Source organism: Neoarius graeffei, chromosome 13, assembly GCF_027579695.1.
Source record: "Neoarius graeffei isolate fNeoGra1 chromosome 13, fNeoGra1.pri, whole genome shotgun sequence".
Lineage (NCBI taxonomy): Eukaryota > Metazoa > Chordata > Actinopteri > Siluriformes > Ariidae > Neoarius > Neoarius graeffei.
Window position 1 is genome coordinate 23,754,179 of NC_083581.1, and position 72,089 is coordinate 23,826,267.

Here is a 72,089-nt window from a genome sequence, read left to right on the forward strand (position 1 = left end):
AAACTTTTGGTCTAATACATATTAAAAAAAATCTGACTATTACTGTAAAGGAATGGCAACAAGGAATATCTGCCAACCACAATCTCCCCACCTGGGTCCAGCAGTTAAACCTACTTGAATGAATTGAGTATTTTCTCTGATCCTAAGCCAGAGGTGGGCCTAAACAATTCAGAGATAAATATCACAACAAATCACAGACTATTAGAAAATAAATAGTTAAAATATCACATCACCAATACTCTCAGTGTAATATGAAGCACAGAAGCTCTGGATAAAATGGTGTGATCTTTATAGATATATGGTAATACATAGGGTTGGAGTTACATCAGCACTGAGGAACAAGTTCTTTGTGCTAAAATACAACCAGGTGCCTAAGCATGTTGTTCTGCTTTCAGAGGGTACTGCATGCCATTTTCATGTCTATGCTTTTGTGGGGTGTATGATGATGATATGGAGGCATGCTTCTAAACTCCGATACTTGGTGAAGCCAACAAGCAACAGGTCAGCTGGATTGTAATCACTCCATATCCCAAAGGAGCCAAAGCCCAAAGCTGCAACTTCAAGGCATGCCAACTTCAATTAGCCAGTGGCCAAGAGACAGGTCTCAGATCTGCAAACACACACACACACACACACACACACACACACACACACACACACACACACACACACACACACACAAGTCCTTGAGAAAACTAATATACACAAGCGAAGAGTTAAATAATTACTTATAATCACTATATAATAATATACACTACATGGCCAAAAGTGTGTGGACACCCAACCATCACACTCGTATATGGGTCTTTCCCAAACTTTATATACAGTAGTAGCAGTTTATATTATATATATAGTTTATGCACTGATCAGCCATAACATTATGATCACTGACAGGTGAAGAGAATAACACTGATGCTCTCATTACAGTGGCACCTGTCAAGGGGTGGGATATATTAAGCAGCAAGACAACAGTCAGTTTTTGAAGTTGATGTGTTGGAAACAGAAAAATTGGGCATGCGTAAGGATCTGGGCGACTTTGACAAGGGCCAAATTGTGATGGCTGGATGACTGGGTCTGAGCATCTCCAAAACGACACATCTTGTGGGGTGTTCCCGGTATGCAGTGGTTAGTACCTACTAAAAGTGGTCCAAGGAAGAACAACCGGTGAACCAACGACAGGGTCATGGATGTTGAAGGCTCATTGATTTGCATGGGGCATGAATGCTAGCCCATATAGTCCAATCCCACAGAAGAGCTACTGGTACAAACTGCTGAAAAAGTTAATGCTGGCTAAAACAGAAAGGTGTCAGCATTAACTTTTTTTTTTAAACCATCAATATAATTCAAGTTACCTGTCAGTGGTTGTAATGTTATGGCTGATTGATGTACACTTAATACTGTTTGACTGTATAAAATACAATTACAGAAGGATAATGATTTATAATCATACTATCCTGCATCACCAAGAAGAGGAAGGGTCTCGGGGAGTTTTTTAGTTTATTTATTTATTTTTTTATATTTTTACTGCCACTGTTGCTTGTGGCGTGCTTAGAAGGAATCTACTGTATATCTACACCTGGATTTCTATCCTTTGTGACAATGACTTTTAATAAAAAGTGCTATACAAATAGAACAGAACCTTGAACCTTAATTTTTGGAACTTCATAGTAATTGAATCAAAATGTGTTATAAATTTACTAGTATTCACCTTTTTGAAAATAAATTGTACTGACTTCTAATTTCAGTTCAAATAAAAAGTTATTAATAGACACAGTATGTGCCATCCAGTGTTCCCAGGATTATATTATAAAAAGTCAAAAGGGACCTTGTTTTAAAAATCTTGTGCAGATGAAAAGCCCTTGGAAACTAGTTTATTATTTTATGACATCATTGTACATGACATGATATAATTAATGGTATAATTAATACCCCCCCACCACCACCACAATATACCATCCTAACAGGAATTAAGGCTCTGCTCGGGTGATTGGAAGGGTGTCAGTTCAAATCCCAGTACCGCTAAAGAAAAACTGTTCGACCTCTGTGAGACTCGATTAAATCTAGACGCTATAAAAGCAGCTACCAAATGGAAAAGGATCACGTAAATCTATTTGCTTTACCTATTAAAGTCCACTCATAATGCTGCCATGGCCGGTCACATGACACAGCAGACACCGGACTGAAATTTCTCCCCAATGTGATTGGTGCCCGTCTTTCCAAACCTGTACAGATAGGAGGAGACAATTCCTTAACAACTGAGCAATGTGCAATTTCTGCTTCATGTTTAATAGCCATGAGACAATGCTATACTGTATATTGTGAGTCTACTGGTTTATAATACATTTCTGGGACAGCCTTTATCTCAGGAGTCCACAAAGCTGCATAAAAATGGCATATTCCTCAGCAGACCACCCAAATAAAGCAGAGGAGTAGTGATCACACAAGAACACCACTAGATACCATTGTATAAAGAACAATGGTTCTTATTGGCTCATGGCTATTTTTTTTCCATCAGACCAAACTGATAAAGCTCAGTACCCATTTAGGTTTCCTGGTTCGGAGTGGTACACGTGCTTGGTCTTCTCACCGACCGTGACCATAACACTATGGTTGACCTTTGGCAGTAGGTACCGATTGTTTGTTTCCATGGAAACAGATTGTAATGTCATATCACTGCTAGGCAGGTTGCCATTGGGTTCTAGATTGTCATGGACTGGATTGTTGTTCATTGCTTCAGGGTAAGATGTTGAAATGACTTTAATATCAGGCAGCTGAGTATGTGTCTGGCTCTGTTTGACCGAGGCCTCGCCATGAGCAAGCTGTAGCCTCTTCATGTGGTTGATGGCCACTGTAGCATTGAAAGCTTGCTGGAATACACAAAAAGATAACTTGTCACATAATCGTCCTCATCTACAACTAAGGAAAAGAAAAAACAGGTCCAGACTGGAAATAAATCACACAGAGAGCACATTTATGAGTGTTTGAGCAGATGAAATGACCATTGCTGAAGCTGTGTTGTGTAATCAGGCCAGAGAACAAATGAAAATAGAGCAGAAAAAGCAAACTTTAAATAGTCTTAAGAGACTGGGTGCCTTTACCTTCCATTTAGACTTGGCAAAGTTCTTCTGGATCTGCTCACTGACGGAATTGTAGATATCATGGCTTTGGGCGGTCTGTCCAATGATCCTGAAGACAAATCCAGAAACAAATCTCTCTCCAAATCTCTTGATCTATCACAGGCAGTGGCCACAATAGTAAACAAAGCCTTTTATATCTGGCAAACATGAACGAGTAAAAGACAGACATACAACTTGTATGGTATGACCATTCTGTAACACTGATATATTATCTTAATGCTGTCAAAGAAAACAAATATGCAAAGAAACAATTATTATAACCCTAATCCATGTGGACAAATTTGGCGCCTTAATTAGCATGCCCTGATGATCGGTGATCTTTTAACATGCAGATATGAAGAAACACTGATGAAATCTCATCTCATTATCTCTAGCCACTTTCGACATAAAGCTGTCATATCCTGCACAATACATCACCTTATAGTTATTAATTAAAGATACGGACAGAACACGTGACTGCCAGACCAAAGGCACGAGCCAGACTGGAAAATTTTTATACATGATGTGACGAGAGAACGCCTCAGCTCATAGCCAAAGCATTCACCAGTGAGTACTTGTAGTACTTGAGTCCAGGACTCGGACTTGAGCCCGACTTGTACTCTAATTTTAAGGACTCGTGACTCGACTCAGATTTGAGCATTAACTGCATTAGGACTTGGAAAATGGAGACGAAGACTGATTTTTTCTTTATTTTTTTGGTAACATGCCATAATAATTTGGCATAAGATATTTATATCTACATTAATTTTGTACTAATTTCGTGTAAGAATGTCACACCTGCGTGCCTTGGCGTGTGCACCAGATAGACTCTCGGGCGCTCTGGACAGTACGCACACCAAGCGGACTCTCATGTGCACGCCGTAAATGACTCGCACCTGCCCAGAATTGCCCAGGCGCAATCAGCGTGCCTATATAAAAACTGTGAAAACACACTTACTTTGCGAAGTATTGAGTTGCGCTGCTGACACATTACCGAGCCTTATTTCCTTGTTTGGTTTCCTGATCCCTGATTTCCTGTTTCTTGTCTTTGATTCTGTTGAGTCTATGATAGCCTGTTTGTGCCTCACTTGACCTATTGCCTGTTTCACTGTTTTATGATTTTTGCCTGCCATTTTGGATTGCTTACCTGCCTTCACTTGTATTAATAAACACACCATCTGCACTTACATCTGTCTCCCAACCATCTCTGACAGAATATTTCGCACTCCCTGACAAAGAGAAGCACATTCACCTGTTCATACATCATGTTCAGGAACAAACTCATGTTAATGGAGCTAAAACAGCCACCGTCACATGGTATGGCTGGAGTGTTGGACTTGACTCGGATCAATAGTGGACTTGACTCGGACTTGACTTGAAATTTTTTTTAATGACTTGGACTTGAACACTGGGGACTCGAGACCGGACTCAGACTCGAGGTTTAGTGACTCGACTACAATACTGCCAGTAACTTGCTGACTTTTTGTTGAAGACACAAACATGATGTCAGAGGAGGATAACGACTATGGATAGACACACATTCCTACCCTAAAAATGTATATACTCATTTGTTTCCCTCAGTCTGTATTATTTAACTTTAACTAGCTAACTATCTCGTGATACAAAATCACATGATGCTATCGCACCATTTTTTTTTGAACATTACTCATTTAAAGAAAAAATTCAAAGGCCAAAACATAGAAAATTATCAGGTATTAATGCTACCTTTTACTGTATCAAATGTTCTCATGCTGATATTCAGTACAAAAGCACGATTGCAAGTGTAATATTGCTTTTATACAAGCTCTATAAGCAAGAAATTAATATGGCATAAGAGACAGTTCAGAATGACTGATAGCCCATAGTGCAGTAAGTGTAGCCATGGTTTCAGGGTCATGAACTATTTCTAAAATTGGAATTTATGGAGCAATCACAGAGAAATGGAACAAGTGCTGTTATACTAAATATCAGCTCTATTTTCCAGTCAAATGACAGGACTGGAGCTCATTGTTGTGTAATTTTCTATTAAATGCATATTCATATCATATCTTACCAGGGATGTCGAAGAGCTTGCTCTGTTGTGTAGCGCAAATTCGGATTCTTTTGCATCATATTGCGGATGAAGTCCTTTGCTGAAAATACAGTAAACACACAATGTTAAATAAATAAATACACACACACATATACACTATATACATACAGTCATGTGAAAAAGAAAGTACACCCTCTTGCAAGTCTAGGTTTTAGGACATAATTAAAAAAAAAAATCATCTGGTCCTTACCAGATCTTAAAATTAGGCAAATACAACCTCAGATGACATTCACCCTGTCATTATTTATTTAACACAAAGTAAGCTAAAAATGCAGTAGCAGTGTGTGAAAAATTAAGTACACCCTTACTGCTTCCATAGAAATTATGAAGGCAATTAGCAGCCAGGTGTTGCTGATCAAATTAATTTGATTAATTGATCATCAGCAAGTGTGGCCACCTCTTAAAAAGCAGAAGTTTTGGCAGTTTGCTGGTCTGGAGCACTCAACAATGATCTTAGAGAAGCACTTGTTGCTGCACATCAGTCTGGGAAGGGTTATAAGGCCATTTCCAAATAATTTGAAATCCATCATTCTACTGTGAGAAAGATTATTCAGAAGTGGAAAACATTCAAGACCATTGCCAATCTTCCCAGGAGTGGACGTCCCAGCAAATTTACTCCAAGGTCAGACCATGCAATGCTCAGAGAAATTGCAAAAAAAAAAAGAATTACATCTAGGATTCTACAGGCCACAGTTAGCATGTTAAAGTTCATGAAAGTACTATTAGAAAAAGACTGTGCAAGTATGGCTTGTTTGGAAGGGTTGCCAGAAGAAAGCCTCTTCTATCTAAAAAGAACATGGCAGCATGGCTTAGGTTTGCAAAGATGCATCTGAACAAGCCACAAGCCTTCTGGAACAATGTCCTTTGGACAGATGAGACCAAAGTGGAAATGTTTAGCCATAATGCACAGCACCATGTTTGGCAAAAACCAAAGACAGCATATCAGCACAAACACCTCATCAAGCACAGTGGTGGAGGGGTGAAGATTTGGGCTTGTTTTGCAGCCACAGGGTCTAGGCACCTTGCAGTCATTGAGTCAACCATGAACTCCTCTGTATACCAAAGTATTCTAGAGGCAAATGTGAGGCCATCTGTCCAACAGCTAAAGCTTGGCCGCAATTGGGTCATGCAACAGGACAATGATCCCAAGCACACCAGCAAATCTACAGCAGAATGGCTGAAAAAGAAAAGAATCAAGGTGTTGGAATGGCCAAGTCAAAGTCCAGCCCTCAACCCAATTGAAATGCTGTGGCAGGACCTTAAGAGAGCTGTGCATAAACAAATGCCCTCAAATGCCCTCCACTGAAGCAATGTTGTAAAGAAGAGTGGGCCAAAATTCCTCCACAACAATGTGAGAGACTGACAAAATCATACAGAAAACGATTGCTTCAAGTTACTGCTGCAAAAGGTGGTTCTACAAGCTATTGAATCATGGGGTGTACTTACTTTTTCACACATGGATTCTGCATTTTCACTTAATTTTTGTTCAGTAAATAATGATACGGTGGAATGTGTTATGTGTTGCTTTACACCTGAGGTTAGATTTGCATCATTTTAGGACCTGGTAAGGATCAGATGATTTTTTTATGTCATGTCTTGATAGGGGGCAGTACGGTGGTGTAGTGGTTAGCACTGTCGCCTCACAGCAAGAAGGTCCGGGTTCGAGCCCCGTAGCCGGCGAGGGCCTTTCTGTGCAGAGTTTGCATGTTCTCCCCGTGTCCGCGTGGGTTTCCTCCGGGTGCTCCGGTTTCCCCCACAGTCCAAAGACATGCAGGTTAGGTTAACTGGTGACTCTAAATTGACTGTAGGTGTGAATGTGAGTGTGAATGGTTGTCTGTGTCTATGTGTCAGCTCTGTGATGACCTGGCGACTTGTCCAGGGTGTACCCCGCCTTTCGCCCGTAGTCAGCTGGGATAGGCTCCAGCTTGCCTGCGACCCTGTAGAACAGGATAAAACAGCTAGAGATAATGAGATGAGATGAGATGTCTTGATTGGTAAAACCATGTAACTGGAAGAGGGTGTACTTTCTTTTTCGCATGACTGTATATACAGCACCCTCCACGATCATTGGCACCCCTTGTAAAGATCGATACAAAAAATCCACCTTCATCTCACACTGAAAAAAATGAGAAATGTCCAACCTTTAATTACAATAAATTTATTCAGAGACAAACGAATCCCTCATCAAGAAATAATTATTTCCAACAAAAACACATTCCACTATTATTGGCACCTCAGCATTTAATACTTCGTACAACCTCCCTTTGCCACTAAAACAGCATTGAGTCTTCTCAAACATTTTATAAGGTTGGAGATACAGAGCAGAGCCCCTGAGACCATTCCTCTTTACGCAATCTCTCCAGATCATCCAGGGTCCTCGGCCCTCTCTTGTGCTCTTTCCTCTTCAGCTCAGCCCACAGTGAAAACCACTGGGGTTCAGGTCCGGGGACTGAGATGGCCAGGGCAGAAGTTTGATTCTGTGCTCAGTGAACCATTTTTGTGTTGATTTGGACATATGCTTCAGATCATTGTCCTGCTGGAAGATCTAATGATGACCCAGTTTCAGTTTCCTGGCAGAAACAGCCAGATTTTGATTTAAAATGTCATGGTATTTCATGGAGTCCATGATGCCATGTACCATAACAAGGTTTCCTGGGCCTTTGTAGGAAAAGCAACCTCAAAACATCACAAAACGTCCACCATATTTTACAGTTGGGATTGGGTTCTTTTCATTATAGCCAGCCTTCTTTTTACACCAAACCCACTTTGAGTGTTTATTGCCAAAAAGCTTCATTTTTGTTCCATCAGACCAGAGAACACAGTTCCAATCAAAGTTGTTCTAGCATTTCACAAACTTCAGGTGCTTACGTTTGTGGTTAAGTGACAGAAAAGGCTTTTTTCTGGAACTTTCTAAATAATCTGTTGGCATGGAGGTGGAGTCTGATGGTGGTTTTGGAGACTTGGAAACCCCAAGATTTTACTTTTTCGTGCAATTCACTAACAGTGATCCTTGGTGATTTTTTTTTTTTTTGGCCTCTCTTACCCTCCTCCTCACTGGACGTGAGGGTAAAATAAACTTGGGTCATCTTTCTCGGCAAGTTTACAACAGTTCCAGTTGGTGTCCACTTCTTTATTATTGCTCTAACAGTAGATATGGACATTTTCAGGCGAATAGATTTTTTTTTAGAATCATTCCCTGACTAATGAATGTCACCTCATATTTGTCCCCCCAGTTAATCAGGAATTCTTGGATTACAGCTTGAAAATTCCTACACCCTGCAATCAATTCAGAAATGTTCAGTTTAAAAGGGAAACAGTTACATTGTGTTCACTATCATTTCCAGGGGTGCCAGTAATAGTGGCATGTGTCTTTTTGTTTAAAATAATTATTTCTTGATGAGGAATTTGTTTTTCTCATCTCATTATCTCTAGCCGCTTTATCCTGTTCTACAGGGTCGCAGGCAAGCTGGAGCCTATCCCAGCTGACTACGGGCGAAAGGCGGGGTACACCCTGGACAAGTCGCCAGGTCATCACAGGGCTGACACATAGACACAGACAGCCATTCACACTCACATTCACACCTACGGTCAATTTAGAGTCACCAGTTAACCTAACCTGCATGTCTTTGGACTGTGGGGGAAACCGGAGCACCCGGAGGAAACCCACGCAGACACGGGGAGAACATGCAAACTCCACACAGAAAGGCCCTCGCCGGCCACGGGGCTCGAACCCGGACCTTCTTGCTGTGAGGCGACAGCGCTAACCACTACACCACCGTGCCGCCCCAGAATTTGTTTTTCTCTGAATAAATTTCAATTAAATGTTGAATTTTCTCTTTTTTTTCAGTGTGATATGACGTGACTTCACTAAAAGGTGGATTTTCTCTCACTCTTTTTACTAATCTTTACAAGGGGTGTCAATAATTGTGGAGGTCACTGCAAATATATGCAGTTTTGTTGAGTGTGCATGTTGAGAGAGAGAGAGAGAGAGAGAGAGAGAGAGAGAGAGAGATTCACCAGATTCTGAGATGTCGTCCCAGAAGGGAGAGTCAAACTCATACTGGGCTTTCATGATCTTCAAGAATAGACGAGTCTCTGATTCCTCGTAGAAAGGCGGATATCCACAGAGACTGCAGAGACATCATTGAACAAGATCATTATGTATTTATTATATATTAACTTTAATATGAAATTAGCTTCTTTCTGGTTATACTCATTGTATGCAAGTGTACAGTATGCGTTGAACTGTTCACAGTTCCTCCACTAGGGGGAGCTCTTCTTTCACATGCTGTTCTACTCTATATAGTAACACCCTCACTGCAGTGGGAAAGCAAAGCTTAACCTGGCTAGAGCTCCATGGCATGGTGAAAACACCTCGTTACTCACACTGTTTATCAGTCATGATCTTAATTCTTAACAACTCATGGACCTTCGTTTCTATCTGACACCATCATCATCCAATAGTAGTGTTTTCTGCTGTCATAGATCATTACGTGTGTATGTATATTACATGTGCATAATAGTAACAATAATAGCACACAAGAGACATAATAGTAAGCTAGACCTCTTACAGTATGTAGGTAATGACTCCAATAGACCAGCAGTCCACTGCTTTACTGTAGGGCTTCTGCGCCAACACTTCTGGAGCTAATCGACAAGAAAAACAATTCATATTCAGTACAATCTTCACACAATTTTCATTTTTGTCCTTTTTTTAACCGCATATGGCCTACTTACCCACATAGCCTGGTGTACCACAGGCTGTGGACATGATGCCCTTGTCCTCCATCTTTGAAAGTCCAAAATCGCTGATCATTATCTTGGATTTCTCATCTGGACTGTAGTACAACAAGTTCTCCGGCTTTGTAGGAAAAATATATATTGTGCTTTACAGTAGGGAATATAGCAGACATGATTCAAAGCAAGACAAATTTATTAGCGAAATTGTCTGAGCGACTGTATACCTTGAGATCGCGATGTACTACGCCATTCTTATGTAGGTAGTTAACCCCATCGAGTACCTGCCTAATCACTAAGCTAGCATCCTTCTCTGAGTACACTCCCCGGTCCAGGATCCGATCAAACAACTCACCACCGGAAACGCTGCCCAAATCAGAAGAAAAAAGATAAAAATAATAATCAGAAAATAGCTGCTATGAGTATAAACGCACAGCGTATAGAGATGGCAAACAGTATGAGCAGGGATGGGCAGATGGGTAGTGTGTCTCATACATGTAATTGTGTGAAATATTATTTTCTTATTTGCAGTTGGTGGTCATAGAAAAAAATATTTATTTTTTTCATTCTCTATTTTGTGTTTTAAAATCCAAAAATCCCTTGGACTCATCAGTCAGGAATTGGATAACTGACAGGGTGTTTAGCGATTGTTCATTAGTTGTTTTACTAGCTATTGAGCTGGATACTAGCGATGAAGAAAAGCTGCTATTTTGTAACCAGGGTAACCTTTGTGCTACAGAAATACATTTGAACCAAAGTGTCTTTACTGATGTGGTTTCTAAAGGATACCAAGCATTCGTGTTAGCTACATTACCCTTTTCAAGTGAGCTGTTCGAACTGATCTCATGTCAATACAAAATACAGCACTTTACTGTAATACAGTTTTCAGTTGCGATATTTTGCAGTTGATGCATTTATATTTAGTTATTAGAGTGTAGGCAAAAACATACTACTTACAGCTGCATGACAAGATAGTAATGAGTGCGACTTTCGTAGAGATCCTCCAACCCCACAACATTTTCATGTTTAATCCTAGAACAATTGGTAAAAAAAAGGGTCATTTTGTGAATTATTGATCTTTTCTTTCATATATATATATATATATATATATATATATATATATATATGTAGTGTGTGTGTGTGGTACGAGTGTTTTACTGGGAAATACGCCACTCATTTTTCATATGAAATACATCCTGGACATTGAGTAACATAAATCTCTATGTCATTCGTGAAGAAATCGATGAATTGTTTTGATAAATTTGGGTACTGTTTGTTTATGAATGTGTCTATATAATAAAAATAAAATCATGTTGGCTTGAAGATATGAAGTTTATCTTCTCATGTTGAAAAACTCGCATTTTTCAGATGAAATACATCGCGGATCTGAGTGACATATTTAAATAATATTGGCTGGCTTTTTCGTGGTATATCAGATATATTCCATTCAGCTAGCATGATACTGAACGAGTTGAAGACGAGTAGCTGAATGAAATATATCTGATATACCATGAAAAAAGCCAGCCAATATTATTGTTATTATTATACATACACACTCCTTTCGGGTGTTGAACGCATCCTTCTCTTTCAAAAGTCTCTCAAAATCCTCTGTATTTAACAAAGCAAACCAGGTGACCATGTTTGTTTACAAATTGTCACAATCGTTCATTAGCATGGAAGTTTTACATCTCTGTCTCTTTTCCAGTTTTTTGATGTCCATTGGTATGTTTTTCTCTTGCAAATATGTGTGAAGAATATCTAGTGAAGTTTTGGTAGCCTTTCGGATGTTCAACGCGTCTTTCTCTTTCCCAGTGAACAAAGAAATGGTTCTGTGCATGCGCAGCAGAAAACTCTCTCATTGGATATTTGCATCAGTGCCGACGTGTGATGTCATGTTGTCTTGACAACCATGCAATATCATAAACCATATTCAATGCTCATTCTCCACTGGGTGGAGTGACGTAATACACATAGGATAAGCGATATGCTAACAATATTGCATGCTGTCAAACCAAATGAGTGAAACTCACTAGAAGGGAATAGAATGTGTGTTTTTATTCCATGAAAAAAGTGTCCTGTATGTATAATAATTCCTATTTCATTCCGACGACATCACTCCCAGTGTTTTCCTGCTGTTGTCAAAATGGCGAACCGGTTCAAAATTAAAATTCTTTTGATTAATGTGTATTTTTTTGTATGTGGCCGTATATATACATATAATATAAAGTACATTACACGGTGGTGCAAAGATATAAAGTTTATCTTCTCGTGTTGAAAATATTGTATACATTCATCACTCGAAGATAAACTTCACATCTTCGCATACATTTCCCTGAGGGAACCCTCCCAAAGGGATCAATAAAGTTTTATCGATCTTTTATCTGAAGAAATCAATGAATTGTTTTTGATAAATTTGGGTACTGTTTGTTTATGAATGCGTCTATATAATAAAAATAAAATCACGTTGGCTTGAAGATATGAAGTTTATCTTCTCATGTTGAAAAACTCGCATTTTTCAGATGAAATACATCACGGATCTGAGTTGGATCTCACATTATCAGTGGACATGGCAAATATTACTGTTCAGAAATATAACTTTTGATTAAAATCTGAAAGCTCATCAGATGAAGATGAAAAGGAAGAAGAGACGCCAATTTTACCACCTTTAATGGGAAAGTATAACTCAATGTGAGCTAGCCAGCTAGCCAACATGCTATAAAGTGAGTGTGGCTTCTTCGGGATCTATTTCCACTCGCAGAAATAAACAGAACTTTTGGCCATATTGTGTTCAAAATGTCAATTACTCAATATAAATTTCTTGTTTATAGAACGGTTGTATGAAAGCAATGTTGTGCTGTTGTATAGCTGTTATTTTGTATAAGATAGATATTGATTGATTGATTGATTGATTGATTGATTGATTGATTGATTGATTGTACCTCCTTAACACAGCAATCTCATTCTCCAAGTTGATGTCCCGTTTGTTCTTTTTCTTCACACACTTAATGGCAAAGAGCTTTTCTGTTTTCCTCTCTTTCACCATGAACACCTCTGAGAATGCTCCCCTAGGAGACAGAGATACACACAGGAAGAGGAAGTTGGCCGTTCAGTTACTTAGATTCAACAGTTAACTACGTCTCTGGGGGCAGGAGCAGAATGATATTCTTTTTTTCCTTTTTCACAAAAAAGTAATACGTTCTTTATTTTTAATGAGTGTGCCCATATGACCTTTTAAAACCTTCTACTTTGACATTTCAATCAAGCTCTGAATACACAAATCCATTTCATAACGCAAAGCTATTTGTGCCATGGTTTGGAGAAGAATAGGTCAAAAATAATTCTCTTCAGTAACGTCCTCATAACGTCTGCTTGTTAGTAGTATCAAAAGTTGAATTTTATGAATGAATTTTTGTGCTCCATAAATCACAACCAGAACTCTGATGATGGAAGGAAATCAGAGGCCCACAATTTATTTTGTTTCATTTCAGAAACATTCTTTTGGGGTTTATAATGATATAAGAGGCCATAAGAGATAGCAATAGCTTAATGTATTGTTCTCTGTGCCTTCCATGCTGTCTAAGCTGTAACCTGGAATACATGTCCTGGCTGGGGATTAAGCCTCAAAATCCCCTACGCAATGGAAATGGTAACAGCTCAGGTATCTAGGTGTGGTTCTTCAAGCAGGTCACTGAGCTCTCCATGAAAGGATCAAACCTTTCTTGTTAGAGAAATCCACACCTGACATTCAAACAAACATGGTTGGTAGTGTACAAAGGAAAATAAAGAATGCGTAGTGTTTATGCTTATATTCAAACAGATTGGATTCCGGTCCTTCCTTCTGATTCAGCTATTCATTCATGTACAGTATATACACAGTAAATGCGCTTTAACTCTATCCTTACACTTCACTTTCATTTAATATTCTGATACAACACATTCTCAAGGGTAAAAACTACTGCATTTTACTCTGAGCTTTGTAGCCAGACGCCCACGTGCAATGCCCTGTCTCACACTATCATACACCCACCCACCCACTCCCACAAACATTCAAGAAGAACATGGAGTATCACAGAATTGCATTTAATTGCCGCCTCCGAGCTCCTCTGAGCCCAGCACACACTCTTACACTCAGTTACTGAAATTCTGCCTCTGAAGTTTTACCTCTGAATATAAAAGCTTGGAAATATTTTAGCCAGGATTCACTACAGTCAGTAATTATAGTGATATAATTATGTGTTCTTGGCATTTAGCAGCCTATATGACTGATTTAATGGCTCGCTATAGGTAACAGATTGCATCACCAAAACCGATTCACAATACATATGGCTCAGGTCTTATAAGGGAGAACCTTTGATGGAGGTACAGTACATCTCAATCAGAGCCGTTCATTTGTTGCAATTTCGTATTTCATGCACCGTGTTTTGCAATGGCGCATTCCATCTCTTGGAAGTTCTCTTAAGGTATATTGGGATTTGACTCAGATTGTTTTTCCTCACACGAAACGAGTACGTCATCTCCCCAAGGCAAAGCTCCCACTGCCTTCATTTTTATAGCTCACAGCAATGACACCAGGGATCATTACAAATGCTGCTAAGATTATCTGAAGGCCACATGCACACTGCTTGTTTAATGATCAAGAGTAGTAGTGTTACATATCCTGTTCCTAAAAAATACCAATTACAAAGTTGTCTTGCCCCCCTCCCTTTTCCTATCCCTCTTAATTAGATTGCCTGTAGATAATCACAAAACTCTCTCTATCCAGTTAACTGTTCTGGAAGTGATCCTGATTCTTGAGTGTTATTTAACACAGCTCATCACAGCCTTCCATATCTCACAGCTTGTCTCTAAGAATAGAGGGAAATGTCGAGGGTGTAAAAAAACCCAACTGCTGTTTCTTTCCGTGCCAAATATAAAGACGTATAATTATTCATTCTGACTAGATAGTGAGTGAATTATTACATTTGACAAAGAATTATAACATATAAACAGTATATATAACCAATGAGATCCATAACGCTCCATTTTGACTGCATCAGACACATGAAGTGTTCTAATTACGATTAAGTGAGCATGCTTTCATCAAACATTAGAAAAGGAGGGGTGTGTGTGGGTGTGTGTGATTTCTGTGACTTGAACCAGTACTAGATAGGGAGGTTTGAGTATTTATCTGCATCTGCATGATTTGATGCACTGTGCTGCTACCACATGATTGGCTGTTTGGATAATGACATGAACGTGCAAGTGTACAGGTGTTTCTATTAAAGTGGACAGTAAGTGGATATTTTAATATGAATTAAGGGTTGCCAAAAGTTTGCAAACCCCTGATCTAATTAACCTGAGGACACAGCTGTTTAGCCGTTATGACTTTCCCCCACTATAGGAGAAGCCATGTCCTAAAAAGGCTAGAGAAGCAGCTTTGGGACCAAAAGGTTGCTGGTTCGATTCCCTGGACCAACAGGAATGGCTGAAGTGCCCTTCAGCAAGGCACCTAACCCCCAGCTGCTCCCCGGATTGCTCCCTGCTGTGGGTATGTTGGGGGGTGTTGTATGTCGCTCTGGATAAGAGCGTCTGCTAAATGCCTGTAATGTAATGTAATGATCCAATTAGATGCTTGAAAATCAAGATACTAATTGATCATACAGTATACCATATGTACAGTATATTTAAGCTAGAAATCAAACCAATAATCTTTCACTGCATTTAAAGATCATTTTATTCGGTTCTGTTTTGCAGTTTGAGCTTTTAATTTTACTATCATAGTCATGGGCATGGTGGTGGATCTGTTATCTATGGTGCTTATCTGTCAGGGTTGTGGGGGAAGCTGGAACCAATCCCAGGTGACCAGCAAGGTGGGGTTCACCCTGGAGAGGCCACCAATCTGTCATAGAGCTGAACCACCATTCACACTAATGGGGGATTTAGAGTAGCCAGTTGACCGAATGCACATATGGAGGAAACCGGATGAAACCCACGCAGGCACAGGGAGAACATTCAAACTCCACACAGAAATACCCCAGTTGGCCACAGAGTTCGAACCCAGAACCTTCTTACCATGAGGTGACAGTGACGATCACTGCACCACTGCTCCATCCAAGATTTTCCACAAGACTTTGTCTGTAGATAGGCCAGTATCTACAGTATGGTATGTAATATATCCAAAGCTGTACAATATAATCACTAATCCACCAATATTGTCATGTATAATGATGCATACTGATGTCATATTCACTGATATTGTTTTCCAATACAGTTAAAAAAAAGTAATAGTAGCAGCTGTATTATTGTTATGGTAATTATAATTAAAAAGTATTGTACTTACGACCCGAGCACCTCTATGAAGTCAAACACTTCTTGAATGTTGTCAGTGCTCTTCTTCCAATCATAATCAGCCTCTTTACGACCCATTTCAGTCTCAGTGTCTCCAGGAATTTCTACAACACAGGAACTAGGATTCAGAGATCGATACTCACCTAGTAATCTAAAGACTAACTTCTTGAGAAGATCAACACAAAACACAGATTGAGAGCCCCAGAATTATGCATTTGTTACGAGGGAAAACAAATTCCTAACATTCCAAGAACCATGAGGCATTTTGCACAATGTAAAGTATGTTTAATTTAAATGTTCAATAACATTTTGTTCTGTAATTTCTCATGGTATATTTATACAGGAGTGAAGCAAATCCACAGTAAAAGGAAGTGATCAGCATCTGAAAGTTACTAATTTTCATCAGCTAGCCGTCATCTCTAATGCCAGGATCAGACAACATGAATTCAGCCTGATTCTGACATGATTTTGTCATGGCTGACAAATTTCCAGCATCAGGCCTGAACATGAACATCTGGAATGATGAACTGGCCTTGTAGTGTAACATTCAAAGAACGGTGATGTGGCATCTGGGACACTTCACAACACCCCGACGAAAAGTCTCGCATCGCAAATCTAGAATTTTTTACATTTTATCACCTAGTTTGGGGTGGCATGGTGGTGTAGTGGTTAGCACTGTCACCTCACAGCAAGAAGGTTCTGGGTTCGAGCCCAGTAGCTGATGAGGGCCTTTCTGTGTAGAGTTTGCATGTTCTCCCTGTGTCTGCGTGGGTTTCCTCTGGGTGCTCTGGTTTCCCCCACAGTCCAAAGGCATGCAGGTTCGGCTAACTGGTGACTCTAAATTGACCGTAGGTGTGAATGTGAGTGTGAATGGTTGTTTGTCTCCATGTGTCAGCCCTGTGATGACCTGGCAACTTGTCCAGGGTGTACCCCGCCTCTCACCCATAGTCAGCTGGGATAGGCTCCAGCTTGCCCGTGACCCTGCACAGGATAAGTGGTTATAGATGGATGGATGGATCACCTAGTTTGACGATTCCTAGATAGCAAATGATTGACAATTTCTTGACCCTCCTCCCCCATTGACATGCAAGGACATGAACGATCATGGGTTGGGGTCAAACTTTTAGTGTTTCCAGTCTCCCGACCAAGACATGGCAAGAATTTATGGCCATGATCGTCTAATCTGACGTAGTGACCATCCTGAAAGATGAAAATATCTTGTCGTCTGATCCTGGCATCAGACTTATTCATCACATAGAAATGCAGATGCACAGATTTGAGCGCACAGAATGAAGTAGGAACAAATCTGCATCTAATTTATGAAAATAATGCACAGCATCAAGACAACCAGTGATTTGAGTGCAATTATGAGTCAAAAGCCATCGCCCACTCATCTCTTATTTACGTCATATGAATATGCCACGCCCCAATTTACCTAAAAGAGTAATGTTTAAATCAGCTATATGAATGAAGCAGATTTTGCAGGAATTTTTTTTAAGCACACCGATTTATTATTATTATTTTTTTTTTTTGGCACAAGAAACGGAAGAGACTGAATGAAGTGCTATAAAAAAATAAAATCCTCAGACATGGAAATGGGTTAGCCTATCAACACTTGAAAGCACTGGAAAGGATTAGAAGTCAATCAGCAAACCTGGCCTGTCTTCAAGACTTGGCCTCTTTTCTCTTATATAACAGAGTAAAGAATCTTGATTCACTTAACCCCAAAGGAATTAATCCACGCAGTTCAAGAGGTCAAACTTACAAACAGCTACTGCACAATAACAGGATGGACAGGGATATTGATTATATTGTGTGAATATTAGGCTATAACACATCAGTTTATTATTATTATTACCTCGCCCGGGACGGAGTCCACCAGGGGACAAGGTATTGTTTTTTTAAGTCGGGTTTCTTTGTTAATGATGTTATGTGAAAACAGCTGGATCAATCTTCATGAAACTTTCAGGATAGCTGGGCATTGGTCTCAAATATAACCTCCAAAAGTTTGGGGGTCATTCAGTCAAGGTTTTTGTGGCTACTGCTTCATATAGAGGCAGTAGCCACAATGTCATCGTGCTATAAGAATGTAAGAGTGTAACAATCGAGTAGTACAGTGTGTTCTGATTGGCTGAGAGCAGCGGAGAATCAGAATCAGAACCATGTTTATTGGCCAAGTATGTTCACACATAAGGTCAAAATCAAGGTCAAGGTCACCAAAAAGTTCAAAATCGTTTTTTCATGATATCTTCCCTCATATTCATCATACGTGCTATGGGGCGAGGTTTGTTTTGCCTGGCAACACTTATTATTATTATTATTATTATTATTATTATCTCTGTGAGTAAATGAATAGACTAGAACTGTGACCAGAAAACAAAAAGAACATCCTCTTAGGCATCACTATGACCATTTCCTTTAGGACATGCTCTGGAAATTAAAATGAAATGCACATAACCTACATCTCAAATCACAAATATACCCTTTTACATCCTTTTGTTCTTAAGTGATAATATGATGCTGCAATATACGACACCCATATAGGTAAAATTGAATTCAGCTTCATATCAGTTATCTATGGATATTCTCATCCAGGAAGGCAGGATTACTGATACATCACTGTACAAGCAATCAGTTAATGCAGCCGACAAGATATAGACACTCAGTAGATCACTTGATATATTTAATAATAGTTTACACTACTTAATGACTGCATGAATAAATGACCTTCTACCTTCTCTGAAAGAATTTTGATTTTGTCGATCTTACCTTGTGGTACGTAAGAGTTCCAGGTGTTCGTGCAGTTCAGTATGGGTAAGCAGAGACAGCAGGCATAGAAGACAGCACGAGAAAACTGGCGCAACTGACGCACAAAGATGCGCAAAGGGGACACTTTTATTCTAGTTTGCAGCAGCTCGCATGAGCCCTACCGCTTTATGAATGAAGCGGAAAGCAGCTTATGTGCAGTCTTAACTTGCCTCGAGCCGAGTTGGAAATGAGATGCTCTACTCTGACTCTCCTGCCAAAAGCTTTGGACAGATTGTCTCGCTGGGAGACAAGGATAAAGACTGAGAGGAGAGGAGAGGAGAGGGGAGGGGAGGGGAGGGGAGGGGTGGGGAGAAAAAAGTGCATCACTCACTTTCTCAGGTGTATGCTTGCACCAGCATGTCAGTGTTTCAAGCTTAAGGAGTGGCATTTTGCATTACAGTTCTTCATTTCATCCATCCATCTTCAGTAACTGCATGGCAGATCCAGTATCTATCCTGGGCAGGAACACTGGGCATGAGGCAGGAATACACCCTGAATAGGACACAAGTACAGAGTACTTGTACCATATTCACCATAGTACTATATTCACAGACCTAGGAGCAATTTACACCTGCATGCATGATTTTGGGGGTTGGAAACCAAAGAACCCAGATTAAACTGACATGGACATGAGTAGAACACGTACTCAACTAAAGTTCAGTACACACTCAGAAAATAAAACTTTTAGACCACCTGTTGTTGCTTTATGCAGTTCTCTAATCAGCCAATCCATTGACAGCAGCACAATGCATAAAATCGTGCATATACAAATCAAGAGCTTCGGTTCATGTTCACTTCAAACATCAGAATGGGGAAAATTGTGATCTCAAAGTGTGACTTTCACTGTGGCATGGGTGTTGGTTTGAGCCAGATGGACTGGTTTGAGTATTTCAGAAACTGCTGATCTCCTGGGGTTTTCACACACAACAGTCTCCAGAGTTGACACAGAATGGTGTGAAAAACAAAATACATTGTGTGAGCAACAGTTCTGTGGGTGGAAACAAACACCTTGTTGATAAGAGAGGTCAGAGGAAAATGGGCAGATTGGTTCGAGCTGCCAGGAAGGATACAGTAATGCATATAATCACTCATTACAACCATGGTGAGCAGAAAGGCATCTCAGTATGCAACAGCAGAAGACCACATTGGGTTCCAGTCCTGCAGCCAAGAACAGGAATCTTAGAATCAAGAACAAGTTTGTATTAAAGTGGCCAGTGAGTGCTTGAGGTCTAATAATGAGCCGAGGTGGTACATTAGTGTAGATTATACCTTGGGGAATAGAAATGGACTCCTACTGTACCACTATTCCTGACAGTGTATAGAATCAGGGACCCTGAAGCTGTGATGCAACAGTGCTACCCAGGGCACCATCCTACTGCATCCATAATTAAATTAATTATGCAAAAAATTAATTTAAAAAAATCCCAGGTACTAATAATTTAGACCATAAGTTACTGTCATTAGGAGGTGTGTTGTCAGAGGCTCAAACAGTATGTTAACTTCTGCAGTCAATCAGGATTACCGTATCATGACATTTTACTGATATGGCAGTCAAACACTTCATAATCTTGTTTGTCTGTACAGGTATATAGTGTTTCCATACTTTCACAAACCATTGTAAATTTATTTGAACTGGTAGAGTGTTTCTTGTGATGCTCACTCTCCCTTTTAGCAGTGATCTTTGTGCTATAATACTCATTAATTAATTTTCAGTAACTGATTGATCCTGGTCAGCATCGTGGTTGATCTGGAGCCTATCCCCTGGAACACGGGACGTGAGGCGGAAATTCACCTGGCAAAGCAAAAAGCATCTCAGCAGGATCTCAGTGGGATTTCTCATGCAAAACTCCACATCCTGAACAAGCAGTCTCCAGTGAAGTTACTGTAGGAGTAAATGGAATAAACCCATGTGAACTTGTTAATTACAAATGTATATATTGGATGTTGCCAAGGAAGGGAGAATGGAAGCTAAATATGGAGTTCCCTAGATAGTTCTGTCTTAGCAAATGTGAAGAGATGGTTGTTGGTGTTCCATGTGGACTTGAAAATACACTTGACTATTTAAATTTCCATGGATGAACATGCAACTTTTTCCATTACACCCTTGGAGATTCAAGAAGAACTGGTTAAAACATGATAACTATTTTTGCCTATTGTAATAGTAAAGCATGTTGAAACAAACTGAAATAGTTCTTGTTCATCTTGAGTGACATTCCCCCCCAATTTGGTGGCATGGTGGTATAGTGGTTAGCACTGTTACCTCACAGCAAGAAGGTTCTGGGTTCGAGCCCAGTGGCCGACGGGGGCCTTTCTGTGTGGAGTTTGCATGTTCTCCCTGTATCTGTGTGGGTTTCCCCTACAGTCCAAAGACATGCAGGTTAGGCTAATTGGTGGCTCTAAATTGACCGTAGATGTGTGTGTGAATGGTTGTTTGTCTCTATGTGTCAGCCCTGTGATGACCTGGTGACTTGTCCAGGGTGTACCCTGCCTCTCATCCATAGTCAGCTGGGATAGGCTCCAGTTTGCCCGTGACCCTGCATAGGATAAGCAGTAATGGATGGATTTCCCCCTCATTTTCTTTGCCTGCCAGCCAGCTCTTCCCCATCCTACAACAGCTACTAACTGTGGCAGGTGAAGGTTAACATGTACTTCTACTCATGCTGCATCACATGGCAGTGCAACAGAGCACTGTCTGCCTCTTCTGCATAGAGCAGCTCACAGGCATCCCGGATTGGCTAGTTTTGCTGAGCTTGACAGAGGAGAAAGTATGCTTTCTGGGTGAGTTGATGGCAACACTAGTCATGAAAAGGACCCCTTTACAGACCATTCAATGGAACAAGGCTTGACTTGCATACCATGCAAGGCTTCTTGAGAGAAGACAAAGCCACTTGTCTTACCATATTTGTCTATTATTTGTAACTCCAGTCGTGAAGCTGGGCATATTGCCCTCAGTACCTATCAGCCATATTACAAAGTTGGTTTGTTTCCTCTCTACAAAGTGGAAACAAACGCCTGCCAACAAGGCTAGGGGGGTTTGAAGGGAAAAATCTACAACATTACAAGGGAGTCCGAGTGTCTAATGCTTCAACATTTTCAGGAAACCTTACCACATCATTCAGGAACTCCTCATGGGATCACATCTACACTCATGGACTGACATCAAGCACCAAGGTGCTAAAAAAAATGCAAGCAATATTGCGGACCAGCAAGTAAGTTCTGTAACACCTGCCAGATAAACATCTGTCTGAAGCACTGCATACATTTTGGACCAGTTTCAATGAGAGAGAGCATGTTGTATTTCAATTCAACAGACATCAGAGTATCAAAAAGTAGAAAGCTGGGGAAGCTGACTTTGGAGGAGTTTGCAGCTTTACTTGCTGACTTCAATTCAGTAGTGAAAAGTGCACATCATAGTGTTTGAGTTCCATTCCTGTTAACGATCACACCAGATGGTACTGGGCCTGAGTCTAATTGAACCATGCTCTGGCTCTCCTCTTTGATGTGGGCCAGGAAATTTTACGCAGTGTTCACACTAGTCATACAAACTGGACTTTGGGGGTCAAACATGCTTGGGCACGGTACGTATTGCCTGGTGTGAGTACACCTGAATTTTCATTTTGAACAAAGTATGGTATCAGTACCATTTATGAGAGCTGTCTGTAATTGTTTGGTGGGTTGCAGTACTTTGAATAAAGCCTCATGACAACTTTGATATATAGTCTCTAAATGTTCAGAGGGAAATTGTTCTGGTGCCCCAAAATGAAAAGAAGTAGAAAAGATGTTTAGTATGGTTCTATGACAAAGTGGAGGACCTCCAGGCCACCTGGTATACTCAACATGATAAGCTTGGCCAGAGAATCAGTGTGATGTAGTGGTTATGGTTACAAAGTGATTGCTTTGGTATCAGTACTTGGCAAGAAAACAAGTTTGCAAGAACACAAGAATTACAGGGGGCGGCATGGTGGTGTAGTGGTTAGCGCCGTCGCCTCACAGCAAGAAGGTCCGGGTTTGAGCCCCATGGCCGGCGAGGGCCTTTCTGTGCAGAGTTTGCATGTTCTTCCCATGTCTGCGTGGGTTTCCTCCAGGTGCTCTGGTTTCCCCCACAGTCAGTTTCCCCCACAGTTAGGTTAACTGGTGACTCTAAATTGACAGTAGGTGTGAATGTAAGTGTGAATGGTTGTCTGTGTCTATGTGTCAGCCCTGTGATGACCTGGCGACTTGTCCAGGGTGTACCCCGCCTTTCGCCAGTAGTCAGCTGGGATAGGCTCCAGCTTGCCTGCGACCCTGTAGAACAGGATAAAGCGGCTACAGATAATGAGATGAGACAAGAATTACAGGTTCTATCTATCTATCTATCTATCTATCTATCTTCATATGGGATATTAGAAGTTATGGGTCTCTTTGCTGATAATCATTCAGGGGTGTTTTTTTCCTCTGGCTAATGGTTTACAAGAACATTCATTAATTTATTCATTCGTTCTTTAATCCATTTGGTTCCTTGAACTTTGGTTACCCTACAGTCAACAACAATGCACATGAATGAAGCATATGCCACTGATCTAGAGGATTAGTCAGTCTTTGTGTTAATAATGCCTTATATAACTAACACATGTTGAGAAAGCATGAGTGGAAGAGGCAGTGCTGCATAATCCTTTGTGTTTAGTCCACCTTGAAAGAACTTCAGCTCACAGAGTTGTGGTCATTGAATTAAGTATATGATTAAATAATGTTTTAGATTCATGTTAAACTATGCATAGTTGAAGTAAACTGAACTGAATTTTTTTTACATTCACATTTACAACATTTAGCAGATGCCCTTACAGGCTTACAGAAGTGCTTTGTAGCACTTTTCCAACAAGAAAAAAAATATCCTCATGCAAACTCATGAGGTCAGGGACTAAGAACACAGTCTTAAAAGTCCTGTTGTGGAGGTTAGTGCAGTATGAAAAGAAAACACCAGATAGATTTGTTTTTAATAGACAAGCACAATAAATAGTAGATTTAAAAAAAAAAAAAAGCTTACTGAAAAGATTGGTCTTTAGTATTTGTTGAAAACAGCCAGCGACTTATTCCACCATCTGGGTGCCAGGACAAAGAATTCATGTCTTTCTTGCACCATGAGAGATGTTGAGTCCAGTCGAGTAGTGCCTGAGGCTCAGAGGAAGTATGGTGCAGAGGGTGGTGTGATAAGTGGTAGGTGGGTGTTGGGCTATTTTTGGCATAAATCTAACACATGCAAGTACAGGAAGCCAGTGGTGGGAGTGTAGCAATGTGGTGGTCTGGGAAAATTTGAGAAGCTTGAAAAACATGTTACAAAGCTGCATTCTGGATCAGTTGCAGGGGTTGGATGGCATGCAGGGGCAGACTTGCTAGGAGGTAGTGTTGTAGTACTCAAGACTGGTCTCAAGACCACTTTTTGAAGGTCTCATTCTCGTCTCGCAGTTGACCACATTTTACTCAGTTTCATCTTGGTCTCAAACAAACATAGAGGACTTTCTCTGCTTCAAATGCAACCAATAATGTGACTCATTGCAAATTTGAAGTTGTTCTTCCTGTTAATGGCCATCACCCTTCCCCAGTCCCCTTCCCACCCACTGGTCTGGTCTTGACTTGGTCTCAACCCCTCAAAGTCTTGGTCTCGATACACTTTGGTCTTGGTCATGACTTGGTCTCGGTTTAGGTAGTCTTGACTGCAACACTACCAGGAGGTAATTGCAGTAGTCTAAAGGTTTCCTCCTTATGTAATCTCAGGGAGTTTTTCCTTGCCGCCAAGTGACCTCTGTGGATAGAAAGTGCCAGATCATCCTGTTGTTTTATTGGAGAAACCTGGATGACTGAGTTTAGCAATGTGAAACGAGAAGAGTAGCTGGTTGTCCAAGGCAATAACAGACTGTGAGATCCGAGTTGTCCAGGCAGGTCACAAGATCTTGACATAGGGATGCATTTCCAGGGTTTTACAGCAGCTCAGTTTTGCTATGATTTAATCTAAGCTAATGAACTCCAAACTATGATGAGATGTCTGCCAGACATCTGAGATTCATACAGAAACAAGAATCTCTGATGGAAGAATGGAAAGTTTTGATGAGAGAGACAAGAGGAGGGTGGCCAGTCTTGTTCAAGCAGACAGTAAGGCTATGATAACTCCAATGGGCTAAGAACACCATGGAGAATACGCTTCACAACCATGGTGATCAGAAAGGCATCTCGGAAAGCATAAAACATCGGTCCTTGAAGTGGACACGTTACAACAGCAGAAGACTGTCCCCACTGGGCTGCATTCCTGTCATCCAAGAACAGGAATCTGAGGCTACAGTGGGGACAGGTTTACAGAAACTGGATATTTGAAGAATGGGGAAGACCATTGCCTGGTCTCATTAGAACATAAGTCTTATTAAAATGTAAAAGTATTAAGAAATATTAATGCATAATTATTAAGGCACAATGGTGTAGTGGTTAGCACGGTCGCCTCACAGCAAGAAGGTTCCGGGTTCAAACCCAGCGGCCGGCGAAGGCCTTTCTGTGTGGAGTTTGCATGTTCTCCCCGTGTCTGCGTGGGTTTCCTTCGGGTGCTCAAGTTTCCCCCACAATCCAAAGACATGCAGTTAGGTTGACGTGGGGCGGCCTTGGGCTGAGGTGCCCTTGAGCAAGGTACCTAACCCCTGACTTCTGTGTGTGGCTGCCCACTGCTCTGGGTATGTGTGCATGTGTTCACTGCTTCAGATGGGTTAAATGCAGAGGATGAATTTCACTGTGCTTGAAGTGTGCATGTGACAAATAAAGGTGGGTTTCTTAAAACAGCTCCATACCTCAAAGCGTACAGAGAAGGATTACATAAACATACACAAAATAACTTCAAATAGACTTTCAGTGTATGCATGAATTCAAAAATAGTGTGATCCTGTAAAAATGTAAAAGACATAGGAAATAAAGACCTGCCGAATCCTCACATCAACCTTCTTTCCAGTTTTTCCACCACATGCCAGTGTTACATTCTCTGATTACAATGCCCTCTGTCATATTAATATAGACTCATGATTTATTCTTGATTTGATGATGTATTAAAAAGCAGCGCAATCATAACTTTAATACTTTGGTGCAAAATTCATACAAATATGATCTAATACGCTGTACATACACACTCATATATAGAACAAAATTATAATGTCATATATAGACTATCGTAAGATATTTACATTGCTTACTAGCATTGAAAAAGAGCGTAATCGCATCGGGCTTGTTGTAAATGACAAGAAGACCAAGGTGATGTCTTGCAATGTTACATCTCCAGCACCAATCTCTCCACAAGCAATGGGACAGTGCTTGATGAAGTAGACGATTTCAAGTATCTAGGCTTGTGGGTTAATTCAACTGAGTAGGGTATCAAAGTCCGCAAGGCACTAGCCTGGCAGGCACCGAATGACATGAGTAAGATCTGGAAATCAAGTGTTTCTCACGAGCTGAAGTGTAGGCTCTTTGTGGCCACCATCGGGTCTGTCCTCCTATATGGATGCGAATGCTGGTCACTTACCTTAGAAAGATCTCTTGATGGCTCCTACACTCAAATGTTACGTGCGGCTCTGAACATCAGCTGGCAGAGCTATGTACCAAATGAAGATTTATATGGTACCCTCCCCACAGAATTTCTGACAAGGTGGCCTGGTGGAGACTTGGACTTGTAGGCCACTGCTTCAGGCACAAGAATCTGCCTGCTGGTGAGCTTGTGCTGTGGGAGCCTCTTCACGGTTACAGAAGTCAAGGCCGTCCCCCTGCAACCTTCATCGACACCCTGGAAAGGGATGTGGGCGCAGCCAGTACTGCTGAGCTAGCCAATTGCATGGCTGATCGACAGGATTGGGGCTCCAGGCATGCGACTTGACTGAGGCTGCCATGAGTGAGTAAGATATTTATTAAAAGAAATAATGTTATAAAATCATAAGCTAACCTAAATAAATTAGTCTTCAAAGCAGATTTAAAATGATCTAAACTAGCATCAGCTCTAAGCTGGCTGGGGAATGAATTCCATAAAACTAGCGCAGCCACAGAAAAAAAAAAAAAAAACATCTCCTGTAGTCTTCTTGGTTCTTAGTGCAGGAGGTTCAAGTAACCATTCATTGTTTAAGCGTAGTTAATATCTTGTCGCTACTTTAAGACATACAGTTAGGTCCATGTATATTTGGACACTGACACAAATTTTCTTTTTTTTTTACCTGTTTACTGAAACATATTCAAGTTATAGTTATATAATGGACATGGGCATAAAGTCCAGACTTTCAACTTTCATTTGAGGGTATCCACATTAAAATTGGATGAAGGGTTTAGGAGTTTCAGCTCCTTAACATGTGCCACCCTGTTTTTAAAGGGACCAAAAGTAATTGGACAATTGACTCAAAGGCTATTTCATGGGCAGTTGCAGGCAATTCCTTCATTATTCATTCTCAATTAAGCAGATAAAAGGCCTGGAGTTGATCTGAGGCGTGGTGCTTGCATTTGGAAGATTTTGCTGTGAAGAAAACATGCGGTCAAAGGAGCTCTCCATGCAGGTGAAACAAGCCATCCTTAAGCTGCGAAAACAGAAAAAACCCATCCGAGAAATTGCTACAATATTAGGAGTGGCAAAATCTACAGTTTGGTACATCCTGAGAAAGAAAGAAAGAAAGAAAGAAAGAAAGAAAGAAAGAGAGAGAGAGAGAGAGAGAGAGAGAGAGAGAAAGAAAGAAAGAAAGAAAGAAAGAAAGAAAGAAAGAAAGAAAGCACTGGTGAACTCATCAATGCAAAAAGACCTAGACGCCCACAGAAGACAACAGTGGTGGATGATCGCAGAATAATTTCCATGGTGAAGAGAAACCCCTTCACAACAGCCAACCAAGTGAACAACACTCTCCAGGAAGTAGGCGTATCAATACCCAAATCTACCATAAAGAGAAGACTGCATGAAAGTAAATACAGAGGGTTCACTGCATGGTGCAAGACACTCATAAGCCTCAAGAATAAAAAGGCTAGATTGGACTTTGCTAAAAAACATCTAAAAAAGCTAGCACAGTTCTGGAAGAACATTCTTTGGACAGATGAAACCAAGATCAACCTCTACCAGAATGATGGAAAGAAAAAAGTATGGCGAAGGCGTGGTACAGCTCATGATCCAAAGCATACTACATCATCTGTAAAACGGTGGAGGCAGTGTGATGGCTTGGGCATGCATGGCTGCCAGTGGCACTGGGTCACTAGTGTTTATTGATGATGTGACACAGGACAGAAGCAGCCGGATGAATTCTGAGGTATTCAGAGACATACTGTGTGCTCAAATCCAGCCAAACTGATTGGTCGGCGTTTCATAATACAGATGGACAATGACCCAAAACATAAAGCCAAAGCAACCCAGGAGTTTATTAAAGCAAAGAAGTGGAATATTCTTGAATGGCCAAGTCAGTCACCTGATCTCAACCCAATTGAGCATGCATTTCACTTGTTAAAGACTAAACTTCAGACAGAAAGGCCCACAAACAAACAGAAACTGAAAACCGGTGCAGTAAAGGCCTGGCAGAGCATTAAAAAGGAGGAAACACAGCGTCTGGTGATGTCTATGAGTTCAAGACTTCAGGCAGTCATTGCCAACAAAGGGTTTTCAACCAAGTATTAGAAATGAACATTTTATTTACAATTATCTAATTTGTCCAATTACTTTTGAGCCCCTGAAATGAAGGGATTGTGTTTTAAAAAATGCTTTAGTTCCTCACATTTTTATGCAATCATTTTGTTCAACCCACTGAATTAAAGCTGAAAGTCTGAACTTCAACTGCATCTGAATTGTTTTGTTCAAAATTCATTGTGGTAATGTACAGAACCAAAATTAGAAAAATGTTGTCTCTGTCCAAATATTTATGGACCTAACTGTAAAAGGTCAGGTGATGTACGATGTGGCACAGCCTTGTAAAGCCTTAAAAGTAATTAAAATAATTTTAAACATTATCCTATACTTTACCGGTAGCCAGTGTAACTCGTACAATACAGGTGAAATATGGCAAAAACGCGGAGTGTTGGAGATCAATCTAGCAGCTGCATTTTGTTCCCATTGTAGCTTATTTGTGTGTATAGCAGGCAATCCATAAAGTAGGCTGTTACAGTAATCTAATCTACCAATGACTAATGTATGTATTAATGCTTGTATAGGCTGGGGTGTAAGATATTTCCAAATGTGTCTAATATTATGCAAGGAGTAAAAGGCAAAATTACACAACTTAGTTATATGGCCACTGAAATTCAAATTTCCATCAAACCAAACTCCAAGATTTCTTGCCGTATTAATGGGAGTAACACTAGTGTTTCCAACAAATAATTAATTAATGCTAATTTTACTAAGTTGTTGGCAAATTCCAGTTATTAGGAATTTGGGTTTATCTTCAATTAACTTTAGTCTGTCAACAGCCATCCATGTCCATATAGCACTATGTAACAGTTTGTATGGGTGGGTGGAGCACAGAGGACGGCAGGACGGAGATCAGGTTCGGCAACTGGGGTTTTATTGCCACACTTTTCAGTGAACAACTTATAAATTCCCCTCAGAGAACTGCCACCTTATTGTGGTGGAGGGGTTTGTGTGCTTGAATGATCTTAGGAGCTATGTTGTCAGGGGCATTATGCCCCTGTCAGGGTTTCCCAAGGCAGACAGGTCCTAGGTGACAGGCCAGACCAAGAGCAGTTCACCAAAACCCTTATGGAGAAAAAATCTAGGACCGTGACATCGCCTGGTATGGCGCAGCCAGGGCCCCACCCTGGAGCCAGGCCCGGGGTTGGGGCTCATATGCGAGTGCTTGGTGGCCGGGCCTTTGCCCATGGGGCCCGGCCGGGCTCAGCCCGAAGAGGTGATGTGGGCCCGACCTCCTGTGGGTTCACCACCCACAGAGGTAGCAGTAGGGGACTGGTGCAGTGTGGATTGGATGGCAGTCGAAGGCAGGGGCCTCGACGACCTGATCCCCGGACACAGCAGCTAGCTGTTGGGACATGGAATGTCACTTCGCTGGGGGGGAAAGAGCCTGAGCTTGTGCGGGAGGTTGAGAGGTACCGGCTAGAGATAGTCGGGCTCACCTCCACGCACAGCTTGGGCTCTGGAACCCAGCTCCTCGAGAGGGGCTGGACTCTCCACTTCTCTGGAGTCGCCCGTGGTGAGCGGCGGCAGGCTGGTGTGGGCTTGCTTATAGCTCCCCAGCTCAGCCGCCATGTGTTGGAGTTTACCCCATTGAATGAGAGGGTCGCCTCTCTGCGCCTTCGGATTGGGGAGAGAGCTCTTGCTGTTGTTTGTGCCTACGGGCCAAATAGCAGTATAGAGTATCCGGCCTTCTTGGAGTCCCTGGGAGAGGTACTGAGGGGTGCTCAGACTGGGGACTCCATGCTCACGTGGGGGACGACAGTGACACCTGGAGGGGCGTGGGTTGGGAGGAACGGCCTCCCCGATCTGAACCCGAGTGGTGTTTTGTTATTGGACTTCTGTACTAGTCACGGTTTGTCCATAACAAACACCATGCTCGAGCATAGGGGTGTCCATAAGTGCATGTGGCACCAGGACACCTTAGGTCGGAGGTCAATGATAGACTTGGTTGTCGTTTCATCTGATCTCCGGCCCTATGTCTTGGACACTCGGGTGAAGAGAGGGGCTGAGCTGTCAACTGATCACCACCTGGTGGTGAGTTGGATCCGCTGGCGGAGGAGGAAGCTGGACAGACCTGGCAGGCCCAAACGTATGGTGAGGGTCTGCTGGGAACGTCTGGCCGAACATTCTGTTGGGGAGGTCTTTAACTCCCACCTCCGGGAGAGCTTTTCCCAGCTTCCGAGGGAGACGGGGGACATTGAGTCTGAGTGGACCATGTTCTCTACCTCCATTGTGGACTCAGCTGTTCGGAGCTGTGGCCGCAAGGTCTCCGGTGCCTGTTGTGGCGGCAATCCCCAAACCCGGTGGTGGACACCAGAAGTAAGGGATACCGTCAAGCTGAAGGAGTCCTATCGGGCCATGTTGACCTCTGGGACTCCTGAGGCAGCTGACGGGTATCGGCAGGCCAGGCGTGCTGCAGCTCGGGCAGTTGTGGAGGCAAAAACTTGGAATTGGGAGGAGTTCGGGGAGGCCATGGAGAAGGACTATCGGTCGGCCTCGAAGAAATTCTGGCAAACCGTCCGACGCCTCAGGAGGGGGAAGCAGTACTCTGCCAACACTGTTTACAGTATGGGTGGGGAGCTGTTGACCTCGACTGGGGACATTGTCGGGTGGTGGAAGGAATACTTTGAGGATCTCCTCAATCCCACCATCATGTCTTCCATTGAGGAGACTGAGGCTGATGACTCGGAGGTGGACTCGTCCATTACCCAAGCCGAAGTCACTGAGGTGGTTTGCAAGCTCCTCGGTGGCAAGGCACCGGGGGTGGATGAGATCCGCCCTGAGTATCTCAAGTCTCTGGATGTTGTGGGGTTGTCTTGGTTGACACGCCTCTGCAACATCGCGTGGCGGTTGGGGACAGTGCCTCTGGAGTGGCAGACTGGGGTGGTGGTCCCTCTTTTTAAGAAAGGGGACCGGAGAGTGTACTCCAATTATAGGGGAATCACACTTCTCAGCCTCCCAGGAAAGGTTTACTCCAGGGTACTGGAGAGGAGAATTCGGCCAATAGTCGAACCTCGGATCCAGGAGGAACAATGCGGTTTTCGTCCTAGTCGTGGAACACTGGACCAGCTCTATACCCTTCATAGGGTGCTCGAGGGTTCATGGGAGTTTGCCCAACCAGTCCACATGTGCTTTGCGGATCTGGAGAAGGCATTCGACCGTATCCCCCATGGTATTCTGTGGGGGGTGCTTCGGGAGTATGGGGTTCGGGGCTCTTTGCTAAGGGCTGTCCGGTCCCTGTACGAATGGAGCAGGAGTCTGGTTCGCATTGCCGGCAGTAAGTCAGACCTGTTCCCAGTGCATGTTGGACTCTGGCAGGGCTGCCCTTTGTCACCGGTTCTGTTCATAATTTTTATGGACAGAATTTCTAGGCGCAGCCAGGGGCTGGAAGGAATCCTGTTTGGGAACCACAGGATTTCATCTCTGCTTTTTGCGGATGATGTTGTCCTGTTGGCTTCTTCAAACCAGGACCTTCAGCATGCACTGGGGCGGTTTGCAGTTGAGTGTGAAGTGGCTGGGATGAGAATCAGCACCTCCAAGTCCGAGGCCATGGTTCTCGACTGGAAAAGGGTGGCTTACCCTCTCCAGGTTGGTGGAGAAGTCCTTCCTCAAGTGGAGGAGTTTAAGTATCTCGGGATCTTGTTCACGAGTGAGGGAAGGATGGAGCATGAGATCGACAGGCGGATCGGTGCAGCCTCCACAGTGATGTGGTTGCTTTACCGGTCCATCGTGGTGAAGAAGGAGCCGAGCCAAAAGGCGAAGCTCTCAATTTACCGGTTGATCTACGTTCCGACTCTCACCTATGGTCATGAGCTTTGGGTAATGACCGAAAGAACAAGATCGCGGATACAAGCGTCCGAAATGAGTTTCCTTCGCAGGGTGGCTGGGCGCTCCCTTAGAGATAGGGTGAGATGCACAGTCACTCGGGAGGAGCTCGGAGTAGAGCCGCTGCTCCTCCACATCGAGAGGAATCAGCTGAGGTGGCTCGGGCATCTTTTTCAGATGCCTCCTGGATGCCTCCCTGGGGAGGTGTTCCAGGCATGTCCCCCCGGGAGGAGGCCCCGGGGAAGACCCAGGACACGCTGGAGGGACTATGTCTCTCGGCTGGCCTGGGAACACCTCGGTATTCTTCCCGAGGAGCTGGCCGAGGTGTCTGGGGAAAGAGAAGTTTGGGCTTCCATGCTTAGACTGCTGCCTCCGTGACCCGGTCCCAGATAAAGCGGAAGAAGACGAGACGAGACGAACTTATAAATTCAAACAGACACACACACACACAACCGGCATCTGGTTCGGGGATGAGCTCCTCTGCTTTCGCTCTCCCTCCTTAAGTAGGGCGCGGTCACTGGGAAGACACACAAACACAAGTTAATTGACATCAGGCATAGTGATTCTGCCACTTACCTTCCCTGACTCCACCCTCCTGTCACAGACCGGCGCTTGACCACACCCCCGCTGCCACATACCTCCACCGCCTGACTCAGGCCGGACGGCTGTCTGGCCTGCAGCCGACTCCCCCCCCCGCCACGACCATCTGCGCCCCCGGCCTGTGGACCACCTTGAAATTAAAGGGTTGGAGCACCAGATACCAACGGGTGATCCGCGCGTTGGCATCTTTCATGCGGTGGAGCCACTGGAGGGGCAAGTGGTCCAAACAGAGGGTGAAAGGGCGTCCCAGCAGGTAGTAACAGAGGTCGAGGACCGCCCACTTGATTGCCAGGCACTCTTTTTCAATAGTGCTGTAGCGCCCCTCCCGCACCGACAGCTTTCTACTGATGTATAAGACTGGGCGGTCCTCCCCCTCCACCTCCTGGGACAAAACAGCCCCCAGCCCTCTGTCCGACGCATCCGTCTGTAACATAAAGGGGAGAGAAAAGTCAGGGGAGTGTAAAAGTGGCCCCCCACACAGTGCGGCCTTTACCTCAGAAAAAGCCCGCTGGCATTGCTCCATCCACTGGACCGGATCTGGTGCCCCCTTTTTAGTCAGATCAGTCAGCGGGCTGGTGACGTCCGAATAATTAGATATAAACCTACGATAATAGCCAGCCAGCCCCAGGAACTGTCTCACCCCCTTTTTGGTCTTGGGCCTCGGGCAGGCCGCAATTGCTGCGGTCTTGTTAATTTGGGGACGCACCTGCCCGTTGCCCAAGTGGAAGCCCAGATACCGTACTTCCACCCACCCAATCGCACACTTCTTCGGGTTGGCTGTGAGACCCGCTCGCCTCAGCGACCTAAGGATGGCCCTCAGATGTTCGAGATGCCTCAGCCAGTCATTACTATAGACAATAATGTCGTTGAGGTAGGCGGCCACATAGGTGGCGTGGGGGCGGAGGACCCTGTCCATCAGCCGCTGAAATGTAGCGGGCGCCCCAAACAGCCCAAACGGAAGTGTGACGAATTGGTGTAAACCAAACGGTGTGGAAAAGGCCGTTTTTTCTCGGGATAGTGGAGTCAAGGGGATCTGCCAATATCCCTTCGTTAAATCCAGTGTCGAATAAAAGCGAGCAGTGCCTAGTCGATCGAGCAACTCATCAATACAAGGCATTGGGTACGCGTCAAATTTAGACACCGTGTTGACTTTTCTATAGTCCACACAGAACCGGACCGACCCGTCGGCCTTGGGTACCAAGACCACTGGGCTGCTCCAGTCACTGTGGGACTCCTCGACGATGCCCATTTCGAGCATGGCCTCGAGTTCTTCTCGAACCACCTTTTTTTGTGTTTGGGTAGCCTGTAAGGGCGGCTACGCACTACCACCCCCGGGGGCATCTGAATGTGGTGCTCTATGAGGTTGGTGCGGCCGGGCAGGGGCGAAAACATGTCCGAAAACTCTGTCTGCAACTGGGCGACCTCCGCGAGTTGGTTCAGGGAGAGGTGGTCTTCACAGGGGACCAGAGAGGTATGTGATGTCAATGCGCCTTTTTGAACCTCCGGCCCCAGCTCCGCCTTCTCCAGAACCACCGACACCAATGCTACGGGGACCTCCTCATTCCAGAGTTTGAGTAGATTGAGGTGGTAAATCTGTAGCGCCCCACCCCTGTCCGTTTGCCTTACCTCATAGTTGACGTCCCTGACTCGCCGTGTGACCTCAAAGGGTCCTTTCCACTTGGCGACTAATTTAGAGCTCGATGTGGGCAACAGTACGAGTACTTTATCTCATGGTGCGAACTCTCTAAGGTGTGTACCCTTGTCGTACAGGCGGGCTTACCGTTCTTGGGCCTGCCGCAAATTCTCCTGAGTTAGGTGCATGAGGGTGTGGAGTTTTGCGCACAGGTCAATAACGTATTGAATTTCGTTTTTACTTGGTGAAGGTCCCTCCTCCCAATTTTCTTGCAGCACATCTAGAATGCTGCGCAGCTTACGCCCATATAATAATTCAAACGGGGAGAACCCCGTGGAGGCTTGGGGGACCTCTCGCACTGCAAATAACAAGGGTTCGAGCCATTTATCCCAGTTATGTGCATCCTCACTTACGAATTTTTTAATTAGGTTCTTGAGGGTGCGATTAAACCGTCCGTTTGTGGGTGATACACGCTGGTGCGGATCGGCTTAATACCTAATAATCCATAGTGTTCGTGACATAAACGAGGTGCCTTGATCAGTCAGAATCTCTTTTGGGATTCCAACTCGGGAGATGACACGGAAGAGTGCCTCCGCAATACTGCGTGCCGAGATATTGCGAAGAGGCACGGCTTCCGGGTATCGCGTTGCATAGTCCACCAGAACTAATATAAAGCGGTACCCTCGTGTTGACCGATCTAATGGCCCGAATGGAATGGCCGCAGGATTTACTAACTGGCATTCGCGGCACGCCGTACACCACCTACAGACATCGCCGCGAATACCCGGCCAATAGAATCGGGCCATTATTCGGGCTAGTGTCTTATCCTGCCCTAGGTGTCCAGCCATGGGATTAAAGTGAGCCGCCTGGAATACCAATTCCCGGCAGCTCTTCGGAATTAAAAGCTGTGTGACTCGCTCTTTAGTTTGAGTGTCCTGCGTCACTCGGTATAATCTATCCTTCATAATCGCGAAGTAGGGGAAGGATGGGGTGGCGTTCGGCTGGAGCGTTTGACCATCGATTACTCTCACTTGGTCAAATGCATGCCGCAGAGTTTCGTCTCGCAATTGCTCTAATGGGAAATCTGCGAGGGATTCCCCAACAGAGAGAGGAGGGGCCGGCAGCTCCTCACGCTGACGCAGAGATGACGTAGACGGCTCTGCGACAGCTGCTCCCGCCAAAGCGACACCAGGACCTCCCCCTATTGAATGGCAGGACCCACTCTTCACTAAGTGTGTCATTAAATCCCGGCCAATCAGTCCCCAAAATTATAGAGTGGGTAAGGTGAGGATTAACCGCCGCCTTCACTATAAATTTTTCCCCTCGGAAAAAAATGTGGACCGACACCAAAGGGTAGCTGTGAACGTCCCCGTGCACACAAAACACCTTCACCCCCTGTGCTCCCCCCAATGCCTCGTTTTGCACCAGGCGTTGGTGAATTGAGGTCTGATTACAACCAGAATCCACCAACGCCTGATATGTATCCCCTTGGATACTCACCGGTATGCGATACGCTCCGGCCTGATCAAGGGCGGCTCCTGGCGCATCGGGGATCCGAACCACCGCGCCCACCTCCATTACTGTGCACTGTTGTTGGAGGTGGCCCGGCTCCCCGCAGCGCCAGCAAACCGGCCCGGGCTTCCTCTCCGCACCGGTGTTCTGGGGCTCACTCACCTGAGGGGGGGGAGAGACAGACACAGAAGGGAGAAACAGGAGGGCACCGGGGGGGCGGCGGGCCGGCACCGGTGGCACCGACCCCCGCCTCTGCGGTGGGGGAATGGGGCGAGGGCGAGACACAGGAGGAGAGGGAGAGAGAGAAGAGGAGAGGAGAGAAGAGGCTGTCTGCTGTCCTGCCGCCGGGACAGCCACCATATGGTCCTCCGCTAGCTCGATTGCTTGATCCAGCGATGCCGGGCGGTGGCACTGGACACACTCCGCGGTTCCTGCTGGCAAGCGCGCGACGAATTGCTCCAGCACCACCTGGTCGATGATCCCCTCTGCATCGCGGTTGTCGGCCCTCAACCACCGCCAGCAGGCGGCCCGGAGTTGCTGGCCAAACACGAACGGCCGACCGACTTCCTCCAAGCGCAAAGCGCGGAAGCGCTGACACTGTTGCTCAGGGGTGCACCCCACACGCTGGAGGACGGCCCAGCGGAGGTCTGCGTAGGCCAGCCGGCGGTCGGCGGGGAGCTGTAGCGCGGCCAGCTGCGCCTCTCCCGTTAGCAGGGGGAGAAGGCGCGCCGCACGCTGCTCCATCGGCCACCCCGAGGTCTCCGCAACTTGCTCGAAGAGCGTGATGAATGCCTCGGGGTTGTCCTGCGGGCCCATCTTGGTTAGGGTGAGGGGGGACGGGCCTGCAGTAGGAGCGCTGGTGGACCCCGCCGACGCGAGGCGGTGCCGGAATGCCTGACGACCTTCTTGCTGGGCCAGCACCAGGGCCTCGAACCGCTGTTCCTGCTCCTTTCGGAGGGTGACTAGCACCTGGTGCTGGCTTTGCTGGGCCGTGGCGAGGGCGTGGACCAGTTCGGCGAACGGGGAGGACTCCATGGGGCTGTTTGGCTGCTGTGCTCCAGATCCTGGGTTTCGGCACCACTGTAACAGTTTGTATGGGTGGGTGGAGCACAGAGCACAGCAGGACAGAGATCAGGTTCAGCAACTGGGGTTTTATTGCCACACTTTTCAGTGAACAACTTATAAATTCAAAACAGACACACACACACAACCGGCATCTAGTTCGGGGATGAGCTCCTCTGCTTTCGCTCTCCCTCCTTAAGTAGGGCGTGGTCACTGGGAAGACACACAAACACAGGCTAATTGACATCAGGTGTAGTGATTCTGCCACTTAGCTTCCCTGACTCCGCCCTCCTGTCACAGACCGGCGCTTGACCATGCCCCCGCTGCCACACACTAATACACTGTTCCATTGCATTCAATGCCTCCGTTTCACTCATGGAGCCAATCCATCCATCATCTGTAGCCGCTTATCCTGTTCTACAGGGTCATGGGCAAGCTGGAGCCTATCCTAGCTGACTATGGGCGAGAGGCAGGGTACACCCTGGACAAGTCGCCAGGTTATCGCAGGGCCGACACAGAGACAAACAACCATTCACACTCACATTCACACCTACGGTCAATTTAGAGCCACCAATTAGCCTAACCTGCATGTCTTTGGACTGTGGGGGAAACCAGAGCACCCAGAGGAAACCCACGCAGACATGGGGAGAACATGCAAACTCCATACAGAAAGGCCCACGCCGGCCACTGGGCTCGAACCCAGGACCTTCTTGCTGTGAGGTGACAGTGCTAACCACTACACCACTGTACCGCTCCACTCATGGAGCCATGTGGCTTAAACGATAGGTATAGCTGAATATCATCAGCATAGACATGCACATGTGTCAAGTGAGCCTTGATAACTTTAAAGAGCTTACTGGCATAGACTGTAAAGAGCACTGACCCAAGACATGACCCTTGTGGAATGCCAAATGGAAGGGAAAAACTGTCCGACATCTCTCCTTTGGCTGAAACACACAGATTGTTCAGATAGGTACAATGCAAACCATTCAAGGGCAAACCCGGTAATGCTGAACGAGATCTCCAGGCAACGCAACAGTATGTTATGATCTACCATATCAAATGCTACACTTAAATCAAGCAGCACCAACAGCGAGACATGTTGCCTATTCATGGCGAAGAGAATATCACTGACAACTCTTAGCTGTGCTGTCTCAGTGCTGTAAAACTTTCTGTATGCAGACTGCAATATAGGGATTAAACCATTGCTAGGGTGCTTAGCTGATTAAACACTGCTCTCTCAGTCACTTTGGAAACAAACTGGAGGTTACTGACTGGATGCAAGTTCTTAAAAGCTGAGTCCTTAGCACTATATTTCAGAAGCACATAAATCAAACCTGATCTACTGTCCTAATATTTCATCATGGACACTATAACTGGGCTGCCAACTCTCACGCAATGAGCGTGAGACACGCATTTGATTGTCTTCACACGCCATACCTCCGATTTCTCATGCTAGAAAAAAAAAATCTAGTTTATCTATCTAATCTAGGCTACCCATTGCGTCGCGCCAACCACTTGTGATTGATCAATTATGCCTTACGCATGGCTAAACAGGCAGAGAGGTGTTCCCTTCTGTACACACTCCCCTATGGTAGGTGGCGCATCTAATGATGCTGCACTCCCCGGAAGCTGGATAATTGCCTCCCGTCAATTTAGAGGAAGAGGAGAGAGAAGGTGGTATCCGAGTTGAAGACAGGTGTCTCAGACAGATTTGTACATATGCACGCCAATGTGTGGTGTTACTGGCTTAATTATGAACTTATATAAAGTTTCTTAATCGTTTTAGCCTATAAGTGTTGAGAATATTTAATGCCATATCGAGAGCTGTGTACTAGGCATGCTAAATCATTATAGGCCTATCTGCCGTGCCACAGCCTCCATCTTCCCCAACAAGCAGCATGGGAGAGCACCTCCTTAGCACACGTTTATTAAGGCGCATTTTTAGTTTGTTCACTGTATGTTATCATACTTTATGACTTTATTTGAAGCCATACTGGAAATGTTGTAAAATAAAGCAAGTAAGAGATAATATTACAAATGCAAGAAGAGCCATTAGCCACCATACCTATTGTTTATTTACAGGGTATTTATTTTTAATTATTTATGATGTATGTAATTGCTCAGTTAAAGTAAATAAAGCATGGTCACCTGTAATATCAAAGAACTTGAACTTGTGAATAATTAAAAAAAAAAAAGAATGATATACTGAGGAGACAGGGTTTCAAAGAGGGCAAGACAGGTAGAGAATATTTGTCAGATAACAGGCCCTGACGAATGCTCTATTACTAATAAGAAACATAGATAAGAAATAAATTAATAAGAAATATATTAATATAGCTTATTTAAGTAAGACCAAAATTTTTAAGCCCAACTTTGTGTGCACATTCCCACCTATGGCCAAGGTTCAGCTTTTTGTGTTTCAATACTGTTCAAACTTAATCATTTTAATGTTTCTTGTAGCACATGCACATTTTGCTTACTGTTTAAGCATTTTATTTGTTCTTTTGCTGTTGATATTTTTCCCCATGCCAATCTTCTGCTGAACCCAGTGGTGGGGAAAGCCCTTAAATGCATAATGAATAGTCAGTGAGGGACAATCTTATTTTTTGCAACAGTTATTAAAAACTTAACATTTAGTTTCAATTCAGAAGGTGTTTAGGCTTAGCTGATAAAATATTTTCAAACATGAACTTGCCTTTAAATCTGAAACACGGGTCTATAGGGCTACAGGAACATTGGCAGTCATCTGTAGTTTTCTTGTGTGGGGCAGGGACGTCACTAGGTTTGAGAGACAGGGGTAGCTCAGCACCCAGAGGAGAAAAGGTATTGTGCGCGCGCAGCGCGCGCCGAACATTTTTCAGAGCACCTACTAAGGCTGTCAATCAATTCATTATTTCAAGAGCATCACACCTTGGGGACACACTTCCCACCATTTCTATTCTATTTTAAAATTGCTTTCATCATTTAATTGCTTGCTGAAGCAACTTCACCAGACTCCCTTTCTTAAAAAATCTTCGTATATCCATCTAGCCAAAGGATAGACAGACAGATAATCTTTTCCCATGCCAAAACTAATGCTAGTAGGCTACAACCCACACAGCTTAGTAAGTTTGTTCACCATGCTAACGTGCCAGATTTACAGTTGAAATAGAAAAGCTACAATATCGTCTTTCCTCACTACCCATTGCTCAATATAGCCTAGGTAAAGTTAAGCAAATGCGAACCACTGACATCAAATTACAATCTCACCGTGTGTGTCTGCAAATGAAAGCATAGAATTCTGACTCTCTGCAAACCCAACTCAATGGAAGCCCGCACCGCGCCTGCTGCAGAATGCCCGCGTAGTTTTTTAAGTCCTACTAGCCTACCACTCGACGTGACGCTTGACACAGAGCCAATGAGGAGGAATCATAACAATATTAATAATATTGCATTAAACAATAAATAAGCAAGCAGAAACTGTTGTTCGGATTAACTTGCGTTCTTGATGGCTCATGTTCAGTGCTTTACTGCCTTTGTTTTTTTTGGGGAAAAAAAATAAAAATATAAATAATTTAAAAAAGGGCAAAAAATATAGGGTGGCTTTGCCATAAGATAGGGTGGCTGGAGCTACCCTAAAATGGGTCTGGCGACGTCTATGGTGTGGGGGCTTTTAAGCCAAAACTTGGTGCTTTTGTTGGCCACAAGCTGAAGGCCTGGCAAGTCAAGGTGTATAAGAATGTAGGTATGGCACAGCAGGCCACTCCAAAAATCCACCAGAATGCAGGAACATCTACTAAATCCAAAATCCCCCCCATTGTCCATCTCCAGCTGGACGACCCACAAACAAAACACCAGAATGCAGGGGGACAAGTGAATATCAAACTGAATACAAAATTCCCCACTTACTGCATGGTGTGCGGAAAAATTTTGCCGTCGACCCCCCCCAAAATCTCACTCCAAGGAATTTCGAAAAGTTGGCAGCCCTGACTATAATAAATAATGTGCTGCACTGATAGAGGATACAGAGGGTCCTACTTTGTTTTGTTCAGTCTCAGATACAGTATGTGATTAGGGTTTCTCAGGGTTCCCCATACATGGTGAAACTATGCATATTAAAGGAAAAAAAAAAACAGAACAAAACTTGTTACAGTAATTCTGCTCAATGAAATGTACAATGTTTCATTTAATACAAATCAATGTTTACAGTAATTAATACCGTACTTTACGCACACAACTTACCTTCATTTGTTTTGTATTGCTAAGTTATGAGAACCAAAAAAAATTTTTTTTTAATGCACATGACTGAGAAGCATAAGGATTATTATTTTTATGAATATGGTCCTGATTAATCATGTTTCATCGAGTAATCAGCTAAATGTTGGGTCATTTCACTTACATTTGACTTACATAAACACCGGAAGACTGATTGCATGCAGAGATGAATCAGTTACCCAAGAACTTACATAAACAACCAACACACCAAATCTCCAACTTTCCACCTCAATGCATAATACAGAGGTGATTAGTGATGTGTAGGTCATGAATTAAATCAGTGAACATTGAAAGGAGACTTGGATATACAGTGGTGCTTGAAAGTTTGTGAACCCTTTACAATTTTCTATATTTCTGCATAAATATGACCTAAAACATCATGAGATTTTCACACAAGTCCTAAAAGTAGATAAAGAGAACCCAGTTAAACAAATGAGACAAAAATATTATACTTGGTCATTTATTTATTGAGGAAAATGATCCAATATTACATATCTGTGAGTGGCAAAAGTATGTGAACCTCTAGGATTAGCAGTTAATTTGAAGGTGAAATTAGAGTCAGGTGTTTTTAATCAATGGGATGACAGTCAGGTGTGAGTGGGCACCCTGTTTTATTTAAAGAACAGGGATCTATCAATCAAAGTCTGATCTTCACAACACGTTTGTGGAAGTGTATCATGGCACGAACAAAGGAGATTTCTGAGGACCTCAGCAAAAGCACTGTAGATGCTCATCAGGTTGGAAAAGGTTACAAAACCATCTCTAAAGAGTTTGGACTCCACCAATCCACAGTCAGACAGATTGTGTACAAATGGAGAAAATTCAACACCATCGTTCCCCTCCCCAGGAGTGGTCAACCAACAAAGATCACTCCAAGAGCAAGGCATGTAATAGTCACCGAGGTCACAAAGGACCCCAGGGTAACTTCTAAGCAACTGAAGTCCTCTCTCACACTGGCTAATGTTAATGTTCATGAGTCCACCATCAGGAGAACACTGAACAACAATGGTGTGCATGGCAGGGTTGCAAGGAGAAAGCCACTGCTCTCCAAAAAGAACATTGCTGCTCATCTGCAGTTTGCTAAAGATCACGTGGACAAGCCAGAAGGCTATTAATATTTTGTGGATGGATGAGACCAAAATAGAACTTTTTGGTTTAAATGAGAAGCGTTATGTTTGGAGAAAGGAAAAGACTGCATTCCAGCATAAGAACCTTATCCCATCTGTGAAACATGGTGGTGGTAGTATCATGGTTTGGGCCTGTTTTGCTGCATCTGAGCCAGGACGGCTTGTCATCATTGATGGAACAATGCATTCTGAATTATACCAGCAAATCCTAAAGGAAAATGTCAGGACATCTGTCCATGAACTGAATCTCAAGAGAAGGTGGGTCATGCAGCAAGACAACGACCCTAAGCACAGAAGTCGTTCTACCAAAGAATGGTTAAAGAAGAATAAAGTTAATATTTTGGAATGGCCAAGTCAAAATTTTGACCTTAATCCAATTGAAATGCTGTGGAAGGACCTGAAGCAAGCAGTTAATGTGAGGAAACCCACCAACATCCCAGAGTTGAAGCTGTTCTGTACGGAGGAATGGGCTAAAATTCCTCCAAACCGGTGTGCAGGACTGATCAACGGTTAACAGAAATGTTTAGATGCAGTTATTGCTGCACAAGGGGGTCACACTAGATACTGAAAGCAAAGGTTCACATACTTTTGCCACTCACAGATATGTAATATTGACTCATTTTACTCAATAAATAAATGACCAAGTATAATATTTTTGTCTCATTTGTTTAACTGGGTTCTCTTCATCTACTTTTAGGACTCGTGTGAAAATCTGATGTTTTAGGTCATATTTATGCAGAAATATAGACACATCTAAAGGGTTCACAAACTTTCAAGCACCACTGTATGAGCATGTTTTTCTTGCATAAGTATTTTGAACTTGTCCATTTTTTTATTGAGTTACAAACTGGAATACACAAGATTTTGTGTATATGTATAAAATGTGACACAAAGATTAATTTAATAAAAATGTGTTGGTTGCACAAGTTTTCACCCCCATGGGTCAACACTTTGTACATTTGGATCCTGATATTTTTTGAAACCATTTGTTTTTATGCCAAGTTACATTCATCCATTGCCAATGTACAAAGAGTTGCTGTTATTAATGGATGCAATTAATGGCATTATTGTTGAGCTTAGAGATTACATGCCAAGTATTGAACAGAAGAAGTGCGTTATGGGTAGAGTTTTAAAATGCATCATACTGTGGCACATTTTAAGACTTAGCAAATGCCCTGGATATGAGTTAATGTGTGACCATAAAATTGCCAATTGCTATCAACAGGTGAGATTTCTGAAGTGTGATTTCTGAAATATATACAGTGGTGTTGTTCTTCAGTCTCCATCTTCCTTGCTTTCCTTGTAACACTGATGTGGTGTGTCCTCTAGTGGTGTTGTAAAACAATGCAGATATACAGTACATCACATCACAGTCCACAGTCACAGACAGCAATGTTTTCATTTCAAACATTTTAACCATGGTTAATTAATAGCTAAAATGCATGTTGATTAAAATGCGGTGTGTGTTTACTCAAACCTTTCATTTGGGTTTAGATGGATGCATAATATATACAGTACATATCCTATACATCCATAAGTAATGATATTAAAAACACTGACCGGTGACGTGAAGAACATTATTTGGTTACAACAGCACCTATAAAAGGGGTGGGATATATTAGGCAGCAAGAGAGCAGTCAGTTCTCTAAGCTGATGTGTTGGAAACAGGAAAAACAGGCAAGCGTAAGAAGACCTGATTGACTCTGACAAAGGCCAACCTGTGATGACTAAATGAGAGTGATGGGTCAGAGCATCTCCAAAATGGAACATCTTGTTGGGTGTTCCTGATATGCAGTGGTTTGTACCTACCAAAAGTGGTCCAACGAAGGACAGCTGGTGAACCGGCGACAGGGTTATGAGCCTTGGGTACCCATTGATAAGCTTGGGGAGTGAAGGCTAGCCCATCTGGTCCGATCCCATAGAAGTGCTTTTTGTAGCACAAATTGCTGAAAGTTCATGCTAGCTCTGATGGGAGTCAGAACACTCAAAGCATCAGAGCTTACTGCATAACCACAGTCAATGGTCAGTGTGCCCATGCTGAGCCCTGTACACCACCGAAAGCACCTATACTGGGCACGTCAGCATCAGAACTGGACCGTGGAGCAATGGAAGAAGGTGGTCTGGTCTGAAGAATCATCTTTTCTTTTACATCATGTGGACAGCTGTGTGTGTGTGTGTGTGTGTGTGAGAGACTTACCTGGGGAAGAGATGGTACCAGGATGCAGTATGGGAAGAAGGCAAGTCAGTGGAGGCAGTGTGATGCGCTGGGCAATGTTGTACTTTGAAACCTTGATTCCCAGTATTCATGTGTTACTTTGACACATACCACCTACCTAAACATTACTGCAGAACAAGTTCACCCCTTCATGGCAACTGTATTCTCTAATAGCAGTGCCCTTTTTCCAGCAGGATTGTATACCCTAACACACTCTAAAAATTGCTCGGAAACATGGCAAAGAGTTAAAGGTGTTGACTCTGCCTCCAAATTCACCAGATCTCAATCCACTTGAGCATTGGTAGGATGTGCTAAACCAGAACCATGGAGACCATACCTCACAACTTACAGGACTTGAAGGATCTGCTGATAATTTCTTGGTGCCAGATACCACAGCACACCTTCAGAGGTCTTGTAGAGTCCAGGCTTAGAGCACGTTAGCGGTTTTGGTAACACAAGGGGGACCGACCCAATATTAGGAAGGTGTAATGTTATGGCTCATCAGTGCATGTCAATTAATAACTTCTCATAAAATATTATCCTATCTTTGAAAGGCCAACAATGTGAAATACAGAAGACTAAACTTTGGAAATATAATGGATATGAAATGTCACAATTGCAGTTTTTAGTTTATTTAGTTTATCTGATTCTTGGATTTGAAAACTTTACAAATTCCTTACAACTGATGCATCTTTGTTTTTGTTGTTGCTTTTAACTGTCTAATACAAGATGAATTTGTAAATGTAGAAGAAATGGGGTATGGGCCATTACTGACCCTGTTTTACAGGACATACAGTATGAGCTGCTCATGTTGGCCCAGAGCCCTGCAAATACAACATGCTCAGGTGTTCATCTGCCATCAGTGTCCCTTGTTGGTGGCCAGCTGTTTATTGACACCTGGAACCACCGAGTACTGACTGAAGAACAAATTTGACCATATGAGGCCAGTGTAGGGCATCATAGTTTACCAGGCATCATTTCAGTTAATGGGAATACAGTTCTGCTGTCTGATGTGATGCTGGTGCCAGATTTTGACACACTTCTGTTATGGCTCCTCTTCTGCCCGATTCATTGTGATGCTCTATTTCTGCTTGGAGCTTCTGCACTTGTAACTCAGGTTCTGCTGCTGTGGACCACCCAGCATGGATGCCCTAAAGATCTGCATGTGAAAAAACAAAAAAACAGATTATACCAAAGACTATGGTGGATATGCTCACCTGGATACTGCTGCTGAAATCATAAACAGTGTCCTGTGCTCATTGCAGGAATGTGATAATAGTGGGAGCCATGATAATGCCACCATCTTGTGTTACTGTACCTAAAAGAGAATGGTTCCTCTACAGGTTTCCTCCTCATATTGGCTCAGGGAGTTTTACTTGCCGCATTCAGTTCTGGATTGCTCATTAGGAAATAAAATCTACATCTATAAAGCTGTAACAATGACTGTTGCTAAAAATGCTGTATAAAAAAAAATTCTTTGAGAGCACAGTGGGCATGAAAGCAATTTTGTGATTTTAGCCAATATTTTGGATACCATAGCAAAATACATATACAGTACAAATCTGGCCTAAAGTTTGTGGACACCTGATCATCATACCCATGTCTTTTTGTACATCCCATTCCACATTTATTCCATCTTCATGTCAAGGCTTTTTTATTGTCATTTCAACCAACAGTCATTTATACAGTTGGTACAGTATACAGTTAAAACGATGTTTCTCCATGACCATAGTGCTACATTAAACATCACAGGACTACAAGCTACAATACAACAAAGTGCAAGAGTGCAGCGAGTGCAAACATTGCAGACAAACTACACACAAAGTGCAAACATCGACAAGTGCAAACAACAAGGACAGTGCAAAAATGACTAATACAAACAGAGACCGTACATTGCCAACCAGTACCAATGTGCAGAAAGTTGAGTGTGCATTTTGAGGTAGTATTATGTCAAAAGAAAAATAGATGTAAACATTGTCTGTGCTAGAAGCATTATAAACATTGTAAAAAAAAAAAAAAAGTGATCATGCATTATTGTTTACTGTGTGAAGACTGCAGTGGGAGTGGTGTGATCAACAGTCCATGAGCATCAGTCCAGTCCCTCAGAGTTGAGAAGTCTGATGACATATGGTGTAAAATACCCTTGATGGAGGGAAGGAGAGACTCCAATGATCTTCTCAGCTATCCTCACATATAGGGCCTTATGATCCGAGATGGTGCAATTCCCAAACCAGACCATGATGCAGCTGCTTAGAATGCTCTCAATAGTCCCACTGTAGAATATTGTGAGGATGGATGATGAGTTTTCCTCAGCCTTCATAGGAAGTAGAGGTGCTGCTGGGCTTTCTTGGCTATGGAGCTGGTGTTGAGGAACCAGGTGAGGTTCTCTGCCAGATGAACATGAAGGAATTTGGTGCGCTTTACATTCTCCATGAGTGAGCTGTCGATATACAGTAGACAGTGGTCATGCTGCGTTTTTCTGAAGTCAACAATCATCTCTTTTGTTTTGTCCACGTTCAGAGACAGGTTGTTGACACTGCACCAATCCAATAGCCATTTCACCTCCTCCTTGTATGCTGACTCGTCATTCTTACTGATGAGATGCACCACAGTCATGTCATCAGCAAACTTGACAATGTGATTTGAACTGCGAGTTGCTGCACAGTTGAGAGTCAGCACAGTGAACAGCAGTAGACTGAGCCTGAGCACAAAGCCCTGGAGGGCCCCGGTGCTCAGTATGGTGGTGTTGGAAGTTCTGCTCCCAAGCCGGACTGACTGAGGTCTCTCAGTCAAGAAGTCCAGGATCCAGTTGCAGAGGGAGATGTTCAGGCCCAGCAGGCTCAGCTTTCCAATTAGTTGCTGAGGAATGATTGTGTTGAATGCTCAACTGAAGTCTATGAACAGCATTCAAACGCATGTGTCCTTTTTGTCCAGGTGGCTAAGGGCCAGATGAAGGGTGGTGGTTATGGCATCATCTGTTGACCAGTTACAGTGATATGCAAATTGCAGGGGGTCCAGGGAAGGAGGGAGCAGAGTCTTGATGTACCTCATGACGAGCCTCTTGAAGCACTTCATAATGATGGGTATGAGTGCAACAGGATGATACCCATTGAGGCAGGCCACTGAAGACTTCTTCGGCATGGGGACGATGATAGTGGTCCTGAAGCACTTTGGAACGATAGCGTTGCTCAGGGAGATGTTGAAGATGCTAGTGAGAACATCTGCCAGCTGGTCCGCTCATCCTCTAAGCACTTTACTGGGGATGTTGTCTGGTCCAGAAGCCTTCCGTTGGTTGACTCTGTGTAGAGTTTTCCTCACATCAGCTGTGGTCAGACACAGCACCTGGTCGTTGGGAGGAGGGATAGTTTTCCTCGTTGCCATGCCGTTCTGTGCCTCAAACTGTGCATAGAAGCTGTTCAGTGTATCTGGAAGGAAGGCATCAGTGTCACACGCAGGTGGTGTTGTCCCGTAGTTCGTGATTGCCTGGATGCCCTGCCACATGTGCAGTGTGTCACCACTGTCATGAAAGTAGCTGGATTCTCTGGGCATGTGCATGCTTTGCTACTCTGATGGCTCGAGACAGTTTGGCCCTCACTGCTCTTAGGGCCGCTCTGTCATTTGCTCTGAAGGCAGCATCTTGGGTCCTCAGTAGTGCATGCACCTCTGCAATAACCAACAGTTTCCAGTTGGGGTGAGTGGTGATGATCTTAGAGACAGTAACATCATCAATGCACTTGATGTAGCTGGTCACTGATGCTCTGTACTCCAAGTTAGTGCAATCGCCATTGGTTGCAGCCTCCCTAAACATGTCCCAGTCAGTTCTCTCAAAACAGTCCTGGAGAGCAGAGATGGCTCCTTCTGGCCAGCTTTTTACCTACCTTAGAACCAATCTGGAGAGTCTGATGAGCAGTCTGTATGCTGGAATTAGCATAATAGAGGTGTGGTCCGAGTAGCTGAGGTTGGGGTGGGGCTCTGCCTGGTATGCAATGTTTGTGTGAACAAGATCCAGCGCATTCGCCCCTCTCATTGCAAAGCCCACATACTGATGGAATTTAGGGAGCAGTGACTTGAGATTTGCATGGTTGAAATCTCCGGCAACAATAAACAGTCCATCTGGGTGTGCATTCTGCAGTTCACTGATAGGTATGGTGTTTTCTTTCTCTTTTTTTTTTTAAAAAGCTAAACAGACTGCACTCAATCACACAGATTATATAATCAATGCAGCAGGAGGATATTGGAGATAGAAAAATAAATCAGAATCATCTGTTCTCGAACCCAGAGCTGAAAATGACCATTCTGAGCATTGTAAAGAAAGACAGATGTGGACAAATTTGTTGGTATACTTGCATGCCTTTTGCAAAAAAAAGTGTGAAGAGAGATAAATTATTGTTTATTGTACAAAGATGTTGTAAACTGCTCTAAAAAAAAGGAGTTTAAAATTCAGGGCTGTGAAATAGAAATGACAAAATCTGAGGAAACAATTTTAGCAGGGGGTCTGGGAGGAGCACCCCCCAGGAGCCGGGGGCCTGGGGCCCGCAGGGCCCCAGAAGCTGAACAGATTTTGTGTATATTGATAGATTTGAAGCATCTCCTGAAAGCAAATATTTTCTCAACCATGCCATTTAATTTGAACTGTTTATTATTATAAATTGAATATATAAATGTGAACAAGATGGTCTACCTGGTAATCTATAGCTCGACAGCTTCAATTTCACGAATTCCGCATGCTTTTTTCCTTTGACATGGTCAACCAAATGCGTTCTTCCACCAGAACCGTACTTCACATCCTGATGGCACAAGATGCAGTAAGCTTTCCCCGGTTCTTTTATCTTCCGTATGTGCTCATTCACTACCAACTTTAAACTCCAGCCATCGCCAATTCCATGGATTTTTGATGCCGTTTTCCTTGTCAAATGTTTTTGACATCGTCGGTCTCACCGTCCTCCCTCTGAACGATGTCCCTCCGTGACACGGACATACCGCGAAATTCTCCTTTTCAAAACCGTTGATATCGAAAGCGTGTTTAAAGAGCACAAGATTCACGCCGTGGTTTGTAAGCATGGTGCAAATGCCGTAAACCGGTCTGTCATTGTCGCAAAATAAACCTACCCCCCCCATTTTTATTGCAAAATTAGATGATTTACTAAAATGATATTTTGGCAGCCAAATTCGCGGAATTCTGCGGATCCGTGGATTTTTCACAGCCCTGAAAATTCCATGGGACTAGAGCCAACCTTCCTGGATGTGTCATGCTCCACCCCGGACATCCACTCCGGAGATTACGGATCTCCCACGCCAGTGCCGATCCAGATCCGGGAATTCCATCTCTCCTAAACTCACTTCCTAGTTTTTACTGCTGCTTATTTAAAGTCCGTTCTCAGACTTTGGTGTTGCCAGAACGTCTCGTTTGTTTACCCTAGCCGTTTCTGTGCCTTTAATGCTTTTCATGTTTTTTTTTTCTCTAGCATTTTGTTTCTTGTTCATGGTTTTTGCACTAGCTTTTTTCTCATTCTTGGTTTTTTGCACTAGCGTTTTTCTTGTCCTTGCCTGCCTCGTTTTTGTCTCCTTTTGTACCTGGACTATTTTTGCTATTTGTTTTTTCATCCTGTTTGTTTACCTTTTTGCCACGCCCTTTCCTTGGATTAAACTCACCTTATTTATTGGATTACTGTCGGTGTCGAGTTCTGCTTCTGGATCCTAATTTCACCACATCTCCAGCTCCCATAACAGTACGTTCTGGCCAGCATGGATTCAGTGGAACTCGCCCATCTGAGAATGGCTGTACAGCAGCAAGGAGCTCTCCTCAGGACCCACCAACAGGAGCTCCAATAGGTTACCCAGGACCTTGCCACCTTGTCCAATTCACTCAACCGCCTAGCCACACAACTCCAGCACTCTCAAGCCGTGCCTATCCCTGCCCAGCTGCCTCCTTCTTCAGCTCCCGCCACCGCTGCTTTCCATGAACCGAGACTCCCTTCACCTCAGCCCTACAGTGGAGAACCAGGTACCTGCAGATCTTTTTGTCTCTATGTTCACTGGTCTTGGAGCTACAACCACTGGCCTTCCCCACAGAACGCTCCGGGTAGCTTATGCCATCACGATCCTTACCAGCGAGGCCAGGGAATGGGGAACAGCGGTCTGGGATGCCAATCCATCCTTTTGCTCCAACTTCAAGGAAATGAGGTGAATGTTCGACTGCTCTCTGTCTGGCTGGGAGGCGGCTAGGGAGCTCATGGAGTTGTGGCAGGGGTCCCGATCTACCTCGGACTATGCCATCGAGTTCCGGACATTGGCAGTGTCATGCGGTTGGAACGAGAGTGCCCAGGTCAACGCGTTCCTACATGGCTTGTCCGACGCCATCAAGGACGAAATGGTATCACAGGAACTGCCGTTGGACCTCACCACTCTCATGGACCTCAGCAATCGTATCGACGCTCGGATCCAACAATGGGGGAGAGAAAGGAGCCGCCCCAGCCTCACCTCCTCTCCACCTCCCGCCTCGTCCATCGAACCCATGCAGGTAGATCGGGTACGGGTGTCAGCGGAGGAACGACTGTGCCAGTGAAGCGCGGGGGCCTGTTTCTACTGCGGTCAGCAAGGACACATCTGCCGAGCCTGCCCGCTAAAAAGGACGAGCCCACCAGTGAATTGAGGGACTCTGGTGGGCAATGCACGGAACCAGTCCCCTGCTGACCAACCTTTGCTCCCTGGTATCATCACTCACAACAACCGGCATCACCATCTTCAGGCACTCATCGACTCGGGACAGACAGGAACCTGATCTGCTCCGCAACTGCCAAGCATCTTGGAATCCCGTTACTCGCCCTCGAGGTCCATCTCACCGTCCTGACACTCAATGGCACCGGTTTGACCACCATCACTCACCTTACCACCCTGCTCACCTTAAGGATTTCAGGTAATCACTCTGAAACTATTCAACTTCACGTCATGAACAACCCACACATTCCTGTAATTCTTGGACTACCCTGGTTGATGCAGCACAACCCCCACTTAAACTGGACTGATCACACCATCTTAGGCTGGAGTCCTTCCTGCCTGGCCTCCTGCCTGAACTCCACTCTGCATCCCACCAAATCCCCTTCAGTCCTCAACCCCCCCAGGAGCGAAAAGATCCTGTGGCCACGTCTCTCCTAAAGAAAAAACTCAAGAAAGATATCAAAACTAAGCTGAAAAAGGACAAGCACAAGGACAAGAAGAAAGATAAAGAGAAGATCAAGAAGCTTAAATCTCTGGTCTCCAGTACCTGGTGGACTGCGAGGGTTATGGTCCCACGGAGAGAAGTTGGATCCCCACCAGGTTCATACTGGACCCAACACTCATTGCAGATTTCCACCAGCAACACCCCGACGCTCTTCCTAAAGCACCTGGAGATGCTTGTTGAAGGGGGAGGGGTACTGTCATGCTCCACCCCGGACATCCACTCTGGAGATTACGGATCTCCCACGCCAGTGCCGATCCAGATCCAGGAATTCCATCTCTCCTAAACTCACTTCCTGGTTTTTACTGCTGCTTATTTAAAGGCCGTTCTCAGACTTTGGTGTTGCCAGAACGTCTCATTTGTTTACCCTAGCCGTTTCTGTGCCTTTAATGCTTTTCATGTTTTTTTCTCTCTAGCGTTTTGTTTCTTGTTCATGGTTTTTGCACTAGCTTTTTTCTTGTTCTTTTGCACTAGTGTTTTCTTGTCCTTGCCTGTCTCGTTTGTGTCATGTTTTTGTCTTCTTTTGTACCTGGACTATTTTTGCCATTTGTTTTTTCATCCTGTTTGTTTACCTTTTTGCCATGCCCTTTCCTTGGATTAAACCCACCTTATTTATTGGATTACTGTCTGTGTTGAGTTCTGCGTCAAGTTCTGCTTCTGGATCCTAATTTCACCACATCTCCAGCTCCCATAACAGGATGTGACTTAAGAGGAAAATCAACCACAGACTGAACAGAAGGATCGTGCCAATGGTAGACAAAGAGCCAAGGACAACTTCCAAAAGAGATAAAAGTTGAACTGCAAGGTCAAGGTTCATCAATGTCTGTCTGTACCATCTGTCACTTTTTGAGTGACAGTGGGCTCAGTGGAAGAAGACTTAGGAGGACTCCATTGTTGAAAGAAAAAAAGCCAGATTGGAATTTACTAAAATGCATATTGACAAGCTACAATGCTTCTGGGAGCATGTCCTTTGGACAGATCAGACAAAACTCAAGCTTATTGGCAAGTCACATCAGCTCCAAGTCCACAGAAGAAAAAATGAAGCTTTCAAAAAAAAAAAAAAAAAAAACACCACCATACCTACTGTGAAATATGGAGGAGGCTTGGTTATGATTTGGAGCAGCTTTGCTGCGTCTGGCACAGGGTGCCTTGAATCTGTGCAGGGCTCAATGAAATCTCAAGACTATCAAGGCATTCTGGAGTGAAACATACTACCCAGTGTCAGAAAGTTCCATCTCAGTCGCAGATCATGAGTCCTCCAACAGGACAAAAGATCCAAAATTACACAGCTAAGAGCACCCAAGAACGGCAAAGAACAAAAGACTGGACTATTCTGAAGTGGCCTTCTATGAGCCCTGATCTGAATCCTGGAAATAGCTGAAACATGCAGTGTGGAGAAGGCACTCTTCAAAAACCTGAAACAGCTAGAGCAATTTGCTCAGGAAAAGTGGGCCAAACTACCTGTTTGCAGATGCAGAAGTCTCACTGAGACCTACAGAGATGACTTGTTAGCAGTGATTGCCTCTACAGATTGTGCAACAAAATATTAGATTAAGGGTCCCATCATTTTTGCCCATGCCATTTTCATTTTTTATTATTTAAAATACAACCCTAATTCCAAAAGAGTTGGGACGCTGTGTAAAATGTAAATAAAAACAGAAATGCAATGATTTGCAAATCTCATAAACCCATATATTTTTTATAATAGAACATAGACAACATATCACATGTTTAAACTGAGAAAATGTACCATTTTAAGAAAGAAATAAGGTCATTTTAAATTTCATGGCAGCAACACGTCTCAAAAAAGTTGGGACAGGGGCATGTTTACCACTGTGTAGGATCTCTTCTTTTAACAATAGTCCATAAACATCTGGGAACTGAGGAGACCAATTGCTGTAGTTTTGAAAGAGAAATGTTGTCCCATTCTTACCTGATATACAATTTCAGTTGCTCAACTGATTGGGGTCTCCTTTGTCAAATTTTCACTTCATAATGCACCAAATGTTTTAAATGGGAGACAGGTCTGAACTGCAGGCAGGCCAGTTTAGCACCTAGACTCTTTTACTATGGAGCCATAAGGTTTTAATATGTGCAGCAAGCAGTTTGGCATTGTCTTGCTGAAAGAAGGAAGACCTTTCCTAAAAAAAGATTTTGTCTGGATGGCAGCATGTTGCTCTGAAACGTGTATCTATCATTCAGCAATAATGATGCCTTCCCAAATGTACAAGCTACTCATGTCATATGCACTAATGCACCCTCATACCATCACAGATGCTGGCTTTTGAACTGTGCACTGATAACAAGCTGGATGGTCTCCTCTCCTCTTTAGGCCAGTGGAAGTGGCGTCCATGGTTTCCAAAACGAATTTCAAATTTTGATTTGTCTGACCACAGAACAGTTTTCCACTTTGCCCCAGTCCATTTTAAATGAGTTTTGGCCCAGAGAAGACTGCGGTGTTTCTGGATCATGTTCACATAGCTTCTTTGCATACTAGTGCTAGAACCTGCATTTGTGGATGGCACGGTGAACTGTGTTCACAGACATTTATTTCCGGAAATGTTCTTGAGCCCATTCAGTGATTTCCATTACAGAATCATGGTCTCCTCAGGCAGCACTCTTAATGCAGTGCTGCCTGAGAGCCCAAAGATCACGGGCATCCAGTATTGATTTTAGGCCTTGTCCCTTGCGCACAGAGATTGTCAGATTCTCAGAATCTTTTGATTATATTATATACTGTAGATAATGAGATATTGAAAGTCTTCACAATTTTACATTGAACATTATTCTGAAATTGTTCCACAATTTGTAGACACAGTCTTTCAGACTGGTGAACTTCTGCCCATCTTTACTTCTGAGAGACTCAGCCTCTCTAAGATGCTCTTTTTATACCTAGTCATGTTACTGACCTGTTGTCAGTTAACCTAATTAGTTGCAAAACGTTCCTCCAGCTGGTTCTTTTTAGTACCGCTTACTTTTCCAGCTTTTTGTTGCCCCCTGTCCCAACTTTGAGACGTGTTGCTGCCATCAAATTCAAAATGAGCATATATTTTTCATGAAATAGTAAAATGTCTCAGTTTAAACATTTCATATGTTGTCTATGTTCTATTGTGAAAAAAATATGGATTTATGAGATTTGCAAATCATTGCATTCTGTTTTTTATTTACATTTTACACAGTGTCCCAACTTTTTTGGAATTGGGGTTGTATTCTGTTGAATCAAAAATCAAATAGCAAAGTCAGTTTTTATTAAATATGAAACAAACAATGATGGATGCCAATTAATTTTGTCAGTTATAAGTTATTTTAGAGAAAATTGTGTATTTTTTTTTTCGTGGAAGTGTACAAGCAAATTTGTCCACGTCTGTCATTGATGGAAAAAGTACATTCAAAGTATTTTGTAAATATTTTTATTTGCGTCTCATGTGATGTGTGAAATCAGCGCAACTGAATATTTCTACCACTTTAACCAAATTATGGAATTTCACTCTGCTTTCTGCTGTGGATACAAAACAGCAAAAGCAAAATGGTGCACTATATAGTGAACAGGGTGGAGTTTAAGATACAACACGGCCCATTAAAAACAAAACAAAACCCCTTTGAAAAAAATCATAAAGGTCACTGCCTGCTTCATAACATTTGCTTTCTGCAACCTTTATTTTTAGTAAGTTGGTCTGAACGAACAGCAGCCTCCTTTCCTTTCTCAATTCAACCAAAACCACCTCAGTATTTTGTAGTACTAGTGCAGGTCACATCAGCACACAATATACACCACAATATGAAGGAGAGATGCTGTGATTTATATACTGTATTTATTGTGTGAATTCCATCATGGTTGAAAAAAAAAATGATAAAGAAAACCAAAAATAAAGCAAGTCTAACAGTTCCACATCGGACCATTGTACAACTGGATCAACTAGGAGTCGTACATTACTGACTGCAACGCACAGAAGCAACACAACTACCATTCCATTCAGATGAAAATACGGTACAGCTGTTAGTTCATGGCACTCAGAGCAGAAACCCTGAGTTTCAACAGCAACTCATTTACAACGTGTTTCCATGGAAGAAGAAATAATAATAATAAAGAAAAGAGAGGATTGAAAAGGACATGATTATGAAAAATGAGAATATGGAAAAGGAAGCTGAAAAAAGAAGAAAGCATAGAAAATAGAATGTAAATATGTACTGAACGTGTCAAATGTATCAAATACATTCAGAAATAATATTTGGATTTTGAATAATTTTTTTTTTTTAAATACAGCTTTTGCATTGACATTTCAGATTATGGCATGTCATCAATAAGCAGCAGCAAAAGGACTGAAATACCATTTCTAAAAATGACACATTATAAATTAGTTTTATAATGACACTATGAACATTTAGCTTTCAGAATAAGCTATGTGCTAAGTGCTGGACAGCTGGATAAATATGAGAGAATAGATTTATACACATTCTAACCATTTGTGATAATTACAACATCATGATGCAATCGTCCAGTTTCACTGTCTGATACAGTGTGTGGTACATACTCTGCATGTGTGTGTGTGTGTGTGTGTGTGTGTGTGTGGGGGGGGGGGGGGGGGGGGTGATGGTGGTGATAATAGTGGTATTCTAGCTACATTATGGGGCTTCCACTGGTCTCTCTATACTGTGACTGGGCAGTGAAGGCTTGGGTGCTTATATGGAATAAAAGTTCCATAATGTTCTGAAATAATCTCAGGTGTCTTTCATGGGTAGCCTCCGTATTTGATTTGATAGTTTAAACCCCTCTACATACTCCCTCCTGAATCTCCAGCCATGGATCCTGAGCGTGTCCAAGTGCACACAGTAACAAGTCATAAGCACGTATACTTTTAAGTCTTTGGTTTGAGATGTAAAAGCGGAAGGGCAGAACATTGTGACAGCAGTCTCTATGTACGCGTGAGTGTGCTGTTCTTTCATGCCCAGTGTACCTGAGCTCCAGCAGTAGACAGTCTCTTGTTCTCTACCAGTGAGGAGCTCAGGTGTTCCTCCTCCATCTCTTTTAGCCTTTTCTCCTCCAGGAAGGCCACAAGAGAATTCCTCGTGTCCACCACCTCCAGCATCTGCTGTAGGATCTGATCCTCCTCTGCCTGCTGATCTGCAGTCTTCTCAGAATCTACACACGCACAATAATAAAATATAATATTGTACACTGCAAAAAAAATGAACTCAATTTGAGGAGAAAATTACTTAATACTAATGAAATTATCTTGCTGCATGGACAGAATTTTACTTGACAAGACATCTTGGAATAAAGTTGGCTACAACCTAGAACTAGTTTTAATAATCTCAGAGTTGGTGTCTTGTATTCTTCCAATAGGAAATGTTGGATCATTTCAATGATGTTCAAGATATTCTAACTTGCTAAGATATTTTTTGCAGTGTAATATTTAGCTGAATAAGCATTAGACACCGAAAACAAGGGTTTTAAGGAACAATATCAGAGAGCAAATGGTGTCCTGGGAGGCTAAGCTAGCTTAGCAAACAAGGTCTGTGGTTTCCATGGTACTGTCGCATCCTCTAATTTCACACGAGGATGTTTCTGGATCAAAGATTATATAACATGACATCACTAACTGAGCTACAGAAACGGTGTGGTTTCTTTTTCAACAAGTGATCTATAATACCGTTTATGTCTATATAGCCACGTAGCTCCAGCTCCAGCATGCTCTGCTTGTCCTCCAGTTCCAGCTGGCGTGATCTGGAGAGCAAAAATGAAACGGATATACCACATTAGCATTATATGGTGCGAATCAGGATGGGGGATGGGGAAGGGAAGTGTTATGGTATGCAAAAATATGCTAAATCTACAGCATGCGCCAGGCACTTTAAATATACCCTTATCAGCCCATATTCATCTTAATAAGCATCAGACGTTGAGAATAAAGGTTGCCAGGAGCAACAGAGGAGGGGAATGAGTATCCTGAAAGACTTGTAGAAATGACTGCACTGTATATAGAACAGAAAGGTTGAGAGCTGGTGTAAGCGTGGGCAGGTCAGACTTACGCCACCATGAGATCAGATTCCTCTGAAACCAGAGCATTCTTCTGCTGGACCAAGTCGATCCATTGGTCAATCATGGCTGTTGAGGCATCTATACCTTAGGAAGAACAACAGGACATTAACTGGATTAGCTGTGTAAAGCTATTCACACTGATCACGTTCATCATATGATGAAACATTTCTATTCCTATTTTCCAGCATGACAGTGTCCTCACTCACTGAATGGTTTAATCAGGACGAGACTTGGGCTGCATCCGAAACACAAGGTTGTTGCCCTTTTGCCTCACTGCCATAATAGACAGGCGTCTCAATACGGCAGGACTTTTGACTGAAGGCATCTACACTACCGTTCAAAAGTTTGGGGTCACTTTGAAATGTCCTTATTTTTGAAAGAAAAGCACTGTTCTTTTCAATGAAGATCACTTTAAACTAATCAGAAATCCACTCTATACATTGCTAATGTGGTAAATGACTATTCTAGCTGCAGATGTCTGGTTTTTGGTGCAATATCTCCATAGGTGTATAGAGGCCCATTTCCAGCAACTCTCACTCCAGTGTTCTAATGGTACAATGTGTTTGCTCATTGCCTCAGAAGGCTAATGGATGATTAGAAAACCCTTGTACAATCATGTTAGCACAGCTGAAAACAGTTGAGCTCTTTAGAGAAGCTATAAAACTGACCTTCCTTTGAGCAGATTGAGTTTCTGGAGCATCACATTTGTGGGGTCGATTAAATGCTCAAAATGGCCAGAAAAATGTCTTGACTATATTTTCTATTCATTTTACAACTTATGGTGGTAAATAAAAAAGTGTGACTTTTCATGGAAAACACAAAATTGTCTGGGTGACCCCAAACTTTTGAACGGTAGTGTAAGAACATTCATCTAAGGACATTCGTTCGGAATTTCAATTTAAGACAGCATTTACTGTAATGTATGTCGTCGGCGCCATGTAACTAAACACAAGCATGGCTAGTTGGCTAACAGATGCCTCATAAATCATGAACACATTTATTTGGTGAGTCACAGGGTTATATAAGACAGTACAATGTTTATTTCTTGGTAACTTTAAAAAAAAAAAAAAAATTTAAGGCCCCCCCAAAAAAAAACAAAAACAAAAAACCCTCCCAAAAACTTATATTTGTATATGAAATCACTTTTCTATGAAGTCTGGTTTTCCCCATTGCTTGAGGGAGCTGCTGCACAGATTTATGGGTAACAGGCAGCATCGAGGATACATCCATGTTGTCTTCAACTGACAGACTGATGGCATCTTACAAGTCAGGAAATGAGAGTTGGATCAGATTTGACTGGTCCTTGATGCCTCCTTGTTTCCCCATGTTGTACTGCATGCTATGGCTTTCACACTCACCAGATCTCAATGCAACCAAACACCTACGAGAGATTTTGGACTAACATGTGAGACAGCGCTCTCCACCATCATCATCAAAACACCATTTAAGGAAATATCTTAAAAAAAAAAAAAAAAAGGGTTCATCCTTCCAGCGACTTGTAGAACAAAGTCCCAACTTTGTAGAACAAAGTCTCAAAAGTCCCAACAACTTACTAAGACACGTTCCCTCCCTTAACGTGTCACCAATCTGCATTTTCTAAATAAAACACTATTTCTCACTGAAGAGTCACTTTGCTGGATTACAATCAATAAAAGTTTATCAATTGATTTCTTATATAGGCATTTTTTTTAATGCTAGTAAATTGCAAGATATATTTTAATAAACTTTTGTCCAAGATTTTTGATTTACTTATGTCTATCAGTTTATCATTTGTCTGCATTTATCATTTTAACATTATTTTTTTTTTTAATTGTGGTTGCAAAGCAAAGCGCTCTACTGTTATCCCTTGGCGGCGGCAGTGACGACTTCTTACGATTTCAGGATTAATACAACTCGAACAGCTTAACGTAGAAGCTTCGTTCAAACTTTGTTGTGTAGTTCTTGTAACTAGGATGACGGCGGCTATGACTTTTCACTCACACCCCTCTGTCCAATTTTCCCCATTGACTTTGAATAGGAAATTTCTCAAACTGCTCCTATATAGTCACTTTTTGAAACAATACTTCCAAACTTAAGCCTCAGGTCACAACTGGCCGTACATGCTCCTACGGCCGGTCTACGTGCAAAAAACGCAAGAAACGCACGGAGGGCGCGCGTGAAACGCACGGAGGGCGCGCGTGTGACATGCTGATTTTCGAGCCGTAGACTGGCCGCAGACCGGCCGCAGAGGTTCTTTGTCATGTCAAACAAACTCTACGGGCGCTTACGTTTTTTTCAGGTTGCAAGACAAACTTATGGCCAACGTGCATCTTTCTCCATGAACAACAACAAAAAAAAACCGCAGCGATTTGGGAAACGCCAAAAATCGCACGGGCAAAAAAATCGTACGTCCGGTTGTGACCTAGGCTTTAGACATGTTCTGGGCAATACTACATAGCACTCCACCTCTTTTCATACCTCCAACATTCCGGCTTTCTGTCCCCCCCATCGGCTTCGGTTCATTTTTCAAGGCCTTTGTGCAGGAAACTTCATTCCAACTGTAAAATTTTCAGCTCATTAAGCCAAAATAAGCTGTGTGTGTATTATAACTTCAATAAAACAGACTTCATGTTAAAACTATGATTTTCCTGGTTTTGGGGTTGTACTTTGTGACTATATAGCACGCAGTTATCACCAGGGTGGGGATGGGTTCCCTTTTGGGTCTGGTTCCTCTTGAGGTTTCTTCCTCATGTCGTCTGGGGGAGTTTTTCCTTGCCACCGTCACCATGGGCTTGCTCATTGGGGATAAAATTAGCTCATGTTTAAAGCCTTTAATTTTCTGTAAAGCTGCTTTGCAACAATGTCTATTGTTAAAAGCGGTATACAAAAAAATTGACCATTTTTCTTTTTGATAATTTAACACGCATCCCTCTTTTTTTAATCCCTCGGTCTGTCCATTTTATTTCCCCATAGACTCTGAATGGGAAATTTCTCAAACTGCTCCCATATAGTGAATGTTCAAAATAATACTTCCAGACTTAGACATGTTCCGGGCAACACTACAAAGCACTCCATCTTTTTTTTTCGTACCTCTATCACTCCTGCTTTCTGCCCCCAATCCCTCGGTTTTCTTCCCATTAGTTTCAGTTCATCTTATCTATCTTTCTCTTCTATTTAATTTCTTGATTTCTTTCTCACTCACTCCCTATCTGTTCATCTAGCTTTATGTCTTTATGACCTTCCCATTATAAAATCTAATTTCTTTCTCTGTAAACTCCATAATGTCTCTCTCCCTCTCTCTCCAATATCAATACAAATGGTTGAATCTTCATGATTTAATATTCTATAACTGTTGGTCAACAGTTGACTGTTACTGCTGCAGCTGTCTCGCTCGCTCTCTCAGTATTTATCTATCCACTCATTCATCCATCTAGAATCTTATTTTTTTTTGGTTTGCAAGCACTAGTATTTCTTTAAGGAAATGCAAATCTAGTGCAATTTGTTTATTATTATTAAAAAAAAATAAAAAAATATTATTATTATTAAACATTATGTTAAACTGTATACCACATGCTTACAGCACAACACTGTACACATACAGAATACCAGAGGGGAACAGTCAGAGTCTTCTAGTCCTTCAGAGAAGGCCCAAACATACCAGCATTTCAAATGTTACAGTGGATATAAGAAGTATACACACCCCATTAAAATGATCGGTTTTTCTGATGTTAAAAAAAAAAGACCACGATAAATAATTTCAAAAACTTTTCCCACCTTTAATGTGACCTATAACCTGTACAATTCAATTGAAAAACAAACAGATCTGTTGGGGAGGAGAAATGTACAATAAGCTGGTTGCATAAGTGTGCACACCCTTAAACTAATACTTTGTTGAAGCACCTTTTGATTTAATTACAGCATTCAGTCTTCTGGGTCGGAGTCCATCAGCCTGCCACATCTAGACTTGGCAATATTTGCCCACTCTTCCTTGCAAAAGTGCTCCAAATCTGTCAGATTGCGAGGGCATCTCTTGTGCACAGCCCTCTTCAGGTCACCCTACAGATTTTCAATTGGATTTAGGTCTGGGCTCTGGCTGGGCCGTTCCAAAACTTTTTTGGGGTCATTATGCTGAAAGATGAAATTCCTCTTCATCTTCCTAGCAGACACCTGAAGGTTTTTGGGCCAAATTTGACTGGTTTTTAGAACTGTTCATAATTCCATCCACCTTGACTAAAGCCCCTGTTCCAGCTGAAGAAAAACAACCCCAAAACATGATGCTGCCACCACCATGCTTCACCGTGGGTATGGTGTTCTTTTGGTGATGCGCAGTGTTGTTTTTGCACCAAACATACCTTTTGGAATTGTGGCCAAAAAGTTCAACCTTGGTTTCATCAGACCAGAACACGTTTTCCCACATAGTTTTGGGATAGTTGATTTTTTTTTTTTGCAAAATTTAGCCAGGCCTGGATGTTTTTCTTTGACCTTACCCCATAGTCCAGACATATGGAGAATACGGGAGATTGTCGTCACATGTAGTACACAACCAGTACTTGCCAGAAATTCCTGCAGCTCCTTCAGTGTTGCTGTAGGCCTCTCGGCAGCCTCCCTGACCAGTGTTCGTCTTGTCTTTTCATCAATTTTGGAGGGACGTCCAGTTCTCGGTAACGTCACTGTTGTCCCATATTTTCTCCACTTCTTGATGACGGTCTTCACTGTGCTCCATGGTATGTCTAATGCCGTGGAAATGTTTTTGTCCCCTTCTCCTGACTGATACCTTTCAACAATGAGATCCCTTTGATGCTTTGTAAGCTCTCTGTGAACCCTGGCTTTTGCTGCAGGATGCAACTGAGTGAATGTCTGAACTTTATTTGGGGTTAATTAGAGTCATTTTGACTGATGGAAGGTGTGAACCCAAAAAGACTGAATGCTGTAATTAAATCAAAAGGTGCTTCAACAAAGTATTAGTTTAAGGGTGTGCACACTTATGCAACCAGCTTATTGTATGTTTTTTTTTTTTTGTGTGTGTGTGTGTGTGTGTGTGTTTTCCCCCCTGAACAGATTTGTTTATTTTTCAGTTGAATTGTACAGGTTATAGGTCACATTAAAGGTAGGAAAAGTTTTGAAATTATTTATTGTGGTCTCATTTTTTTTAACATCAGAAAAACCGATAATTTTAACAGGGTGTGTACACTTTTTATATCCACTGTACATTTAATTTCTTTCATTCTTTGTTTTCATAATTTCATTATAATTATTCTCTTCTAATTCAGCCTCATTTTCTATCAAATTTGCTTATCCAATGACATTTTTTTGTTTGTTGTCTCTAGGCTGAGAAGATTTTAGAGCTGGTTCACTCATTGGTTTGGACTTCACTGCCAGGACAGAAGGCCATGGCAGTGTATGTTTATGTAGGAAGTGACAGATGAATTAACCAATCAGATTTAAATTTCTAGTGAGACGGACCAAAAATTTAAAATCGCCCTAGGCCTCCTCGAAAACCAACGCTAGCTTAACTGCGAGACGGCACCATCAGTACAGCAGTGAAGTTGCCTTCCAGCCAGTGTAGCGTTCATCAGTAGTGTTAGTGAATGCTAATAAAGCGGTCAAGCCAGTGCTATCAAGAGCAAGTAGCACACACTAATGACCGAGAAACTAAGATTTCTGTCCCCAGACTTTTCTTCCACACACGCTCACCACAGTATTTTTCACTCAGACAGTATTCATTTCCCGATGTGATTTACTTAGTTACTTTTAAAATCAACATTGACAAGTACACTCAACGGAGCAATCTGGCAGCCTGCCGCTAATCCCTTGCAACATCCTTTGTCCTGTTGCTTTTTTGGTGTCTGGCTAAGTTTTGCACACAAGTCAGCAGATTTCTTCACTCTGGAAGCATTCTCGCAACTCAGTTTCTCTGAGAACATTTAAACAATTGATCCATCCTTAAAGGTTATAATTTGCAAAGTTTCCTCCTAAATATCCATCAGTAGCTGAACAGTGTGTAGGTGAAGAATGTCTTCAAAGATGAAGCGACATACCAGCCTGTCTTCTGAGGGATCTCTCCAACACCACTCCCTTCTCCTCCAGATCTTTAAAGGTCACCTCAATCTCCTCCAGCCTCCTCTGGATAGACTACAGATCATACATGACACACCAGGAGGATGATCACACTGGATATTATACAATATTACACAACAGTCCAATGTGAGACTGAATAGGAATGATTTTGCACTTTTACTTGGGTTTGTTTTGACGGTTCAGTACATCATGGCATGGCATATAAAGGCTGCTTAACTAGAGTCTGTTTTTGCTGCATATAAAGTGAGGACCATCGCAATGCAGGGGCGAGAAGGCGTAAGTAGGGCAACATTTTCACGCACATTAGTATAAGCCCAGATATTGCATACTGGTACAGCACAAATCTAATCTTAGTTTACAGAGGAAAAAAACAAAACAAAACAAAACTGTATTATAATACAACCCCAATTCCAAAAAAGTTGGGACAAAGTACAAATTGTAAATAAAAATGGAATGCAATAATTTACAAATCTCAAAAACTGATATTGTATTCACAATAGAACATAGACAACATATCAAATGTCGAAAGTGAGACATTTTGAAATTTCATGCCAAATATTGGCTCATTTGAAATTTCATGACAGCAACACATCTCAAAAAAGTTGGGACAGGGCAATAAGAGGCTGGAAAAGTTAAAGGTACAAAAAAGGAACAGCTGGAGGACCAAATTGCAACTCATTAGGTCAATTGGCAATAGGTCATTAACATGACTGGGCACAAAAAGAGCATCTTGGAGTGGCAGCGTCTCTCAGAAGTAAAGATGGGAAGAGGATCACCAATCCCCCTAATTCTGCGCCGACAAATAGTGGAGCAATATCAGAAAGGAGTTCGACAGTGTAAAATTGCACAGAGTTTGAACATATCATCATCTACAGTGCATAATATCATCAAAAGATTCAGAGAATCTGGAAGAATCTCTGTGCGTAAGGGTCAAGGCTGGAAAACCATACTGGGTGCCCGTGATCTTCGGGCCCTTAGACGGCACTGCATCACATACAGGCATGCTTCTGTATTGGAAATCACAAAATGGGCTCAGGAATATTTCCAGAGAACATTATCTGTGAACACAATTCACCGTGCCATCCGCCGTTGCCAGCTAAAACTCTATAGTTCAAAGAAGAAGCCGTATCTAAACATGATCCAGAAGCGCAGCCGTCTTCTCTGGGCCAAGGCTCATTTAAAATGGACTGTGGCAAAGTGGAAAACTGTTCTGTGGTCAGACGAATCAAAATGTGAAGTTCTTTATGGAAATCAGGGACGCCGTGTCATTCGGACTAAAGAGGAGAAGGACGACCCAAGTTGTTATCAGCGCTCAGTTCAGAAGCCTGCATCTCTGATGGTATGGGGTTGCATTAGTGCGTGTGGCATGGGCAGCTTACACATCTGGAAAGACACCATCAATGCTGAAAGGTATATCCAGGTTCTAGAGCAACATATGCTCCCATCCAGACGACGTCTCTTTCAGGGAAGACCTTGCATTTTCCAACATGACAATGCCAAACCACATACTGCATCAATTACAGCATCATGGCTGCGTAGAAGAAGGGTCCGGGTACTGAACTGGCCAGCCTGCAGTCCAGATCTTTCACCCATAGAAAACATTTGGCGTATCATAAAACTGAAGATACGACAAAAAAGACCTAAGACAGTTGAGCAACTAGAATCCTACATTAGACAAGAATGAGTTAACATTCCTATCCCTAAACTTGAGCACCTTGTCTCCTCAGTCCCCAGACGTTTACAGACTGTTGTAAAGAGAAAAGGGGATGTCTCACAGTGGTAAACATGGCCTTGTCCCAACTTTTTTGAGATGTGTTGTTGTCATAAAATTAAAAAAATCACCTAATTTTTCTCTTTAAATGATACATTTTCTCAGTTTAAACATTTGATATGTCATCTGTGTTCTATTCTGAATAAAATATGGAATTTTGAAACTTCCATATCATTGCATTCCGTTTTTATTTACAATTTGTACTTTGTCCCAACTTTTTTGGAATCGGGGTTGTAAAAGGAGTGTCAAAATACAATCAAATATATTAAAAAAAATTCAAATACCTGGAAGAGGTAATGAACCCAGACGTTGGGTTAACTACTAAGGAAAGGGGAAAAAAAAGCTCCGTAATAAAGCACCACTTTATCAGTGGTACTTTACGAGGATTGTGCAATACTGACTTACCCCTCATGATTTAACATTTAAAGAAATTCCAATAAACAATTGAAAATGCGCATTTCCTCTTTCAGATTTAAACAGAGAGTCAGGACGGGTGTAGTAATAATAATAATAATAATAGCAGTGAAGTCGGGAACTGATTGTTGGCAGTGGCAAGTACATTTTTGATCTAATCCTTTTACTATTTATTGTCTAAATGGTGGAGTTTTCATTATCTGCTGCTCAAACCCAGTTTCAGTGACCAGCACATGAAAACCAACAGGGCACATAATCACCTTCTAATCATCATCACTATTAATATTATTTGTATTTTTGAGTCATAACTTGTTTTTGTGTAAACTGTGCAAGGTGGTCAGGTCTGGTAATATGATGTAATCAGAGCGATTGTCAGTGGATATCTTGGCAGATATGTAGAAATGATTCCATGGTGATATCTCCTAGACAAACCTCTCTGTGGAGCAGGTGTGTGTTTGACAAGCGAAAGAGAGAGATAGAGAAATAATGAATGAGAGGAGTTTCTCTTGTTGTACAAAATGTGAACTTTTGCATCATTTTTGTGTCAGAGAAGCAATTTTACTTAATTTTTGAAAGGAGTGCCAAAAAAATGTGTATTTTTTTTTTGGTCAGTGGAGTCTGCACAACTAAACGGAAAGCAGTCGTCTTTCTGGCTGTGGTCCACTAGCTGCCTTGTGTTCCTCCACACTCATGGTCCATTTTGTTTTCCATTAGTGGAGGTTATAAAAAGCCATACTTTCAAAACTGTTCCGTTATTGGCAAGGCCTAGATCTAAAGTGCCTGGCCTGCCACTGTGTTTCTCACCTGAGCTTGACGCAAGCGCTGAAGTTCACTCATCTTCGCCCTTCGCTCCAGAGTCCTCATCTTCATCAGGTCCTGTTTCTCTGATTTAGACAGGTTCAGTGGTACAGCCTGAACAAATAAAGCAAGTTAACACATTCAGCCACAAAATCAAGCATAAGAACTACATTTTTTTAAAATCATATGCTATGTTCAGCTGATGTTTGAACAGGAGCATCGTTCCACTTTGGGAGAAAACAAAACCTTAAATATGCTTAAATGCACACATCATAAGTGCGTGTTCTTTCCTCAAGGGCAAATCTCTAGTCCAGCACCTGCTGAGTGGGACAAGCACACGACTACTAATTATTTTCCAGCGTCTAACCTGGCCATCCATAAAATGCTCCAGAGTAAGATCCTCTTCATTCTCGTTGTCATCATCATCATCATCTTCATCACCGCAGTCAACCTCATCCTCTGAATCTGCCTGACTCAGTGCTAGTAATGAAGCAAAACAAACATCAGCTGGAAATTTAGGCCACAGAATTCAGTCCTAGAGATTTACAAGTGTTTCTGTGAATACTGAGAAATTTGAGGTGGGCAACTTGGTAAAAATGAAGACAACCGGACGTGCGATTTTTGGCGTTTCCCCAAATCGCTGCGTTTTTTTTGTTCGTGGAGAAAGACGCATGTTGGCCGCAAGTTTGTCTTGCAACCTGAAAAAAACGTAAGCGCCCGTAGAGTTTGTTTGACATGACAAAGAACCTCTGCGGCCGGTCTGCGGCCAGTCTACGGCTCGAAAATCAGCACATCACACGCGCGCCCTCCGTGCGTTTCTTGCACGCAGACCGGCCGTAGGAGCACGTACGGCCGGTTGTGACCGAGGCTTTAGTCGGGTTTTGGTATAAATACTGCCAAATGATAGTACCACATCTTAAGTGAAAGGTACACAACAGAGCCGTGCTCAAATGCTTTTATATTTTTCCGTAGTCAGATACATCATTTTGTGAGATGTCAACTATGAGAGATAGACCAGCTACTATCTAGTCCTGTGATATAATCCTGGTGGCTGTAATCTTTAAAGGGGAACTGAAGTCGTTTTTAAACTTGCTTTATTTCTTAATTAACGTGTTATTCAATTACGTTTTCGGTTTTAGTAACCTTATATCGTGACTCGTATTGTCAATTAAATATTATACTTATCTGCCTATTCGGTTTTTAGCCATGTTGAATTGAGTTCGTTTGGTCCACGGCAGGCGTCGCTTATCCGCGCGATCTTCACGAGACTTGTGCGAGACTTCGAAACGTGAAGCATCAGCCAGGTGTCAGTGCCGCCATTTTGAAAACGGTTTTCCAAACAAAATATTGAACAAAAACGAGTTTAAATGACGATTACTGCCTACTTTTTCTCAAACTTTCCTGATTGCTATCAAAACCAACAAAACTTCCGGCTTGATTACGTCAGCATTCGAAAGAGGGCGTGTGCGTCTTTTGACAACGTTGGCAGATGTTGGTCACTTTGATTTCTGCTGTACGTTTTTACTTCCGTCCTATGTCGTCTCGCACAGGTCTCAACGAATCTCGTTTACGGCCATTGCTTTGACATATGGACTGATCTATTACATTGCATATTTCAAAACACTCATAACTTGCTATAGCAGTGACAAAATAGCTGTCAAAAATGCACTCTTATAGTTAATAAAATGAGATAAATAGAATTTTGATGATTAAAAAAATTGCCTTCAGTTCTCCTTTAAGTATTTTTTTTTAAATAAACGACAGAAAATACTAACCTCATCATCTCTCATTATCTCTAGCCGCTTTATCCTTCTACAGGGTCGCAGGCAAGCTGGAGCCTATCCCAGCTGACTACGGGCGAAAGGCGGGGTACACCCTGGACAAGTCGCCAGGTCATCACAGGGCCGACACGTAGACACAGACAACCATTCACACCTACGGTCAATTTAGAGTCACCAGTTAACCTAACCTGCATGTCTTTGGACTGTGGGGGAAACCGGAGCACCCGGAGGAAACCCACGCGGACACGGGGAGAACATGCAAACTCCGCACAGAAAGGCCCTCGCCGGCCCCGGGGCTCGAACCCAGGACCTTCTTGCTGTGAGGCGACAGCGCTAACCACTACACCACCGTGCCGCCCCAAAATACTAACCTGTAACTTTTTAATCTTAATTTGGGACTAAATGTAGTCAAAATATTTAAGCTAATAATAACCAAGCTCGGCCTGTTACTTTTTAAATGCGCCCCTTCCTTTAAAGTCAAAATCAAATGGCTTGTTTTCTAGAATTTGTCTTCATCAGCAGACATTCTTGGTGGAATTGGAACCTGCACTGCCGTATCCAGCAGCATTAGCAATGCTAAATCTACTTTAAATTAGACGTCACGTAGTTGACAAATTTTGGGCTTTCTGGCATGCCATGTCCATTGCTATCAACCCGTTATCGCCCAGGGTCATGTGCGTGAAGGGAATGGACTGCCACCGTTTCATCATATGGACTACTTACCACAGTTAATCATGTAGATGTAAATCACCATCACATAGTTGACATGTTAAAAAGGTACGCTTCAATTTTTACACACTCAACTCCACACCAAAAAAAAACCAGACCAAAAGCAGTAGACACGATCGATCGTGTGTATGAGATGTTCTGATGCCCTCCCTGCCAGATAACATGAGGCAGGCGAACCTTGTATCCGAGTAACCATTGCAACGCTGGGACTGAATTCAGCACCGTCACATAGTTGACCGCAAGTTTGTGGGACACCTACTTTAGCTGAGCTGCAGTCGAAGTGATGAAAAGCTGCATCAAGTTTAGTTGTATTTTCTTTAAGCCTAGGTCACAACCGGACGTACGATTTTTTGGCCGTGCGATTTTTGGCGTTTCCCAAATCGCTGCGTTTTTTTTTGTTCGTGGAGAAAGACGCACGTTGGCCGTAAGTTTGTCTTGCAACCTGAAAAAAACGTAAGCGCCCGTAGAATTTGTTTGACATGACAAAGAACCTCTGCGGCCGGTCTGCGGCTCGAAAATCAGCACGTCACACGCGCACCCTCCGTGCATTTCACGCGCGCCCTCCGTGTGTTTCTTGCGTTTTTTGCACGTAGACTGGCCATAGGAGCACGTACGGCCGGTTGTGACCGAGGCTTTAAAACACACTCGTATCCATGGCATGTACAGAGGGTAATCTTGTCTGCTGGCTTTCAGTGGAGAAATAACAGTTCAAATCAAGGTTGCAGGTGGGACAAGCCAAGCTGGCCATTTTCACACTTATTTCAATTTTTTCCAACAGCTAAGAAATGTCAGAGAGGTCTGCTGAATGTTTTCGCAGTAGGCCCCAGGGAGTTCTAGCTGTATGTACAGGTTTTAGATCTCGCCACATTACATAGGCCTAGAGATGGCTCTGGGATACAAATTTCACAGTATTCACAGAAACACTCGTATAAGGCTTCTGATTTGAGACAACAGACAAAACCACATGATCCTTTTGCTAAATCGTAATAGTGCCGTCACAGAATTTGGGCTAGACTTGTAAACTAACTCACTCGCCCCGAAGTTCCTGAACATTTCAGACCATGCATCATGATGTACCAAACTACATTTTCCAAGCACCACTTCCCACTGCAGATACCAACAATGCCACACTGAAAGCCTTAGTAAGTCCACCCCGGACTACTGCTGCGAATAACACCACGTACTATTTTAGTGAGACGGATTAGCCTGTTTGGATTGGCGTAGTCAATTACTGAGGAGTCCGAATCCAACGGTGTAAAGGTGTTTACCTTTTAGCTTCTGTTGATGTCACTAGCGCTACGTTCACACTGCAAGGCTTAATGCTCAATTCCGATTTTTTTGTGAAATCCGATTTTTTTGTGAGGTCGTTCACATTAACAAATATATGCGACTTGTATGTGATCCTCAGTATGAACGAAAAGCGACCTAAAAGTGTTCCGCATGCGCATTGCAGGATACGACGACGTCACACGCAGTGAGCATGGCCAGTGTTTACGGAAGTAAAACCGCCTGGTTGCGGTATGACCCATCCAATCTAGCTTGAATAGCTGCATCCCCCCAAATGGAAATCAGCTCCCTAACCTCTGCGTCCTTCCATTGAGAAGATTCAGAACCTTCACAGCCCGAAGCGTCCCTCGCATTGATGTCATGCGCAGGGGCGCAGATACGTTTTTTGAACTGGGGGGGGACAAAGCTGCCAGCAAACCAACCCCGATATGCCTGTCAAACTCGTTGTGGGTTACCATAGCAACCAAGCTCGAGCTCGCAACCTGTGCAGTCTGCGCAGCTCAACCAACCGAATATCAGTCTTTGTTTTGTTTTATGGGAGTTGTTGCAACTATGTATACACTGCTGTGCACCTCAATAAACCGAATGGTAATTAGTCTTTTGATTTTTCCGTGAGGTTTGCCTTATGCAAAGAAAGACAGCATAGCCGTTTTTTCCTCCCTATAAGTGGGGGGGACCGAGCGAGGTGAATTTAAATCTGGGTGGGACGAGTCCCCCCCCCTCTATCTGCGCCCGTGATTATGCGCCATGTTGTTGTAACTTTTTTTGAGAGACCCGCCGCCTACTTCAGCGCAGAATAGTGACGTTTGTGGCTTGTTGATGACGTGCAAGTCGGATGAATGCGACCTGGCGGTTCAGACTGAAGTCGCATACGAAAAGAGCGGATAGGAATCGGAATTAGGACCACATATCCAAACGGCCTGGGTCGGATTTGAAAAAATCGGATATGTGTCGTTCATATTGTCAATAAAAGATCGGATACAGGTCACATATGGGCGAAAAGATCAGATTTGAGTCACTTCAGCCTGCAGTGTGAACG

General features: G+C 42.9%; 2 protein-coding genes across 5 annotated transcripts in view; both read right to left on the reverse strand.

Moving 5' to 3' along the window:
• Positions 1-288: 288 nt before the first annotated feature.
• On the reverse strand, positions 289-16,350 carry camk1gb (calcium/calmodulin-dependent protein kinase IGb). Its single transcript, XM_060936750.1, has 12 exons — positions 16,265-16,350; positions 12,885-13,010; positions 10,903-10,977; positions 10,173-10,311; positions 9,946-10,069; positions 9,780-9,855; positions 9,226-9,338; positions 5,170-5,248; positions 3,099-3,186; positions 2,539-2,867; positions 2,121-2,222; positions 289-610 (listed from the first exon to the last, which is right to left on the reverse strand). The coding sequence occupies exons 1-11, from the start codon at positions 16,348-16,350 to the stop codon at positions 2,156-2,158; spliced, it is 1,302 nt and encodes a 433-aa protein (XP_060792733.1). The 3' UTR covers positions 289-610; positions 2,121-2,155.
• A 29,269-nt stretch (positions 16,351-45,619) lies between these two features.
• mical1 (microtubule associated monooxygenase, calponin and LIM domain containing 1) overlaps positions 45,620-72,089 on the reverse strand; it is a 98,306-nt gene continuing 71,836 nt past the window's right edge. Inside the window, exons 19-25 of one of the 4 annotated variants that reach the window (XM_060937365.1) lie at positions 67,621-67,733; positions 67,260-67,367; positions 64,231-64,324; positions 58,204-58,291; positions 57,825-57,898; positions 57,129-57,313; positions 45,620-46,113 (exon numbers count right to left, since the gene is read on the reverse strand). In XM_060937365.1, the coding sequence (XP_060793348.1) occupies positions 46,036-46,113; positions 57,129-57,313; positions 57,825-57,898; positions 58,204-58,291; positions 64,231-64,324; positions 67,260-67,367; positions 67,621-67,733 (740 nt within the window). In that variant the 3' untranslated portion in view covers positions 45,620-46,035. Of the gene's footprint in view, positions 46,114-55,966; positions 57,314-57,824; positions 57,899-58,203; positions 58,298-64,230; positions 64,325-67,259; positions 67,368-67,620; positions 67,734-72,089 lie in introns of those variants that run through there. The other 3 variants (XM_060937364.1, XM_060937363.1, XM_060937366.1) reach the window with 3 other exon arrangements.

Coding starts and splice junctions, on each gene's coding strand:
- camk1gb (XM_060936750.1), bottom strand. CDS start 16,350: ATGGGTCGTAAAGAGGCTGATTATGATTGGAAGAAGAGCACTGACAAC. Junction 10,070..10,172: donor TAGTACATCGCGATCTCAAG/GTATACAGTCGC, acceptor TTTCCTACAAAG/CCGGAGAACTTGTTGTACTA. Junction 3,187..5,169: donor CAAGCTCTTCGACATCCCTG/GTAAGATATGAT, acceptor ATTTGTCTTCAG/GATCATTGGACAGACCGCCC.